We start from the raw sequence: 72,089 nt of genomic DNA on the forward strand, positions 1-72,089 counted from the left end.
TCTTCGATAAGAGTATTATCAAAACTATGGTTGTAAGAGATATTCATTTATCAATTTCACAAATTATCTATTTAGTAAATTGTAAAATTGCTTTTTTTTTTTTTTTTTTTGGTTCTGTAACTTGGGAAATTTGCATAGTGTCAGAATGGATAAATAAATATATGCTCCACATTTAATTAATCAAAAGGTGGATCACGTGTACTTAGTCATGTTGCATATATATCTTAAAGCTGATTAAATTTACTTGACTAGTGATATTTTTATTGTACTACTACTTCTGTAGACTTTTCTATAACTATTTCTGGATTTTATATTAATCATTGCACTTGAGAGAAAACTCAGTACAAATATGTGTCCTATATTTACTTGTTTTAAAATCATTTACCTTTATGGCATAAAAATAATGAATTTTAGAAAAATTTACAATTTTGTCATGTAATTATAATACTGATTAACAAAAAGTACATTAAGTACATGTAGATATATAATAGTCTATTGTGCTAATTAGCAACATTTTCCTTACGTAATTTTGTGGCACATTTAAGATATTTACCTAAATTACTCAGTTCTGTAACGTTAAGTAATTTTGTCACTGTATTGAGTTTGTATTCAAATTTAGTAACAGTATCGAGAGTAACATCATGGACAAAGTGTAAAAAATCTAAAGGGCATGTGTGTAGAACACAAGTGAAAAAAATATTCAGATTTTATACAAAGTTACTTAACATGCATATTGGTTATGATTCTAATTTACACATTTGCAAAAGTTCACTTCAATCTAGAATAATATTCATAGATATTTACTTGATATCCTTCACCTAACTTGTATACATATATATGTACATGTATGTATGCATGTTACATGAACATTCAAAGTATCCATTCAATTTACACCTGTCCAATATGTAATATTTTTGAAAACAAATTTGATAATAAAATTCATGTCATTTTGTGGCTCTAATACAAATCTTGCAATCATTCCATATGTGGTTTGTGTAGTCATTTCATAAGTGTTTGTCCCATTCATGATTTAATCATTTTGAATGGCAGGATCATATGACATTGAATGGAATTGGTTGTTTTTGTTGATTGTCTTGGAATTGGGGAGTCGGGGGAAGAATGATTCGGACATTGTCATCAACTTCTAACTCATATAAACTAATATAAACAAATGAATAAAAGTAATGGAATTGGGGAGGTGGGGGAGAATGATTCGGACATTGTCATTAATTTCTAACTTATACAAACTAATATAAACAAATGAATAAAAGTAAACTTCAGTTATGAATGACTTGTGTGACCGCATGAAGGGGGGGGGTGTAATAAACATAAGCTTCAGTATGAAATAAGAATAGTGTGACGGGTGGGGGTAGAGGATATTCGTATAGAGAACTAATAAATCGTGTCATACTATATTAATGTCAATAAAAAAGCCGATATGATTTACATTTACATCAAAACTTACATTCTTTTCTGCACAGCTCTGGAAGTTTTGTTTATAAAGGGGAAAGTCCAAATCTGTTTTCCGTTTTCGGCCCTCTCAGGTCTTTGTAGCTACGTGTAGCGGTTTGTAATCAAAGAGAGTTGGGATTGTCTTTTTCTTTCATCGCCTTCTTGAGTGTTCCAAGCAAAGACCGTGCCTTGGACGACATATCATGTAGGCCTAACAGTCCCCAACAAAGTGCTTCGACGGCCAATAATTAATCCATTGTTTTTAATTTCCTCACCCAAACTCCGCAATTTCTTGTGTATGGGGAAACTAAACATTGCTACTCTCTGTCTATATTAAACACTGCAGTCAGGAGACGCACATAACACCGTATTTACTCGTTGTTTCCGGGACGTCACCTGTTGATTAGCGTCTTAGTTTCAATATGGCGGGTTCGTGTGAAAAGGGCATAACTCTCGCAATATTTTCTGCTCTGACACAGGTGCACTATCTTTATCCGCGCGTATCGTGGGTATACGACCAAAATGAACCGAACAAACACGCACAATCATTTTATACGATCTAAAAGAAGCAAATACATACTTAATATAGAAAAGGTTATATTTCGTTTCAGTTGACCTTTAAACTTTGAGAATAAAAACTTTCAAAATGCTCCATTGAATGAAATGCATAACATTTTCATGTACTCATTCGATTTAGACGATCTACACGTTGAATTGGAAAGGGAACCTGGCAAACGCGCTAAACTGGTATGATCAATCTTACATTTGTTTGTTTAAACAAAGAAACCAATTAAGCATACCATATTGAAAAGCATTGTTGGCTCTTAAGTATGATATAGATGTCTTTCCTGAAGGGTGCAAAAATTTCGAAACTAAAGACACATCACAATGTTCATAATCTAAGTCAGTAAACGAACTGGTTCTAGGAATCGTATTGGATATGTATTTTCTTATTTATGGACAAATTCATTTATGTTGATAAGAAAGTAATATTTATAGACTTACATTGTGAGTTATTTTCCAGAATCAAGCAAATAAACAGGTGTCTATTACACATGCAATAGTATCAATGAAGAAGTTTAAGAATAGACGTTTAAAGAACACATATATATATATGGTACGTGACAGAATAATCTCATTAAAATGTAACTAGATACCAACATTAGTATGTAGAAAAATTCTGCTTTGCGGAAATAAATGACAGAACATGTAGTGATATTTAACTGATTATTTTTAGAAAAAGTATTCTCTGGTGACATACATATAGATACGTATATATATGCTGAAACATAACTATTCCGCCTTGATCTAAAATACCATGCCACTTATTCCATTCTGCATTCTTTTCTTTATCTTGGAATTAAAAGGCCCGTGATATCGGTGATGTGCGGATACCGAACAAAGAATATCGCTAAGTGAATGTATCATTCCTCAAATCGGATTCATATTGAGATGCTTTAAATGACGAAATACCTTTCTCGTCCTAGTTTCCCTGACCGTAGGCTGACAATTGGCTTGGTGCAATATAAACTGCACAAATGAAAGGCGAATATAACGAACCGTGATCAATCTCATAACTCCTATTAGCAATACAAAATTAAGCAAACACGGATCCCTAGATATACCAAAGGTATGAACATGTAACTAGAAGGAGTAAGCAGTCACATCTGTATAACCATACAAACATTAAGAACAAATCACTAGACCGAAGAGACAAGTTCTGGGAACCAGGTTTTTCTATAGAAAATATTCGTTTTCTCAATCCCTAATTAGCCCCCAAAGTGAAAATGAAAATTCTGAAACTTAATTCCACATCTATGTAAAACTTATACGGTACCAACTTTGATGCACCAGATGCGCATTTCGACAAATAATGTCTCTTCAGTGATGCTCAACCGAAATGTTTGAAATCCGAAATAACTATGAAGTTTTAGAGCTAAATATAGCCAAAAACAGCGTGCCAAAAAAGTGGAGCCAAATTCGTCCAAGGATAAGAGCTATGCATGAGGGAGATAATCCTTAATTTTGAAATGAATTCTATATGATACCACCAATTACTTTCGAAGAGATGATTATGCTATTGTGTTAAACGGAAGTGGAATTTTGGAAAGTGGGGGTTTATTTTTGCTCGTAAAAATGTCGTTTTTGATCCCCACCCCACCCCCCGGATAAAAATGAAACTTCCGAAACCTTATTGCACATCTACAGGATATCACCTATCATATTCCAAAATATTGATTAGCAACTGCTTGCAATAAAAGAGGAGTCTGAGGAAGAAAAAAGCGTGACAGACGAAATGACGGATCAGGATAACAATATACCCGAACTGTCTTTAGAAAGTACGGGCATAATAAAGAAGTCCTCTAAAGGTAACAAATTTGTCCTTCCAACACAAATTATTAGATGCTAACATACAAATTGGCTAACGATATGCATATACATGTATCCGGTTTTATTTGTGCAAGGTATGAATTCAGTTGCATGGTGATGGGAAGAATGCAAATAAATATTCTTTAGCGGTTGACGGTGATTTGTTTGATCAATTGTGTATTGTTTAACGTCCCTCCAGAAAATTTTTCATCCATATGGAAACGTCACCTTTGTCGATGAAGGGTTGCAAATTTAATTTAATGTATTTTGATTCAACTATTCTGAGTCCTGTGGGGATCCAGGTTAGAATAGGTCCTCAGTACCCCTTGCTTGTAAGAAGCGACTACATGGGGCGGTCCTTCGGACGAGGTGGTTTGTTTATGAATTCAAGGTTATAAAGTAGTCGAGTTTTTGTAGTAGTTACAAATGATGTGAATTGAGATGATTTGTATTGAAATGAATAAAGTTTTAAAAGATACTCGATATTTCTGTCACTTAATTTCTTTATTTGTAGTTGAAATTCAAATTCATCTTGATTTTAACGTATATGAAATAGGTTGCATTTTAAATGTTTCTTCAAAATAATTTTTGCTTTAGTTACTCTGAAAAAGTTGTAGAGAACGATTTAACATTGGTCTTTAATAAATGGTTCTAAAATATAATGTAAAATTGATATATTTTTATGAATATGTTCTGAAGCATTGTGAGTTGTAATTCGAAATTACGAACATTCAATTAGTGATGTGAGTAAATCTGACGTCACGTAATAAATTCTAGGTCGTGGTTAGTCTTCTTTTCTCCTAACAAAAATGTTTGATCGAACACATCTGTACTATCCCATTCACGACAAGTTATGTAACTCCGTTATGTTTGTAAACGACAGTGTTTAGTTACGTAAAATCCATATCACTTTTCTATCTACCCTCCGTTAATAATATTTAATTTGATATTTAGGATGGCTGTTGCTTTTAATGTCGTTTTGTTCTGTTCCATACGTCGGAGCCCGAGTCCGATTAAATCTTATAAATGTGACGTCTTTACCGAGAGTAATTTCGGACGTTGATGTAAAGTTGTGAATAGTCTATGACTAGAATTGCCTAAAAATGAAATAGTTGCTTAGGTATGTTAAGGCGAGTCATACTCCATTCATGCACCTAAATTGCGTAACCTTTAAAATTTGCTCTAGAAAAAAAAGAGAGTTACTAATTTTTCAAAATCATTTTGGGTGTTTACATGAAAACAATTTGTATCGTAACAACATAACATAATTTTAGAATGATGACATTACATGACAGTTATAAATAGATCCTGAATGTACCTTAATAGAAAATGAAAACTTATAACACTACCTCAGGGCTTGATTTAATTGGCAATAATATAGGCGCATAAAAGCGATAAATTAATTGGGGTGGGGGGTTACGCCATTGCATTTAGCAAATACGGTGCATTCCTGCGAAACGTGGCTCCAGAGCTTGACCTCTTCAACATATCACGCATTACCAAATTCGATAACTTAATCCAATGAATAGTTGTAACAAACCAAACTCGATGTTAAGAAGTAGTGGGAGCCAAAGTCCCCCGAAATCTACTGAATTCTGACTAAATAAAATGTGCATGCTTTTCAGGACAGTTCTATAAAAATGATCATGTTAGGGGGATTCGCCATTGCTAGCTACGTATTTTTAAAATCAACTAGCCCTGCATGGACCTGGTCGCGGTAGCTCAGTGATATATCGCTTAGTTTGTGGGCGGAAGGTCGTGAGTTCGAGTCCCGCCCTTGCCATTGCCGCATCAAATCTAAGACATAAACATAGATACCGGTAATGATTGCTCCTTTGCCAAACACTCGGCATTTAAAAGTGAAAACCACGGGTCTTTCCGAAATAACCTTAAAAACAGATATTCCGTGTCGCTGCAGGGGTTGGCACGATAAAGAACCGTCATTGTTACGGCCCTGTGCGCTAAGCACATCTACATCTGTGGTACATCAGTGAACAATTCTCAAAGCAACGTTAACTAATGAAATCATTCGTAACAAATCAAATTAAACAATCCTTGGGATACAATACTGATGAAAAATTATACAATATAAGAATACAAATGAAAAATTATACCATACAAATGGAAACTGTACAATACAAATGAAAATTTATGCAATACAAATGGAAAATATAGAATACAAATGGAAAATGTTACAACACAAATGGAAAATATAGAATACAAATGGAGAAATATGCAATGCAAATGAAAAAATATAGAATACAAAAGGAAAATTATACAATACAAATAGAAATTATACAATACAAATGAAAAAGATCAAATATTGCAACGTTTGACATGCCATACAACAACACCATACATTTTAATCAAAGTGTTGCTAGAATTCTAAGTCTTTCAGTAAGAAATGATCTAAACAAGAAACTGTTTCAGTGTTTTACATTCTACACTGATTTTCTAGTTTTCTTTACAAGTTTTCTTAACAGACGATTCTAGCAGCAATTGTAGTGTACATTAATTACTCATTAGTTTATTACATTTCACCCAGTGTATAAAAAGGATTTAAATGTATATGGCGTAGTATCAGTTGTATTTCAGTGTGTGACAGGAAAAACGGATCGACATGGTAAATGGAGACGTCATCCATCTCCATTTAACCTGTTCAACAAAATAACTGTCAATCGAAGAAAAGACCACAAGAGGGTAATGGAGATCTTGCTAAAAATAATCATAGTCACTGTGTAGTTCAACACATTGTGCCAGTAACACCTGATTTTCAGTGACCAAAACAAAGAAGGCACATTGATATAGAAAAATATAAAATATCTAATATGATGCAATCGCATTTATGAAGAACATGCTACATGTGAGAATGGCGTGAATCACTCTGGAATTAGTAGCAAAATATCTACTAGTCAAAACATGATACAAGCATTCCCACATTATGACGTCACATTTCTCCAAACAACAGAGTGAATGTCGCAGTTGCAGTCGAAGGAATTAGGTAACTCAGCAATGAAGAAATCATTAATTTACAAACGGAACAGAATTCTAAAAAAAAAATACCACGAAATCGGACAAATGATAGGTGGGGGACTCTCCGTCTGTATCTTATAGAGAAGCAGCGGGGGGGGAGGGGGGGGAGGTGTTAAAAAACGTTGATCAAGTAATCGAGGAATTGTGACTTTTTACATCATTCTATGTAAAATCATCGGCGAGATAAATTTGTTCTGTCGTCACTTTGAGTGGTAAAATGAACACTTTCTGGATTGTGACCAGATGGAAAGTGGTACATCATGAAATAAGTATGGCAAAATATGTTCTGTTTGAAGAATAAAGGTATAGTCGTATATATATTGAGCATTTCAAAAGTGATTTATATACTGAATATCAGAAGTAGAAAGACGATTGAAGCACATGTAACATGTATTTCAAATCCGAGAGGAATGTCTAAGCATTTTATCAATTTTGTTAGAATGCAAGGTGAAGATAACGAACAGTGATCAATCTCATAACTCTTACAAGCAATACAAAATAGATAGTTGAGTAAACACGGACCCCTGGACACACCAGAGGTGGGATCAGGTGCCTAGGAGGAGTAAGCACCCCCTGTTGACCGGTCACACCCGCCATGAGCCCTATATCCCGATCAGGTAAACGGAGTTATCCGCAGTCAAAATTAGTGTGCCAAGAACGGCTTAACAATCGGTATGAAACACGTCAGACAGCATTTGACCCAATGCGAGGTTGTATTGACGAACTAGATCGTTATAACGACCATAGAATTTGCGAAATGCTGACTTCAATCGAGACTGTTGAAATCCCTGTATCATCAACTTGTTTGTATGTAGCTTACCTCGATTTAAAAACTGACTATACCCAGAACAAGATCTTGCATATCGAATCAGTTGAGATATATAAATACCATATGCAGGTGATAATGGAATATTGCTACACAAATATGGGAAGTTGACGATGGAGAAGCTGAACTCATCCCCTTTGTCATACAGTTGAGTTGTTAGTTTGCCGTTAATGTCTACTTTCAACAAAATATCTAAGTATGAAGCAGAAGTGGACGACTCTGTAGTGTCTCTCATTTCGAGCTCACAGGGATATATCAAATCGATATATGAATGAAAGCTATCATTGTTAATAGACAAAACGTCATTTTTGTAATAATGAGCCTTACAAACAAAGACAATGTTGTTACTAGCTTTGTCAGCTGGAACCAAAACGTATTCCTCATGAAACCTATCTAATTCTTTTATCACTTCTGGTTTACTAAACACAGAAGGATAGATGGTACGTACTTTTGTTTTCATGTGTCTAATGCGGGATTTTAATATCCCTCTTATGCTTTTAACCCGTTCTGACAATGTATCAAGTTCTTCTATTTCATATTTAGCCCATCGTCTGGCATAATCTTCGACAGAACTTATAATAGAGATGAAGTTCTGTCGCCAATTAAAAGAAATATGTTAGAATAATGGAACTTGAATTATTCTGTCTAAAGTAAGAAAACATCGGACCTCGCTCACTGTGTTGCATAAAAACAACATCACATAAGGCACTGCTAAATGGATTCAACTTTTCATTTTCTTTTCTGTGATTATTCAATGCACTATTTGATGAAGGAATAGGTTTCAATCATTAAGTGCAAAGATTAACTTTTACGATAAATTCCGTTTGAGCTTTCTATATATTATTTATCTCATAAGTGTGGTGTATATTGCAAGTGAAATAGAGCATTAACTTTATCACACGCCCGTTTGATAAAACACTTCCGGCCCGAACTACTTTTGACACTGGCCCCGCTTGGATGACATATTTTCTGTGTTTATGCATATCGACGCATGAAATAAAGCATATAACTTGTTATTCTGCATTTATTTAGAATTTCTTTTATAGCAAATTAAAATGATATTGCCCCCAGTGACATATAATGCAAGTTACCGGCCATAAAATTGTTAACTCGATCAATAACTACTCAAATATTACGACCAGAAAACAAAACGATGTCCACACTATTATCATCGACAAGGAATCAACCGCCTACTGAACAAGCCTAATCGAGAGTACCTCGATATGCTGCGGTACCAAGCATTCACAAGCACAGTTTATTTTCTCTGGAGCCATATTGAATGTGATAAATCTCAACAGCTTTACTTACTAGGCTTAAAATGCCTCAGGATTTCCTCTCGCCCTCAGATCCAAAGAAACCACGTGAATAAAATTCAAATGCACAAACACTTCTATTTTAAATGTAAACTGTTGAACATTCTAATAACGCTGCATTAAAATATCACTTTCCTTGATTGTTGTTAGCCTAGACATGTTTATTTCAAAAAGACACCGACATCAAACTTTTATCAGAAGGTCAGGCCTACATGTACGTCAAAAAATAAATACTCTGTCAATAGTTGTTATTTTGTTGAAATGACAAAACCATTATTAATTATAAACTATAATCCCTTCTGAAACAATTTTCGTCCATGACTTCTTTCATAAAAGTGCCCTTTTGTACTGTATTGGATTGATTATGTGCGTTCTATTTTTTCCCGCGTAAGGGAGACTGATAAATCACGACGTCTGAGCCAGGGATTCAAAACAAATTCAATTAGCTGTTTTTACCATACTGGGATCATCTCAAACTTAAGCGAAAAGAAGACGTATGAGATAAATAGAACATCTATAATTGCGTGTTTTGATATTTTGGTTTATCCAACGAGTTGATATGGTGTATTTATTCGCGAGGCTTGCCGAGCGAATAAATACACCATATCAACTCGTTGGATAAACCAAATATCAAAACATACAATATAGATATCCTCTATATATTTTTATATGTAGTAGAACTGCATTCTATATATTTCTATATAATAAAACTGCTTTCTCTATCTTTCAATGATAAAGTATGTATGGTGATTCGAGATAAGCTACTGACAAACAAGTTTTTTTTTGTTGGCAGACAAGTTGATGTTACAAGTGTTTCAACAGTCTTATTTAAAGTCAGCATATCGCAAATTCTATGATCGTTCAATCAAGTTTTTATTACAACCTCTCAATGGGTAAAATGCTGTCTGGGGTGTTTCATACCTATTGTTAGGTCGTTCTTTACATGCTAATTTTAACTACGAATTACTCTGTTTACCTGATCGCGATATAAGGTTTACTCCACCTAGGCATATGTTCCCATCTCTGGTGTAGCCAGGGGTCCCTGTTAACCCAACTATATTTTGTATTCTTAATAAGAATTATGAGATTGATCGCCTTTCGTTACCTTCATCTTTTCAAGTAAACGCGGGAAATTAAACTTATATGAATTATTGGCATCACAGTATTATAGCCTTTTTTGTTGTGGAATGAAAGATGACAACTAGGCTAGTCGGGTTCTGCATTTATTGACTTTATTGACACAGTTTGAAATCAGGATTTCTGTTTATAGAACAAGGTAGTACTTAATCTCTCATCAGTCAATTAATGAGGCTCTATGTTTCAATTCGGTATATCAAATGTCCATAATGTCCAGATCCTCTATTCTATTTAAAGTTACGCTCAATATTGAATATAGTCCTTCCTCTCTGAGAGTTGTCTGAAGTCTGACTATGGTATGAACAAAGACTAAGGACTTTTTAGCGGGAAAATAAAATAAGTAAAACTTTTGGTTTAGATAACCACCTGACCTTAACAACATGTCTGTAAGTGACCAAACAGGTATAAATGCCCCAAGGCTCAAAGAGAACTTTGGTTACAAACAATAACGAACCAAGGAGTAAAAGGTTGTTTTGTGTATGTAGCACTGAACAGTGTATGCTGTTGATGATATAAATGATACTAATGAATCCTCTACTACAACAGTCATGAAACGTCCTACGTTATTCTACAAAATGAACATATGAAAATTGTGATCTACAAAATTGAGTCTTGAAAATGTTTTCTTGATCAAAATCGTGTACAACTGCTTTTCGTATTTTGCTTCTACTTCAATTTAATATGTTATGAATTTCCCTTCAAATATTAGAATTATACTACAAAGAAAAGAAGAAATATGCATTGATGAGATGGAAATTAAGATCCAAAATTTCATATTTGCATTAAAAGTCCAATATCTATGATTCGTACATGGACTAGTAATTAAAATCAGGATTCGATAGGCGTGCATAAAGAGCCTCAAAGTAGATACTCATAAACTATCAAAAACTGAAAGATACATGTATCTACCCTTAACATGAAGTAAGCAAAGTACATACTCAAAAACTATCAAAAACTGAAAGATACATGTATCTACCCTTAACATGAAGTAAGCAAAGTACATACTCAAAAACTATCAAAAACTGAAAGATATATGTATCTACCCTTAACATGAAGTAAACAAAGTGCATCTGATGGTTTGTAAAACAATAGAACGACCAGGATGGGTTGACTTATTCTCGTGTATTCAGCAATTTCTTCAAGCCTTCGGTAAGAAACATGCCGTTTGGATCAGCATCTGATTTATCCAGCTCTGTCTTAAAACTCTTTATCCCAGGACCCAATTTCTGCAATACAAAATGACTGAAGTAGTTACAAGAAACAATTATAATAGGTCTATTGTCAGGGGTATATTTTCATATTCGTGTACTGTATAGCGGAGTTTTTTCCCCTGGGTGTGAAAATTTTGACTTAATTTACCGGTTTGGTATCATGCCACCAAATTCCAATAGCTATTTTTTTCACCCCCATGTGAATTGTAATACATATTCTAGTAGGAAACATAACTCTGCATAGCAGTTGTTTATTTGCCGAGGTTACATGTATCACTCTTCAGCTTGAAATGTAAATAAACTACAGGATGTGTTGTCAGCTGTTTATGTCAACAGAATTGGCCAATAAAACTTTTTACACGTAACTTATGAATACTACACTACCTATCGAGTTCTATAATTTGGAACTCCATGTACGCCAAAATATATTCCGCTTAACTAATTTCAATTATTTGTACTCCTAGACCTATTAGCTAGAAAATCACTAAATTGTACACCCACGAAAACAAGCGCTATACGGCATCATATAAAATGTAAACGTTTCAAGCTATTCAATAAAGTGTTTCCAGGGTCCATGTTAACCCTGCTTTCGATTTACTATTCTTTATATGATTCATAAAGTTGATCACTATTCGTTACATTCGCCTTTTTCAATGGTAAATTGTCTCTAGAATGGATCATTCTAATGTATATCCTATGGCACATCTGCTCTGACACTGGACCTTGGTTTTTGCAGTCTCTAACGACAAGCAAGGGGTATTGAGGATCTATTCTAACCCGGATCCTCACGGGACAAATTCTATACGATGCTTCATTAGATAACCCCCTTTCTTATTTCAATCTCGACAATCATACCTCCTGAATGTGTTGATGAATACCAGGTAAATATTCCCATTGTTTTGCTAAGTGAGGAACACCTCCAAGCGCCATCCACTCCTGTCCAACTTCCGTACTGAATTTTTCCCATCCTTTTGTTCCAACAGTACTAATGATTTCAATGCAAATCACGTGTCCGGATCCCCCACTTGCAGGATTACCCAGTGTACCAGATCCCAGATAGGCATCGCTTGAACAGACATCAGCACCACATAACAATTACAAATAAAACTGAAAAAGTATGACGTATCTATTGTTCTAAGTGATATGTAACACATCAAACTGTTACACACTTACCTGTATGCCATAAACCGCATTTCAAGACAAAGGTTCAAGGGATATTCATCTTTTTCTTCATAATGATCAATCTTCCCTACTACCACATGAATGATTTTCAACACTTGGTCGTAATCACCACCGTAGTCAAAGATAAACTCCATATCATGTACAGGAGCTTCTTTGATGTATTTTCTAAAACCGAAATTATGTTAATTACTGGCAAATTGATATACACTTTCATCAAAAAAAGCTCTTTATGTGCAATAACATAAAAGACATTAAAAACATAAAAGCAAAACGCTTAATGTGCTATAAAACAACATTATATTAGATTCCATGTACCTTTGTGATATATAAATACATACCTGTAATGTATTGCATGTGGGAGCTCCTGGTACATGGTTCCACTTGGATATAGTACATACTTCAATGATTTAAAAGATGCCCAGGATAAATATGGCGTCAGTTCTGGATTTTCAGCCAGCAAAGGACTCACCGCAGCTAATGATTCTTGCGAAACTTTGTCTTTGGACTTTCTCCACAAGTAGAAATCCCAATCCTCACAATCGACACCAGCTGGTGCTTTGTTGATGAGACGTATCCATAAGTCGTCATGTTTAGGTTCATAATCTATCAGACTAACGGAATTGTAAGGGAACCAGAAAATTTGCGTTGACCAGTTTTCCTCTGCTAATGATTTCATTTTCTCGGCATTGTAAAATACATCGTTTAGATTACAATACAAGTTTTGCGTCTCAACAAGTATTTCTGGCTCCATCTGCAAAAAATGTAATTCCATTGTTATAACGGAAAATTAAATTATTGAAATAAGTCAAGTTATAAAAGTCTCAATATATAAAGGTATAATCAAAATCAATAGCCATTTCAGTTTGAATTTTAACATCAATGATTCATATTTATTTACATTCAACTTTAGTCACGTGTGTAGTGTGTTCCATCATGTAATTTATAACGTTAATGCTTGTGACTTTGAAAATGTGATACTATGACGATATATTTAATTTCATGTATGTACATGTATCATTGCATTTACGTAACAAGCAAATACAATATATTGTAATGAAATTCATTTGATTATGTAAATGGGGCAATCAAGGTCAATCAAAGTCTTGTCAATGATTAGCTATTCCTTGTGTGTTGTACATTGTCTCCGACGTTTTGGAGTATATGATTCTGCAGAATTGAGCGGAGGTATAAATAGAGGCCGCTTCTGTGTATCCGAGTTAGTTTGCTGGTAGACGGAGAAGAGAGCAATCCGATTAAAATCAGATCCTCGATCCGCTCCTTTTTTTTTTTCTTGTCGCTACACGAGTAGCGACAAGAAAAAAAAGGAGCAGATCGAGGATCTGATTTTAATCAGATTGGAGAAGAAAGGAGATCGAATTTCACATCCAAAATTTAGGTAAGGTTTATTGTCTCATATGCGGGACCTCAAATTACTGCGGGTGGACCATTTGAGACATTATTCCTTCAGACGATAGCCCGAGAGCAAAAGCTCAAATAAATAAAGGGTTCGGACTTGTAGTTTGAAGGAGTGCCTGAAACAGGTTTCAGACTAGAGGTTGAAACACGAGTGATTAGACTAGACAAGGAATAGTTAGAGGAAAATCATATAATAAATCAATAAGGAAATAATCATAGTGTTTGATTCAAATTGATTAATCATTGCTTAGAACTATAGTTTAATGCAATCATTTAGAAACGTAGGGAACGTTTAAGAAAAATTATTATCCGTGGTTTGAACCCACATTACACGTTACAATATTCATGCATTGCACTATGCATTCGTTACCTAAAAGTGTAGGCGTTCGTTCGATTGATTGATAGATTGATTTCACCTCGTTGAATCTTCATCTCGAGAATTTTTCACTCATATGGAGACGTCACCAAGACCAGTGAAGGGCTTCAAATGTAGTCCTATGCTCGGCGCTTTCGGTCATTGAGCAGTGAGGGTTCTTTAGCGTGCCACACCTACTGTGACACGGGGCATCAGTTTTAAGGCCTTCTCCGAGGACCCGTGGCATTCACACCTGAGTTCGTTAAAGAAGCCTCGCCCGTATGGTCTGAAACTTTATGATGCATAGTGTGCACTGTGTGATACCTCAACTAAAGCTGGTGACGTTTCAATATAACTAAAGCAAATTATGAGGGACATAAAACAAACCAGAGCTCCGCAAAGTGGGCATCCCATGCCATGTAAGCAATCACTGAATGACCTTTGACCTTTTGATCTCAAAATATAGTTCTTTCTTTCATGATAGCAAAGCTACAATTGAAGTATCAAGTCAATCGAACAAACACGTAATTTGTAGAGTGTCTACAAACTCCCTCTATGAAGTCCCGTAATGACATTGAGTTTTAACCTCTTGACCCCTCTTAACCTCTTGTGACCCTTTGAATATACACTAAAATATGTTTGCCTATCTTTCTTAAAAAATGCTATTTTGATGCACGTTTTTCGTATTTCATGTGTTCATCAAAATAAATATGAAACATTGTATTAGAGAGAGAGAGACAAAGTGAGGGAGAATGTGTTCATTACTTTACTTCCTGTTAACCTATTCTTTGGAAATCTCATTCGTAATTTTACATTGTATTCTACGTCTTCAAATCCAACAAATCTTATAACGTAAATTTAAAGGATGTTTGCTTGGAAAACCAACAAGTCATTGTATACAAATGCCATTTATTATTATGATATCCCTCATGGGCTTACCTTGAGTGTGACATCGTAGATAATACCAAAGCAACCAAAACAGGCACATGCAGCTCGTAACATGGCCCTATTTTCAGTCGTGTAAGTCCTCAATTCGCCTTTACTGTCAAAAATACGCATCTTAACAACATGATCGCTAATGCTTTTACTGTCCCATCCGGCACCCTGAAAATGAAAAACCTGTCAGTCTGGTAGCGTAAGGAGCTTCAAGATGATGTTGCTCTTTTTATATTACAAAATGCACAGGGAACAGCAGCGTCTGACGTACTAATTCATGATATGTTCAGGAATAATTAAAGAAGTTAGCTCTTTTGAGCACAACTGTGCAGGATGTTACAACTAAATATTTACTGGTTCAATACTGATCCCATTGGTGCAAACATATTATATACACATCCATTATTGAACCCTATTCAGTTTTTAAAAAATGTGTAAATTCAAATTTTGAAAGAGTTTTACAGGGACTACATTTTGTGGTGGAAGGATTGTTTAATCAAAAAGTTCTAAATCTGTGTGATATTGAAGTTTGTTTCATCTAATATATCTTCTATTTTTATACCCCTATACTCGTATTTCAGTTTTATAATTTATGATACATGTAGTTGAGACTTGGAAGTAGTTCAAATGTTGTAATTCATCAATTTGGTTGATATATTTTCCAAATAGAACACCAATTCGTAAAAACGTTTAAATTAATTTACTCGAAATTTTGTATAAAAATTCAAAACTTTTGCCAATAATTCAAAAATTTGGTCTCCAGCCCCCACGTTTTTATTTCCATTTTAGATTTTAAGACAGGACCTTGAAAATTATGTGAAATTTTAGAAATTGACATTACTCCTAATGAGATGAACATGCAGAGGATTCTGGATTTGGTATATAACTCTACACGGAAGAACAGGCAATACATACTGCAGGTAGTAAAACTGTCACAAATTAATCATCTTCAGAATATGGGCAACCCATTCTATAACTTTCGTTAATACGTTCCAAAATTGAGGTTATAGGCACCAAGTTGATGTTTTAGAGGGTTTTGGACAGTCTCTTTTAAAGTCATCATTTCGCACATCCTATGATTGTAATAATGGTTTTATACCAATTGTTAGGCCGTTCTTTACACACTGAATTTGACTACGGAGCTGCACTGTTTACTTGATAAAGATATAGGGCTCACAGCGGATGTGACCGGTCGACATGGGATGCTTACTCCTGCTAGACACCAGATCGCACCTCTTGTATATCCAGGGGTTAGTGTTTTCCCAACTCTGAAATGTGTATTCCATATATGAATTATGAGATTGATCACTGTTCGTTATCTTCATTTATCTATAGCTTTCAAATATTATCAGTTAATATTTTTTCCCGAATTCGTAAAACCGTTACCACGTTTATACCACTATGTTCCCAAATAATTAATAATGTAAATGTGATAATGGCATGTTTATCTTATATTCTGGTCGATATGACCCAAACTTTCTGTCAGATTCTCCAAGAAAATAACATCATTATCGTTTATGAACGCCAATCTATCAGATACCAGACGAGCATTCATAGACTTGCTCAAGTCTCTATGATGTTTTTATTACTTTATCATTTCGTTCAAATTTTTCTGTTTCAGAAGTCTAAATATCTGCTCTCTATCATACTTAAATGTCACCAAACATCTATGTTTGGCATTATTATAAGTATGTGAGAGAATCTAGAGCATTCAGTGAAGTGATTATACTTTTCATACATGATTTATCATTACCTGAACACAAAAATATACCAACAGGTACTGACCTTATGATAAATATTGTACTATGAATGGTTTCACCGAATATTGTAGACGGCTGTATCAATTCCTAAGCTATACTGGTGTTATGTCTTATATGATATTCACAGAGAGAGAGAGAGAGAGAGAGAGAGAGAGAGAGACAGAGAGAGACAGAGAGAGAGAGAGAGAGACAGAGACAGACAGACAGACAGACACTAACATGTGCTCCAACAGATACAACTCCCACCACTTCAAAAATATCTGCCATTACATTCACCGGAAGGTGAAGTTTATGCCTAAGTTGAAAATCTTTAAGATCAGATATTTTTACGCCTGCCATAATATCAACCTCCGCTCGGGCTCTCTGCAATAAACATATAGAAGACATGTGTTGAAGTGTTGAAAATATGTGATGTTCACTTCAAACTTGAGTTTAACAGACTTTAAAGTATTTCAATCAAAATACGTGAAAAACTCAAAACTGAAACATTGATCTATGATATCAGTCTGACGAGATTTAGTTTACATTTGAAATTCTGATTTTCTTTCCTTGTCCGTAATCACTTTGAAGATTGGAGAAATTCATCAGTATTTGGTGGTCATCACAGATCACGGGTGCCCAACTGTGACTGGAGCCGACACAACGAACAGTGATTTTCTCGTCTGCGGCAGCCTTGATGATTTTCTGGATTTCTTTCTTTGAAGTGGGTTCACAGTAGATAACGTCTGCTGTCACTGTCTGACCCCAGTTTTGAAATTCCTTTGTGTTCAATTTAGGTAGCTTTCCTATTCTCTTTTGTAACCGTATGCATAGATTTTCGATATATCCCTGCAATGCATGGATAAAACAGATAAAGGTACCAAGTACATGTACAAGTATGAATATTGCTTCATCAATCTTACTTATGTATGTTTAAATTCCCTTACTTAAGTGATCTTGCTCTAGAGCCAAAACTTTGTATGAGACCCCTCACTTTATCGCTGCATTGAATATATGCCAGATAGATTTGTATAGGTTAAATCTATGTGATGCAGCATACTGATACAGATACCACACTCATCCCATTCATTCATTCGTCCTTAGTATTGTGTTAGGTTTATAAGCTTCTGAATTGATTGTCATCATGCAGTGTTGGTCCATTTGATGCAGTGTTGTTTTGGTGACTGATGAGTTTGATGTCTCTGAAACCGGAAATCGAGTTAAGATACCTCTCTTTGCTCTGTCGTCGTCTTCATTTGCATTTTCCCTTTTCCTAGATTGTTCTGTAACAGCATACGAAAACAAAATCAAAATCTGCACATGAATGTATTTCAAATTTAAATGACATCGATTTTTTTTCTGAAAGATTTCATATATCGTTTCTTTACCGTTTCATCCCTCAGGGTTTTGCAATCCATGAGACAGACATTGGAATCCAGCAATTCTGGAAATGTCCTCCAGCTGTCTTCCATGTCGTCCGCCACCATCACTGGTGTCATACCGTCCTTCATACAAAATTTGATGTTCTCCTTCAAGTCATTACATGTATTCGGGGTCTCTTGCTTTGCGGCTTCCACTTTCTTACCGGTATAGGGTTGACTAACCTCCTCATCGTGTGCAGGTTGTTTCTATGGTATGATGTAATATATAGGTAAGTCAGATGATGGAAAAAATATTATAATACGTTTGACAATGTTCTTAACTTCATATCAATTGAAATTTAGTTAACTGCAAAACACCCTAGTAATCAACTATAGATTCGTAAGAATAGGGTCGGGTATGGGGTCCCAATATCAATTGCTATTTCATTTAAAAATAAAATCAAAATGATTACGGTGGCAGTAAGTAATACTGATTTCAATACCATATCTATTAACTTATCATATGTACGAAACTACTAGAGTCATTGACCTATGTGGAATTTCGAAAAATTCTGGTTTAAATAGATTCTGCAGAGTTCCGTTCAATTCCACATACATTTTCCTTTGAAGGGCATTAAAACACACAAATGGGTATACCAACGATAGTTGATCTTCATGCATATGCATGAATTGTGGAAAATCCAAACAAAAATAAGCAAGAGTTTGTTTTAAATAACATGTATAAATGTACCTCAAATTAAGTTGAAGATAACAAACAGTGATCAATCTCAAAACTCCTATAAAGAATACAAAATTAAGAGTAGGAAAAACGCTGAACCCGGACACACCAGAGGTGGAAACAGGGGGCTATGAGGAGGAGTTAAGCATCCCCTTATCTTGTTCATTATTTGAAATTGTCACTTTAGATAAATACCAAAAGTAATTTAGCATTTGTATCCTCAATTGATATAATCATATTTAAAGCAGTGTACCTTTGTGTGTCTGTTTCCCATCCTGTGATGTGAATACAACGAACGATATTACAGAACTGAATGGTACAATATCTATTACAGCCAGGTTAGATAAGACAATGAATGGTCAGAGATATGTCTACCCTGTTAAGTTACATCTACATTAATTCGGGTGTTACTAAAACACAGAATGGGAAACGGAACTGAAATCGGAAAAGACTGCAAGTATTGAATTAAGAATTACATGTATGACGAGGTCAGCATGTTGTAAAATCAAAAGGCTAGCTTATTATGAATAAAGGAATCAGAAAATACAGAGATAACGCGAAATCATCCTCGGGTTCCACCGTTTCATATATTTCATAAGTAATGCTAATGCATATGTACTTTAAAATCATTATTACGTATGAAAAATATTAAGCAAGCGCGTGTGGGTACCACCCCCTTTCCTCGCTTTGTTATTTACTGACCCCCCCCCCCCCCCCCCACACACACACACATACAGTAGTGATACTATGTTGTTTCACCAATAGATAAAAAAAAAAAAAATAGAATGACCGAAAAAACATTGATAAAGACTTGAATCCATTTATCTTTTCAAATTTTCTCATTTTTCCTTTGGTCGCGACTTTATAGAGCGAATTTTATGAGCCTACCCAATTTCAAAATTAGAAAGTTTCATTCCATCGCAAAAAACATTGAAAAAGATTAAATGAATTTCTCAAAATATTTCCTCAATTTCGCTTTTAATCGAACTTCATATTTTTAAGATAATGAACATGAATTTGATTTTAGTTCTACACCATGAACATTATGAATATATTTCACAGCAAATATCAAAGCGAACGAACCCGGGATGTCTAAAAGGTCTGCCTCATTTGCGATCGATTGGTGTAAAGTGAAAGTTCGTACATGTACCGGTTTCCTGTGGATTTATATTGAACCCGGATATGTTGAAGATTAAATCAGAATCAATGTAAACAAAGCTGAAGTTTATGGCATTTGTAAGAGGAATTAACAGATTTATTTCATAATATAGGGAAAATTGAATTACAAGGTCATATCAGTATCAATGTACATACCTGTATTAAGACCCCAGTATCCAGATTAGAAACGAACTGTCAAAGCATTGCTACTATTTAGGATTGTCCAAAGTGCCGCGGTCGCTCAGTCTCTCTTGCTTAAAAATGCTAAATCAAACACAAGATGTTCAACCTATTGGCTTGAGATGCTAATGTCTTACATACAACACGATCCCTGTCTGGTGGCATGCATGTATCATACCGGTACGTGTAACGTTAATGCAACTACTCATATAATGTATGTAAATACATAACATGCGTTAAAGACGGTTTGCAGAGAGAGAGAGAGAGAGAGAGAGAGAGAGAGAGAGAGAGAGAGAGAGAGAGAGAGAGATTATCCACCCATAGGTGTCGCTGTTCGCTGATACTTCGTCATATACCCAAAATTACAATTTTTTTTAAAACGTCTTTTAAACTATGCAGAATTTACTTTTACCGCGTGTACAGAATTTTTGATTTTAATAAAAGTAAAACATATTTGTAAGATTTTTGGTGTTATTTTAGCTACATTAATTTACATTCTAATTTCCTATTAAATTTGTGTTAAAAGGCATTGGTTTGAATTAAGAAATGAAACTTATAATTCTTTGTTTGATGCATGTATCAAACGAAACATTGGACGGAAAACTTCATGAATGCGCGTAGCGCATTGATGAAAAAGTTTTCCGTCCAATGTTTCGTTTGATACATGCATCAAACAAAGAATTATAAGTTTTATTTCTTGTCATTTAATTATATTTTTAAGATACAAAAACAAATAGTTTCTCCCATCAAAAAGCTTGAATTAACATTTTTGAAATGACGCGTAGGAATACATATATGTAAGAGTTGAAAACAACAACAAAACGGCATGGCTGTACGTTTAGGTCAGGAACCGTTACTGTGCAGATTTAAATGGATTATACGCCAAATTAAAGGTGCAATGGTTAAAAGCTGAATTAAATATAAAGGAAGATAACAAGTGGTGACTGGATTTATGCTGCATGTGTTGGAGGAGACGTTGAACACTGGTTGTGTCGTTGGAACGGTGGAATGCAACTCGGCTCCATTTCAATATCGAGTAAAAAGTTCAACACCTCTTCATCTAAAACGCACTCGTTGACCGAGCCCCATATAACGCAGTTCAATTTCATCAATATTTACCAGATCAGAAGTCGCCACTTGCTCCTTCATGTTATCGATCTCGTAAAGCAGACGATTCATACCGGGAACTCGTGTAATCTGTCTGCTCTACCAGTAAGTGGTCTACGTCATCAAGTTGACTATTCTGTCACGTCATCGCTTAGGTATGTTGTTTCTTTAAATTAATTTGTATTTTATTCATATCTTTAGTTGAGCTTATTTTTGATAGCAATGAAAAACAAAAATCAAACGAATGCATGTCGTTATATAAATGCTTGTGTGGAAAATCCCGTTCAATAGATAGCGCTAAAATTAGAAAGGGGAAGACGCATTCCAGAGAAAAGTGGTCCCGCGTGCTTAGTGCAGATGAACTCCGAACGAAAGTTTGACAGAGAAATCAAACGAATTTTTCAACCAATCAGCATCGTTGATAAGTCATCACTTTAAAATTTATTAAATGATTAGCATTTTACAATAATAATGCGATTTCGGCGTTGACAGCGGTGTTAGTGAGTAGCGACATATATATATATATAGATAGGTAGATAGATAGATAGATAATGGGTTGGTTTTTTTTTCACCCCCCCCCCCCCCCCCCACTAATGAAGAGGAAAAGAAAAGTGATGGAGCTGATCATATTCATTAATACTGCTGACATTTCTTAACAATAGCCTACTGCGGGCAAGATGGACATTTTGTTCAAACGAATTCCGACTGGAAACTGTGTGATATACATGCATGTATATTGCGAGATTTTATGTTATTTATAAATTTTACTAATTGGGGAGAACTATGTCTTTCAGAAATACAATCATATAAGTGCATACACAACGGTTCAAGTCTGGCTAAGTTTACAACTGTCGAAATGGGTGGGTGGGGGGGGGAGAGAGAGAGTAAACCCCTCTTTTTCTCATGACAGTTTTTGATATTTGTATTCATCCATTTTGATTTAGTAAATATCGGCTTTGTTTGATCGCAAAATTCAATGAAGACAGAAAAGATCAGCATCCTTTGCCTCTGATGACAACGTCCATTTTAAACGTGTCAACTGTCCCGTCAAACGAGGTCAACTCAAAGTTCTCCCACCCAGGCCTTCATTCTTAACTGAAGACAGACTAAAACGTGGCGTGACCGTGAGGGGACTGATTTTCCTAAGTATTCGGAAAACAGGCAATTTTTGGTTGATTAAATTCGAAAATGTAAATTATCTATTTGCCCTAACCGTTATCAACATCATATGTGTTTGAAATGTGACTGTATAATCATCTTATAAGATATACAGTATATAAATCCCTCATGTGAGAGAAATCTCTCTCTCTCTCTCTCTCTCTCTCTCTCTCTCTCTCTCTCTCTCTCTCTCTCCATACATAAAGGACAATATGTAGACTATGTTTCAATACGTTTGATAAAATACTATGGCATGTTAAACGTTGCAATATTTGATATTTTCCATTTGCATTGTATAATTTTCCATTTGTATTCTATATTTTCCATTTGCATTGTATAATTTTAAATACAATTGGCAGATTTCTGATTTTCCGTTCCGTTTTCCGTTCTGTGCTTTAGGAACACCCATTTAATCCGGACGAATGACATAAACACAAGATTAACGCAATTTTTCCTGTTGATATAACATCAGTCAATAGAAGAACTAGCACTGACCGCTAAAGTGTAATAACCTGTAGGTCAGAGGGGTGGTACACCATTCACTGCATTTCCCGTTAAATACGCACAATTTCTTAATGTTCGGAGCTAAGCTGTATATTCAAAACCGGAGCAGCTTAAAATTCTTTTCTTCTCTCTCTCTCTCTCTCTCTCTCTCTCTGGCTAAAGAAATCGACCATCAAAACTGTTACGCATCTGTTGTCATACGATATGATAATTCTAAACGCTAATTAATCTTCAACATCATACATGTATACAGTGCGTGCACTTTAATCCATTATTGAATAAAATGAAATTTTCAGGCTATTTGAAAATTTGTAAAATGTTAAGCTATCCTAAAGAGGTGAATGTCATTGTCAATTTGTATTGTCATGAGAATAGTTTTTGTATTCTTAAATTGTATTTTGCCATTCGGCTCGTTTCGTTTTTAAGGATTGGGTTTTATATTCCAATGTGTAGTTCATTGATGACGTGTGCTTGTTGCAGTGGTTTTATCTAGAAATGAACTACAGTACAACAGAATAGGTCTATTACTTACAAAACACTGGTGTCATGCACGATACATTGAAATATTGTATATCTCATTTGTTTTAAATAATTCTACTTCACACAGGATAACATATCAAAGTCACTTGTCTGTATCAATGAATACAAGTACATTTACACTACTGGATAGTGTACTAACGCTAAATGTTGTGACACCAACGTCACCGTATCAGACCGCTCCACTTCATCTTCTTTTCATAACTTCCGATCATACATACTGTAAACGTATTATATTTGGCGTGTACGATATTTGGCGGAAATCGTTTTTTCAACAAGTTAGCGTAGATTTGATTTAGCGCATTCCTGAATTACTTTAAACATCTAGATTTACGGATGGCATTTAGCGATGTACTTGATTTAGCGGAAGCTGCGTTCCGCCAAAGGCGCTAAATAGAATACACAGCTATATGTAAAACATTTACAGTAAACGTTGCTTCTACTACGATCAAAAAGTTGCCTAAATCGACGATAATTTGAAAAAAAAAACAAGGTTTAGTTTCTATTACTTTGTGGAGAATACTTTTAAAAAGTACATTTTGCAGAATTGTAGGGTTGTGGAGGAGGATTACAACTGTATTTGGTGTTTGTTTCTGCACAAGTTATGATACAATTAATTAATACAGAGAATTTCAGAAGTAATCTGTTAATTAAAAAACAACTGACACCTGGATATAAAAGTACAATGAAAGCATGCGATATAATTAGGCACGAAACATCATTTCTCCAAAAACGGGGAGCGGATTCACAGACGAATTAGTTTACTTCACAATATTGTCTGCAAATTCTGAACAATCAAAGCAAAACAAATCCAAACCTCTTTTAATCTTCAATCGTGGGGGAGGGGGGGGGGGGGGGGGGGGGGGGGGGCAAGACTTGATTCTTCAGTTCAATTAATCGATTAAGTTCTACATTTCCACTGCAATTCACTACTACTATTTTGAAAAGGGGCAGCCTATCTACCTACATGTATGCATGCACATGTAATAATAAAAGGGGCATAACCCCTGTTGCTACATGACTAATAATTATTTTTGTACATTTCAGTAGTACAGTGCAATTCAAGCCGTGTTATGTATATATAAGTTGATTTACACAAAATATTACTTTCATAAGATTGAATCACAAGCAAAAACATATTTCAACAGAAGTAGTACGCTAGATATTACGACAGGAGTAGTACGCTAGATATTACGACAGAAGTAGTACGCTAGATATTACGACAGACGTAGTACGCTAGATATTACGACAGAAGTAGTACGCTAGATATTACGACAGACGTAGTACGCTAGATGTTACGACAGAAGTAGTACGCTAGATATTACGACAGAAGTAGTACGCTAGATGTTACAATTCAACATAATTAACATGTTCTGTTCGTTGATGTACAATAACATTTAGAAACAAGTATTTTGTCCATAGTGTGCAATGATACCTTAATAATATACAGTCGTTGGTTCAATTGTACATGCATTTCCAGATATATCTAGTTGTGTTTTGGTCACCGAAAATATTGATAAAATTGCTGATATGTAAGACATCCTAATCTAAAGAAGTGGAGGACAAATATTTACATGCATGCACTTCGTTACATCAAGGCCGTGCATTGTTTGCGACAAAAGCACACAAGAAACACATAAATGTAATCAGTGACTACAAATCTTGTGTTATCATGCTAATTTTTGAGTCGTTACACCTACTTTTCTGTAAAAATTCCTTGATTGCCTATAAAGTACAATCAGAAATAGTAAATCTTTATATTCTAGGACAACACCCCGGCATTTAGGGGGAAATAACTCACACTGTATTGTGAAAAATGTATCCCATTTCTTTAAATTCTGTTTAGCGTCAGAAATACTCTCACCGTTTAATTGCAACGGTACAAAGTAAAGGTATTTATGTAAACCTTTAAATTTTGCAATTTAGTCATTTTCTTGCTTGTCATTTTACCAGAACGTTGTGAATAAACGTCGATGACATGACGGTATGCGAGTTTTTTTGTTTGTTTGTTTTTAGTTTGTTTTGTTTTTTTGTAGTTTTTTTTTTTTTTTTTTTTTTTTTTTTAGTTTTGTTGTTGTTGTTGTTGTTTTTGTTTTTGTAAGAGCCAACGCTACCTTTAACTTACTCTTAAATGAAAACAATATGAAAAGCATGTATGATGAAGTTTAATGTTTTCTGACAATGGTATTTGTAACCATCTTGCGTATTTATTTTGATGAACTTCAAAGACAGAGCATATTTTGATGCTTACCGTACCCAGCTCTCTCAACTTCATTTAAAATGCAAATTCCATGGTCATTATAACGACTCTATTTATGAATACAGCCTGTCGTTTGGTCGAAATTTTGTCCGCCATACCAATTGTTAAGCCCTTTTTGATATACTGATTTTTACTACGGATTACTCCGTTTACTTGAACAAGATATAGGGCTCATGGCGGGTGTAACAGGTAACCAGGGATGCTTACCCCTTCTTAGTAAGCACCCGATCCCACCTTTTGTAAGTCCAGGGTCCGTATTTGCCCTTCTCTTAATTTTGTATTTGAGCCCGTGTTTGCCCTACACTCAATTTAGCATTTTATATATGATTTATGACATTAATCGCTGTTTTTACGTACTAGTATCATAGGTTTTTTTTCCGCAAACTTATCCATTTTGGACATGGTGTTAGAGACACATGCTTCCATTTTCCCCTGCAATTACGAAATATATCCTGCATTTCAACCTCTAAGAATATGTTTCATAATCAATCATGGTTGTATTTAATCAGAAGCTTTATTTTGCTAAGGTAGTGTTACTATAATAGAATTTTCTATTCTTTGGAACACACAACGCACGCCAATTCTCGTCCATGTACATATGGTGGGCATTTTAATGAACCACATCGTGCTTCCACAGGATAGATAAGACTGCCACTTCGACGGTCACTGCCACCATGTAGACTATCTGGGTGTTTGTCTAAACATCTGAACATCGTACCAGCAGGATGAGCATAATTTCCAGCAATAAGGTAACCATCATACTCTAATGACCAACCTTTGTAGCAAGTCGTTCTAGCTGTATGCGAAAATACAAATTTCAAATAAAAAAACAAGGACCTTGTTGTAGGTGTAGAAAACATTTAAAACAGTTTGCAATGCAACCCCATTAAGATCAGATCCTTTACCTGCTCACGTAGATTGCTATACAATTTCATACATCACAAAATATGCCGGTGACATTTCTTACCAGGTTAATATCGAAGTCAAGAAGAACACTTTGAATGATTTTAGCTCATTCCTCATTAATTTTTAGCTTATTGTTTGTTTTATAAGTGTCGTTTTTAATTCCTCATTGATCTTCAGCGGATTATTGTTTGTTGTATAAGTGTCGTTTTTCATTCCTCATTAATCTTTAGCTTATTGTTTGTTTTATAAGTGTCGTTTTTAATTCCTCATTAATCGTTAGCTTATTGTGTGTTTTATAAGTGTCGTTTTTAATTCCTCATTAATCTTTAGCTGATTATTGTTTGTTGTATAAGTGTCGTTTTTAATTCCTCATTAATCTTTAACTTATTGTTTGTTTTAAAAGTGTCGTTTTTAATTCCTCATTAATCTTTAGCTTATTGTTTGTTGTATAAGTGTCATTTTTTAATTCCTCATTAATCTTTAGCTTAGTGTGTGTTTTATAAGTGTCGTTTTTAATTCCTCATTAATCTTTAGCTTATTGTTTGTTTTAGAAGTGTCGTTTTTAATTCCTCATTAATCGTTAGCTTATTGTGTGTTTTATAAGTGTCGTTTTTAATTCTTCATTAATCTTTAGCTGATTATTGTTTGTTGTATAAGTGTCGTTTTTAATTCCTCATTAATCTTTAACTTATTGTTTGTTTTAGAAGTGTCGTTTTTAATTCCTCATTAATCTTTAGCTTATTGTTTGTTTTATAAGTGTCGTTTTTTAATTCCTCATTAATCTTTAGCTTAGTGTGTGTTTTATAAGTGTCGTTTTTAATTCCTCATTAATCTTTAGCTTATTGTTTGTTTTAGAAGTGTCGTTTTTCATTCCTCATTAATCTTTAGCTTATTGTTTGTTTTATAAGTGTCATTTTTTAATTCCTCATTAATCTTTAGCTGCTTATTGTTTGTTTTATAAGTGTCGTTTTTAATTCCTCATTAATCTTTAGCTTATTGTTTGTTTTAGAAGTGTCTTTTTTAATTCCTCATTAATCTTTAGTTTATTGTTTGTTTTATAAGTGTCGTTTTTCATTCCTCATTAATCTTTAGCTTATTGTTTGTTTTATAAGTGTCTTTTTTCATTCAGTTAATTTTCATGGCTAAATTAATCACATGTCAAAGGTAACCAGGAGATGACCTTCCCTGGAATTTCGTCAGATCCTTGTGTAGTGATATATGTGAGTGAATCAAAGTATCGTATTTTTATCAGAAAAAGAAAACAAAATTCATGAAAATGTTCCACATGTTCTTACCTGGAAATGTTGTCAAAATGGATCTATTTTCAACTAGGCACACAACACATGGTACGTCATGCTTGACAAGTTTATCGATGTGTTTACTGAAATGATATATTTCGTATTCTGTTCCATATACGTAATTTTTAGCCGTGCCCGTTCTATCATTGTGGATCCCCCACTGTGGATCTCTAGGTAAACAAAGGGAGTCGACAGCTGCGCCAGTATGCGTGTGACTTGATCCTCCCATAAATCCTTTTAGAACAAAATTGATACGTGAATTCATTAACAAAGTTGAAGTTTTGTTTTTGAAAAATTCGGTGTTTATCAAATTTACTCAATGAAATATTTATTATTTTTTAATGGCGCAGTTCTATGAATATCTTTTATCTGTTTTATATAATACGTTCTTTTCCTATACCTGAGTATACTAGCTCAGCATTGGACGGACAAGATTTCTTCCCCCATCTTGTGTAAACAATGCTCTTGTTTTTTCCAAGGATCACTGAGCGAAAAACAAAATCAGTATTATAAAATCAGTTTTTATGCTAAAATTTATTCATCAACAAAAGTTGAAAAACAAGTAACAAACTATGTTGTCCTTCCATTTTACCAGGTTTTGATTTTATTTCTTCCTTCCAGGTTTTCATTTTCTTATCAACGATGTTAATAAACTTTCTGAATTCGTGTCTGAAAGCTTCTGTGTGGTATGAAGAGGACAGCTGCCCTGATAGGTAACCTCGTAACATGTCCTTACAGCTGTCAGACTGAGTATCCGCTCCACAAGTATCCACCATTAAAAGAAAGACAAAGAATGACTGCACCTGTGGGATAGACACAGACACATTTTACAAATGTATAGTTATAAAGAAAGAAATCGCTAAAGCAAAATAAAATGTCAAATTAATGTCTGATATACCTTTTATCAATTTTAGATTTTGAAATTAGGACTCTATTCATTTCTATTTTACGATGTCGCATTATAAGTAGAACTCACTTGAGTTGACAAAATACAACTGGTACATATACATATAGATGCAATAACCCTAAAAATAAGTTAAGTGTAGATAAAATGAAAACAAAAAATTTCATATCAAATAATTAAACTGTTTCGTACTTTCGAGTACAAATTCTATGCTCAGAAAGATTCCTTAGTTGATTTTTCGTCTCTTCGAGAATTTTCCCCTCATACAACACATTGTAAGAAATACTTTTTAGCCTATGTCCGATAAAATTGTCAAATGTTTAGGATGATTAAATTGTTAAGAGGAATGCTACACCAGTGAAATTTGATATGGATGAAAGGTGTAGGATATGTACAACAATATTGTAAAATTGAAATCAGTTGTGAACACAAAAAAATTCCCTTATCAATTTTTTTTTTAAAATGCCATATTATTGGAATGAACTCTTCATTGAACAGAGTTCCCTTTTTAGTAACTTAGTTCAAATAATAAACATGTTCAAAATCATTACACAACTTTTTGGCTATGCCAATATGTTTTTATGTTTTATATGCAAGAAAATCCATCAAATTCAATCCAAACTACCTTAATCAAGCTATTTCAAATATTTATATAAAGCTATATAGTTTATAAAGCTATCTTTATAGCTAAAAGAACTGTTTTTATCCTGTTTTTAATCTTATTCGCATGCGCATCCAAGTACTTCATTTTATTGTGCTGGACATGCCTAGTATAATTGGCAACGCTAGAAGCATGTTTACAATTCTTATAAAATAAAGATGCAGTTTGTTTAAATAAATCACAAAATTTCCCTACCAATATATTCGATAAATTGTTTTATTAGATAATTTAATTTACGTTTGTTAATAGACCAGTACGACATAGGAGCCTATATCATTATCAACTGTCAAAGCCAAACACTCACCGGTACCAACTGGGATAGATTGTCCAATTTTCTGCAAAATTCTGTTGACCTGGCATTCCGAGATATGTCTTTCACACTTCCTTCTTTCGTTTGGATGAGTGGAAAGGAATTCTGGAATGCCGCATGTCTTCAAGCGAAGACGATCTGTCAGCAGAAGACATCGTCTCGCCATATTGTTTGTGTTCCTATGCGATTTTTCTGTCTTATCACGTTAAAGAGTTTCAAAGGGGAATAACTCTAAGTTACAGAATGCATTTGTTCCCCCATAAATCATACACTTCAAATTGTATGAAAAAGACAGATTCCCAAAAGTTTTATTTTATATTGATGAAAAACATAATATAGTTGCTTTAAAAATTTGTGTAACTTTTTTTGAGATGGATGCGAATAAAAGTTATTAAGACATAAAAACAAATGAATTTTAACACAATTTCACAGATTTATTCAATTATAAAAATTATTTACGATTGTCCATTATTCATATTTTTCTCTTGATTAAGGAATTAGAATCTGTTTTATCATTTGATATGAAAAATAGAATTTTAATACTCTTCATAATGTGTTATATTGAACTTTTGTGCCAAAACTACCAAATTCAAGGAAATAGCCAAATTTGATAAAATTGCATCTGTTTCCATGGCAACCATGATCAACATCTAATTTTTAAATATATTTTCTTGAATATCTTGCATAGATGTCTCATTCAGGCGAGTTTCGTGAAAACCGGTGACTATGCGTGCCGAAATTTTTTAAGTGGTTACAGAGAATGGCTCTCAAATGTCACAGGTGTAGGTGGAGTACCACATTTAGACCTGGCTGTACTTGTAGCAGTGAGGGTTCTTTTTAGGGATGGATATCGCCAAACATTTTGTATTGCATTATTTCACGATTTTTTCTACAATACCATAATAATATTGTAATATTTTAGGTCATTTTGGGGTTTTTCCCCCTTAATTCTCTGTTATTTTCATTACTGCTTAAGTGTTAAAGCTCAAAAATGACAAGTACATTTTAGACATCAATTTTGTGTAAATAGCTGTAATAAAACAAATAAGGAAAACATCAAATCGAATAATTGATGATTAAATTCCTTCGCGTTTTTATCATGTTCGGACGTCATCTTGTTATTTCTAGTTAGTTCCTGTAACAGTTAAATTAAAACCTAACGCATAAACGTAATTTTCCAGAATTTACGTCTGCCCCAAAATATCGGGGTTTTTTTCTCTCCACCGTATCGCGATACTTATAGTGGGACGAATTATCACGATATACCGGTAAAATCGCACACCCCTAGTTCCTAAATATCCCTAGGCCTGCTGCAACACGGGACCTCCGTTTTTAATGTCATATCCGAAAGACTTTTCTCACTTCTACATACATAGCGTTTGGCGAATAAGGAATCACCACCTATTTTCACGTCTTAGGATTGACATGGCCATGACGTGAGCGGGCCTCGAACTCATTACCTCCCGGTTACGAATAGAACGTTCTACCATTTTCTAGTACAATAAATCCGTCAGCTGCGCGAAGAGATGAACTTGGAGAGAGGATTCAATCTTGGTCATTGGTTCATTGAATTATTTATGAACCCCATCAGATTGTACAAGACTCCAAGCATTGCACACCAATAAACATCTCTTACCAATGATTGTATTTAGTTTCATATCAATATTAATACTTTTCAGATATAAATTATTCTTACCAATATGTATTCCATTTTACTATTTTTGGGAAATCTGCACGACAATTGCCAACACTTTTTATATAAAGTTAAGGTAAAATGATACACAACTGGTAAAATGAGTCGTTTGTATGCATGCTATGTACTGATCACGAACAAGCTATATTATAATGTAATTCTATAAGGCAGGGTCGTACCTGTGCCATTGTTGTACTAATTACTAAGGTAAGTAAAATGAACGATTTTTGCAATACCCACAGCTCCCTCTATAAAACTTACATTCATGATTTCTAATCTTTCTCATAAGAAACCCATATTATCAATATTTTATTCTAAGCATTGTTGACAGAAATTCCAATGACTGGTCTGTTGAAATTTCATATCTCAAAAATTCACAACAAGGGACGCATATTGTCAAAGTACAGATATTGTAGTCATCAAATTATTAAGCACACTTTCATAAACATTGCAATGGTAAAAGTTTGTATGACTCTTCTTTTATCATTTGCGTTACATATTTAAGCGTATATTTTATGTTATGAATTAATGGTGGAAAAAGGATAACGCATAATTACTAGACAGCTCACGTTTATAGGTGTGTTATTCTTCTAATTTGGTTTCAAAATAGAATAAAAAGATTGATTTGAACTAAAGAATACCCTACAGAAATAAATGAGAAATACATAAAGAAATACCACACTTCGTATTGTAAAAACCACAAAAACTGGCTTAGATCCACAAAAGCGTATCCACCACTGTACTCTCATTTTTGCTATTTCAGTGTAGCTTATCAAAAACTAAAACAGGTTTTTAATTAATTTAAAGACATTTTAATCAAGTAAGATTCTATTATACCATACGGACTGAAACAATATTAAAGGTGCAAGCAGTAATTCTGAAGCAAGCGTCTCGGAGTTTATTGACACAATTTGTTAATTATAAGTATAGATATGGAAAAGATTGGAATAGTCCAAGGAATTGAACTGTTTATAAAGAAATTGATTACCTTTATTATTGATTTTGAATAAGGTACAGCAAAAATATGTATATAGACTGGGTTCATAGGTTATCTCTATTGAGTCTGGGCTCCTGTACCAGATTTACGGTTTTCCTCGAACTTTTGGATGACAATTAGAACTTTATTTTGATGAATTCAACAACTGCTAATCCTTGTAACATTGGGACTAGTATTCCAAAATGCATGTATATCAGGCGATTTATTTACAAACACATTGATAAGTTGACAAAAGTGAGTGTTTATGTATACGTTTGCACGATTCTCTATGATTTGCCCAATCCTTGTACCTAAAGCATTACAATTTCGTAATGTAGATTTCCGATATGAGTTGCATATTATCACATCCCCTCTGTATAACTACAGATATATATTGTTTGATGTTTACAGAGAATGAAACAATGCTTCAAAACCCTGGTAATGTCATTAGTCATTACTGCAATATAAAGGTATCATTCCAAATCAGTAAACAGGTGATACAGTTAAGGTTTAATATTCAACTAATACTGATTATCATTTGGAAATATGTCTTTTGTACAATTTTGCAGCCTACATGTAAATCTTGTGTTGCTTTATTTAAACGGTATGAGTTACCAAGGAACAACAAACTAAACGTAACACAAGCATTTTACATATGTCAGTTGTTCAATATTTTGTTTGATTTCAGCTAACACATTGTTTCAGACGAATTGTGAGTGTTACTATCAAACAATAAGATAAGCCACTTCAACAAAATAGGAAATGTCATGATTCATTAACCAATCAATTTTGAAAAAGAAAGCACTCAATATTAATTCTCAAACCACTCTTTATTGTTAGGAAACAGTTCCATTGTACAATCCGATAACTCTATGCCTTGGAGCAGACAGCACATACAAGTTCCCGCCCGTTTACGTATGGTGGACATTTCAATGATCCACATCTGGCCTCCACGGAATAGAAAAGATAACCATTGAGGTCAGATTGACCTCCAGTAACAGTATCAGGGTTCCTATCCACACACGTGTAAGTTGTGGCAGCAGCATAACCATGATACCCCGCCATTAGATATCCATCATATTCCAATTTCCAACCTTTGTAACATGTTTTCCTTGCTACAATAATGAGAAACAATAGTTGGGTCTTTAAGTAATTTAGAAATTATCTCGTTATTTCTCATGATATTTGAAATATCAATAGAGGCATGAAAATGTTCAAACCTACCTGGGAATACTCTCAGAACAGATCTGTTATGGATCAGGCAGACAGCGCACGGCACATCATGTTGAATGACACTGCTCAAGCTACTCGGTGAATTGTCGGTTTCGTATTCTGCTCCATATACATAAGCTTTATGGCCGTCAGTTCCATCTCTGTACCTGCCCCATTCGGGATCTCTTGGTAAACAAAGGGGATCAACGGCCGCTCCCGAGTGGGTATAATGTGACCCACCTGTAAATCCTGTCAAAATAAGGTGAGTATTGCTGCATTATAAAATATCATTTCATGACAGGAAATCAGTTCCTCTTATCTACATCTATACTCACCAGAAAGAACTAGCTCAGCATTCGAGGGACACGACTTCTTTCCCCATCTTGTATAGACGACGCTCTTGTTGATTCTACCTGTACAATTTAAGACAATGGACTCAATATTACACATTTTCATGATTGAAAACGGTGGATATTTTGGGACTATCTATTACATGAAGTTATTTCAGCCATGTTGTGAAAATTCTCAAATTGTATTCTACCGAAGAAAATTCATCCTGCTCTTACTTAAACATCATGGTAATTATTTCCATTTATGATTTTAAAGATAATCACTTCGTTTTTCTCTTAGATATATTTGCAATAGTTAATAGATTACATATTCGTCAATCGCATGTTCTCAGGCTTTCGGACAAGCAAAGAAACCCTCAAATATATTACGACCACTTCCGTTTTAATCAAATTGAAAAGCGGTGTTTACCATTAAAATTTTGTTTCAAAATAAGCAGGAACTAATTTCTATTAAATGATTTAGAAAAGAAGTCATGTTGTACTTTCAACAGGTACAGTATTCAATCTGCAACTTCCGAGATATCAGCTCCTCTGTATTAGAGGTACGTTTGGTATTCTGTTAAACGTTTGGGTGGGTACAAGATGTATACATATATTATAGACAAGCTATGTAAATGAGTACAACTTAAATTGTAAGACAAACAAATCACTCGGTAAACTTACAAATAGGTTATTATTTACTAATCAGCGACCTTTTCAAGGGTTTGATTGTTTCTCGTTAAGCTACCCGAAATGCTCAAGATGATTAAAGGGCATTGTTATTTCATTCATGGAAATAAAAAGTGCAAAATTTCAAATTTATATTAAATAATTTAGAAAAGAAGTTATGTTGTATTTTTAACAGGTACAGTATTTAATCCGCAACTTCCGAGATATCAGCTCCTCTGTGATGGAGGTACGTTTAGTATTCTGTTAAACGCTTGGATGGGTACAAGATGTATACATATATTACAGACAAACTATGTAAATGAGTATAATAGTTGTAAAAGCGTAAATTTCGCTTATATCTGGCGTTGGTATACACGAAACTGGTCATTTCATGAGTAATATTTGTTTGAATTTGGCCATTAAATTAAATATGAAATTATTTATGGATAACTGATAGGGCGGTGCTCTGTTTGACACAATTAAACACATAACACGGTTTGAGGAATTAGAATGGTCAGTCATTAACTAATAAATGACAAAGTATTATGCCAAAAGATCATATAAAACAGTAAAAATATAATAAACTAAAAACACAATACTGCAATTCATGCTAAGGAATTGTGACTAATAAAACATTACAAAAATGCCACAATCCTAAAAACTACAATATAAAACATGATGAATACAATATTATGACTAGGAAAAAACCTTAAATTATAAGAGCAGATAATTTGGCAAATTGTATATACAAAAAGTGTCAAAGACAGGGGTATCTTCCGCCACCTATCAAGGCTTTAGTTACTTTAAGCTTTGATATGTTCCATCCATGAGGGTAATATAAAGTTGGTCGTATGGTATCAGGTATCAAGCATCCGTGAAAACATGAAAATAATACTACCAAGTTGCGCATTCGCAAGTACCAAAAATAATAGGTGGTATTTATAGACAGTGGCGGTAATTATGAATACAATATCCGTAAATGTTTTGTTCATAAATATGTATTTTTTATATCGTCTTCTTCGCGAGTGATATTTTAATCAAAATAATATGGTAATTATCGATTTTTGTTTGAACTATTTTATCAAATATTCATAAACTTACTATTATTGTGTTTCCCTGCAGTTTGAGTGGTTGCATGATGTCTGATAATCGGCCTTTAGACAATAAATGCAGACAGCGATAAACATTTGTACCCACTGCGTGTGGACGAAAATATAATTTGCGCACACTGTACGTAAGAGTTCCACAAAGGGAAAGAGCAATCGGGCAGCTCGGAAATTGCGTGTTAGGAAATGTATGAAAAAGAATTAGAGCTTATGAATAATATCTTTAACAAGATACATTACAAATTTGTCTTTTTGTTCAGAAAATAGCAGTCATTATTATAAGATACTAGAAAAAACTATGTACACCTGAAAAATAATGATGACTAAGTGAAAAATGATTCTTCATATTTTCATCGATTGAAGTTTTATCATACATAATTGATGTTTATTTTTGGATCAATGAAATGAATTAGCATCTTAATCACGTTTTACCTAAGAAGAAAAAACGAGCAGATTGCCTTCTTTAATCAAATATGCTCTTTCTGACGACTTGGACATCTTTATTGTAAAAGGATATGTGGAACACTCTTTATAGATGGTGTAAAATACTTTAAAGTGATTGGTGAAAGTATAGTAATATACCTTTTTTCTCAAAATCAGCTTTTATCTGTTTCTTGAATACATTCATAGATCGCTGCATGGTATTCACGAAAGTTTTGAACTCCTGTTTCAAAGCTTTAATCTGATAATCTCCGAGAGCGGACGACAATTGTCCAGACAGGAAGCCATGTAAGATATCTTTGCAGCTTCCGGTTTGTGTTTCAGTTTGTGTAACATGGACCATCAGTAGGAAGGTGAATAAAGGCATCATTTTATGTAATCTATCAATGAGGGGAATGAAAATAATTATGATCAGTATCATCACAAAATCACTAAAATTATGAATAATGTGCTTATATTCTAAAACACAGAAATGCATCATATCGTTCAATACATTTTTATTTACTTTAAAATATCCTACATTGTTTAGAACACAGATACATTGTTGGATTCAGCTTTTCAATAGAGAAGACAATGTTGAGGAGAGATTTCCTTTTTCGAAAAGAAAACCATTAAAAGATTTGTAAACGTTCTCTGTGATTATCTAAGACAATGTACCGGTGCATCAAAAAGAGGAACACAAATTTAGATTAGCACCCTGATGGGTATTTAAGGTTTTCGAAAAGGAGATAACGAACCTTCATGTAAATTGAAATACTTTTTAAAAGTTCAGTATTTATTTAAGTTAGAAAATCCAAGAGATACATTTGTAAGGGAGCCTGGCTCAGACAACTTACACATACTTAACTGTTAAGAGCGATTTCACGTTTTGTTTGTTTGTTTTACGTCCTTTTCAGATAATTTCCGTTTATCAGCTGTGGGTGATGTGTTACAACTTTAGACCTATACAGGCCGCTCAGGACCACAACAGGAGATGTTTCTTTAATGTGTCAACAACTGTAGCAACACGGGACCTCTGTTTTAAGGAATCACCTAAACGGTCCCCTGTACCCTCAACGGCTGGTTTTGTTCTTTAAGTTAGAGTTAACAGTAATAAATAGTAGATACATTTTACTGTCTTAAAGTATATCATGTTATGCTGTATCAATTCAAAAATGTCAATGTCTATGCTGGTGCAATATTCGCTGTGACCGATTCTTAAAAAAATACATTGAACATATAAACTATTCTGGTTACGAAAATCTCTGTCAACATGTTTTCAAAAGAAAACAAAAATTTCCACCATTGTATTGTAATAAATCAAAAGAAAGCATACTTTGTTTTAGAAATCAAAGTAACAAAAATGTCCTACTATAGCACATCAAAATATCACACAATATACGGATTTGAAAGGTTTCATGAAATACACTATGTTCTGATTAGCTAATTTTTGTAATACAATGCAAGGTGAAGATAACGAACAGTGATCAATCTCATAACTCCTACAAGCAATACAAAATAGATAGTTGGGCAAACACGGACCCCTGGACACACCGGAGGTGGGATCAGGTGCCTAGGAGGAGTAAGCATCCCCTGTTGACCGGTCACACCCGCCGTGAGCCCCATATCCTGATCAGGTAAACGGAGTTATCTGCAGTCAAAATCAGTGTGCCAAGAACGACTTAACAATTGGTATGAAACACGTCAGACAGCATTTGACCCAATGCGAGGTTGTATTGACGAACTAGATCGTTATAACGACCATAGAATTTGCGAAATGCTGACTTCAATCGAGACTGTTGAAATCCCTGTACCATCAACTTGTTTGTCAGTAGCTTACCTCGATTTAAAAACTGACTATACTCAGAACAAGCTCTTGCATATCGAATCAGTTGAGATATATAAACACCACATGCAGGTGATAATGGAATATTGCTACATAAATGTGGGAAGTGGACGATGGAGAAGCTGAAATCATCCCGTTTGTCATACAGTTGAGTTGTCAGTTTGCCGTTAATGTCTACTTTCAATAAAATATCTAAGTATGAAGCAGACGTGGACGACTCTGTGGTGTCCTTTATTTCGAGCTCACAGGGATATATCAAATCGACATCTGAATGAAAGCTATCATTGTTAATAGACAAAACGTCATCGATATATCTAAAAGTTGAATTGAAGGTCACAGCGAGAGATTTTTTCTTCTCACGTAGAAGTTTTTGAATAAATTCTGCTTCATATGAATATAAAAACAGGTCAGCTAACAAAGGAGCACAATTCGTGCCCATGGTAATTCCAACAGACTGTTTGAAGACCTGATCACCAAAGACCACGAAGATATTGTCAACGAGGAACTCTTGCATATTTTTTATTTCAACTTCAGAGTACTTGTGCAGAAGAAAAAATTACGCGTGGAAATAGATTAAGCCATTTATAATGTTTCGTGCGAAAATATGTATTAAAATTTTCTTTCAAACGTAGTAGCATACTACAGTAGGTTTAAAGGTTTATACTAATATTGTTAATCAGGATGAAAGGTGAAGATAATGAACAGTGATCAATCTTATAACTCCTATAAGCAATACAAAATAGATAGTTGGGGACACACCAGAGGTGGGATCAGGTGCCTAGGAGGAGTAAGCATCCCCTGTCGACCGGTCACACCCGCCGTGAGCCCCATATCCTGATCAGGTAAACAATGTTATCCGCAGTGAAAATCAGTGGGCCAAGAACGGCTTAACGATTGGTATGAAACACGTCAGACAGTATGGGTTCCAGACCCGTTCATGCCTTAATCGTTTCACACAGAAAACCCTGAAATAGGTAGTAAATGCCTCCTTCGTCAAACACTCGGCATTTACATTTCGGAGTCGTGAATCTTTCAGAAGAGGCCTTAAAAATGAATACCCTTGTAGTGGTATGCGTTTGCATATTAGGGAACCCTCTCAGATTGCAATAGATAAGTCTGAATGTGTTTCACTTCACTTATAGCTTGTCATGTCTCAATGCGAATAAAAAAATTCTAAAGGACCTAACATACACAAACCAAGCAAATCAAATCAAAACGCATGGATGTCTGTCCAGCATGATACATATGTATTTCCAATATGATGCACCAATTCCGTTTGTATTGATAGAAAAGTAATATTTATAAACACTTACATTTTGATTTTCCAGAATCAAGAAATCAAACAAGCATTACACATGCACCAGTAGCAATGAAAAAGTTTTAAGATAGACGTTTAAAGAACAACGTGGCGCATTTCATATATATGGTACGTGACAGAATAAACTCATTAAAATGTAACTAGATACCAACATTAGTATATACGATCACTGTTCGTTTTCATCATTTGTCCATGTACAAATTAACGTATTGATACGTTTTCTAATATTAGCTTGTCTCGATAATTTACTCGATTGAATTATTCTTTTGTAATGAACTTCTACTCTGTAGAAATAAATGACATCACAAGAATGTTATCAAACTGAATCGCTTAAAAAGTCTGCTTTGTTGACATACATATACAAACGTACATGCAAGGTGAAGATAACGAACAGTGATCAATCTCATAATCCCTACAAACAATACAAAATAGATAGTTGGGCAAACACGGACCCCTGGACACACCAGAGGTGGGATCAGATGCCTAGGAGGAGAAAGCATCCCCTGTTGACCGGTCACACCCGCCGTGAGCCCCATATCTTGATCAGGTAAACGGAGTTATCTGCAGTCAAAATCAGTGTGCCAAGAACGGCTTAACAATCGGTATGAAACACGTCAGACAGCATTTGACCCAATGCGAGGTTGTATTGACGAACTAGATCGTTACAACGACCATAGAATTTGCGAAATGCTGACTTCAATCGAGACTGTTGAAATCCCTGTACCATCAACTTGTTTGTCAGTAGCTTACCTCGATTTAAAAACTGACTATACTCAGAACAAGCTCTTGCATATCGAATCAGTTGAGATATATAAACACCATATGCAGGTGATAATGGAATATTGCTACATAAATGTGGGAAGTGGACGATGGAGAAGCTGAAACCATCCCGTTTGTCATACAGTTGAGTTGTCAGTTTGCCGTTAATGTCTACTTTCATGTCAGCTGAGACAAAAACATCTTTGTTAAATATTTGTTTTGAAAAGTATTAGATGTAATGACACTCAGGTCAATGAATCTACATCCTTTTGTTCCATCTTGGCAATGAGAATTTCGTGATATTGCTGACATGCGGACGATGATATATATACTCATGGACAAAAGAAACGTTACACCAAAATGTATAACTGTAATTTTATTTCATGAAAATATAATATAATTTGGGAATAAAAAAATAAAATTTGAATGTTCAAACACAACAAATATCTAAGGTTTCCCGAATCTGAACATACACAAATTACGGAGTCAAAGCCGGAAAGTGTTAACTTCGGATATTCAATTCACAATGTCAATAACGAGTGAAAGAACCAATGTTATCGATAACAGCTTGACAACGACGACGCATAGAAGCAATGAGACGATTGATGGAGACCTGAGGGATTCTTTGCCATTCTTCCTGCAAAGCAGTTCTAAGCTGTTCAAGCGTTTCCGGTTGATTGCGGCGTTGTCTTACTCGACGGTCTAATTGGTCCCAGAGGTGCTCGATTGGCGATAAATCGGGCGAAAGTGCTGGCCATGGCAAGATGTCGATGTGATTGTTGGCAAGAAAGTCTCTGTTGGCTCTTGCAACGTGGGGGCGCGCATTATCCTGTTGGAAAATTCCGCCATTTGCAGCGATAAAGGGACGGACATGTTGTGCAAGGATTTCATTACGGTATCGTTGTGCATTTAATGTCCCAATGATCGGTACAAGATCTGTTCGTCGATTACCACTTATTCCGCCCCACATCATTACACTTCCGCCTCCAAAGCGGTCATGGCGTAGCACACATCCATCAGAGAAGCGTTCACCGCGTCTACGGTACACGCGTGTTCTGCCATCCACTCGGCGCAGCATGAAACGTGATTCATCACTAAACAGAACGTGATTCCAGTCTGCAAGCCTCCATCTCAAGTGACGTCGAGCCCATTGAAGTCGTTCTCGGCAGTGTCTTTGGGTCAGCATAGGTCCTTTGTATGGGCGTCGTGCACGTAGACCTGCAGCCGACAAACGTCGTTGAACTGTTCGGCGACTGATTCGCCGCAATCCAGGAATTCCAACAGCAGTGTTTGCTGGATTTTCCGTTCTGTTCCGTAGATGACGTAATCGTATCATGCGGTCCTGCCTGGGCGTTGTTACCCTAGGTCTTCCAGATCGGGGGCGGTCTGCTGTTGAATTTGTTGTGTTGAAACGGTGCAATAATCGAGAAATCGTGATCCTTGCAACCCCAAATCGCCGTGCAACGTCGGCTTGCGACGCTCCAAGTTCCAACATGCCAATTGCTCTTTCGCGACTGGAACTGTCGAGCCGGGGCATTGCAATACGCGAAGATGTTGGAAAATTTTGATGTTTTTCTTACTGCCTGAATCACCTTGAGTAGTATTTGATAAAAATGAAAATGATTTTCTTTGCACGTGCAATGCGATATCCACGAAACCATGTTTACGGGTATCAACGATAAATTCACGCATGACTAGGTTTTAACATTTGTTGTGTTTGCCAGTGTAATCAGTAAAGCATGAAGTGTTGTTAAACAAGTTTTTATTTATTTATACGAAAAAATATTGTTTTACTATAATTTTTTCATGTGTAACGTTTCTTTTGTCCATGAGTATATTAGAAAAATATTACAGAGTGCCATATCATTCCTCAAATCGGATACTTTAAATTGTTGAAAACCTATATCTTCCTATTTTCCCATTCACCTTCGAGCAATTTAATGCAGTGATCATTCTTATTGATCAGTTTAAAAATATTTATAATCTTCTATTTCACAAGCAACAACGACACCATGTTTTGTAAAGTAGCGTGGTATTCTGCAAATTACTTCCCAAGACTGTGCAATATTTTAAGGTTTGCATTACTATAAAACTTATACGGTCCCAAATTTGATGCACCAGATGCGCATTTCGACAAATAATGTCTCTTCAGTAATGCTCAAGCCGAAATTTGGGAAATTCGAAATAATAATAAACTTGTAAGAGCTAAAAGGAAAACTGGAGTGCCAAAAACTGGAGACAAATTCGTCCAAGGATAGAGCTATGAATCTAATTTGCAAATGCATCCTCTCATTAGGTCAGATGCTATCTCACATGTTTAATACAAATTTCTAGGACACTCGTAAACACTGATTTTGACTATGGATTTCTCTGGTTACTTGATCAAAAGTGTTACCAGTAAACAGGAGATGATTAGACATCCTAGGCACCCGACCACACATCTAGTGTTTCCAGAGGTGTGTGTTTTCCTCTTAGGTTTGTATTTTTATTATCCAACTTTAAAGGATTTGTCCCGTAATTTTATAACTTGTATAATTTTATGAAAAATATCTTTTGTACTATAGTTTAAAAGGATACTAATTACAATAAAAATTGTTGTGAGAATATTTACAGAGATATTGCAAGTTGAAATTCTAAAACAGAAAAATGCATATTTCGATCGGAGATTTACGCACCATATTACTGTGACGTCATATGCGACAAATGGAATGAGAAGGCATGTAGTAAGCCGATGGCGATTTAGGTGATAATCCTATCTTTTTATCTATAAAACCGCTTTAACAAGATTATCTGTGTATTTACTCATGAATTAATGGACTATGGTGTATTGTGCGGCATACGGTTGTACCAATATTCAAAAGAAAGGGTGTGGATTTAATCATTACAGTTCCCCCAAAGGATACAGCTCGGAGGATTGCGTGGTTCATACACAAGTTTGATGCTACATAAATCAGTCGCTTTTGTTCAGAGCACTTTTTAAAACTTCAGCTACACCGAGATCCTGAGAATTTGAAGGCGGCTGGCTTTGTGGGGGTGAAGATTCGACTTAAAAATGATGCGTGCTAGGCCTAGATGATCCTATTTGTTTGTTCAAAGTCCCCAATCCCAAGATACCTTCTTGAAACTGCAATGGGCTGATGTGAGTGTTTCTTAATAATACAAAGTGTATCTGTTTATAGCGAGAATACTTAATTCCTGAAATAAAAAAACAAAACAAAAGAAATACATCATCAACAACATGATTGGAATGTTTGTGTTTCAAATAGTATATGGGCATCCCTCATCATCTCTGATTGCATTTTATAAACTATAAACATACAGCTGTATATATCGTTGAAGACGTAGATAGCAGGTGGGAATACCCCCTCGCAAGTCAGGCACGTAGAACCAGGAGGTAGGGCTGTCCCCGCGTTTTCAATATTCAATGGAATGACCCCCCCCCCCCCTTTTTTTTAATAGTGGTAGTGAAAATGTAAGTTTGAAAACAATAAGTGAAGACGTGTTGCAAAGGACGACTGCTAAACCTCCCCCATCCAAGCATCGAAAAAAAAACTGAGGAAATAAGGATGCACCCACCCACCCCCACCCCACCCCCCAATAGATTAGAACTTCGAAGATTAGACAAAACAACATTATTTTGATTATTATTCACATTTCCCTGTCAATTCTTTTGAGTTGTAAATTGAATAAGTCATCATCTCCTTTGGCTGCCCCCCCCCCCCCCCCCCCCCTGTTTCGAAAATGAAGTTTTAAATATATATTACAATGAATAAAGATAATAATTTGTAACATGTCTGTAAAGGTTTGAATTAGAAGTGATGATCATAAAGGGAAAACTGAAAAGGGTTATATCTGTTTCATTTGTGACAAATTTAAACAAGTATCACCTATCTTATCTATACAAACTATGGCATAATTATACCGACATGTATTTTCATTTGCAAGTCAAACTATATCATGCATATTGTACTTCTATTGATTTTAATTATTGAATCTGGATAATATACAATGATATGAAAATGAAGTCTTTTAATACATTAAAAGACTTCATATTAAATACTTATGTTTTTTAATAAAGAATTGTCAATATATATTTGCACACTATGTGGAGATTCTGTACATTAACTTAGTGGAACGCCATCTTCTGTTTCCATCCTGTCTAGCAGCCACTGCGGAAGCCGGCAGTGACATAGGTTACAGACCATTCACCACCTCTTACCTCTTCCTTCGCTTATTTCAATATAGACTGACTCATTCAGTATAATTGCCGCAAGCGAGACAAGGTTTGTGCATGGCAATCTGGTTACTGTTGAGGACCCAAGAACTTGAAGATGAATACCGCTGAAACACTTGTTGATGATGTTGTAATTGTGGTTTTCTATTGATACTATTTAAATGTGCTGGAATTTTTATTGTCATAGATAGAAATCTTTTTCTATGTTAAGTTTTGCTTTTTTGTTTGTTTTCAAATCGTTTGTGCCAAGTTCAAACTGCGTGCTGAAGATTTTAAATAAGTGGTGATCTTGTGGAAATGCCCAGTTTTCAATGCATGTCTGAACGACTAGAAAACACAGGAATCGCTAATTTTATCTGTAATGATAATTTTATCTGTAATGATAGTAGTGACGGTCTATACCATATCACACATAATAAAAACATAAGAACCTCTAATTTTGTTTGTAATGATAATAGTACTAATCTATACCATACCATCCCAAGTAAAAAAAAAAAACCTGGTGGTATGATATATGTCACTACTATATTGTTACACTACAGACAAAATTACCAGTTCCTGTGTTGTTGTTGTTTTTTTGTTTTTTTTGGGGGGGGGGGGTTATTGTTGGGTTTTTTTACTAGGGATGCTATGGTATTGACCACTAAGTCATTATTACAGACAAAATTACCGGTTTCTGTTTAGTGTTTCCTATATATAAAGTACAATCTCATTGAACCGTCTGTGTTGAAATATATAAAATGTAATATCTAAACAGGTATTCATTATTCAACGCATCCTCAGATAGGAAGAGTAATGTACCTTGATTGAGCGACATCGTTTTGCAAATAATTCAAATAGGGGAGCCGTTGTGTCTATTGTCCCTTTTATTTGACTACGTTTATGATATATATATATATATATATATATATATATATATATATATATACATACAAAGCACTAAAATGACCAACGACACGAACAATGAGATTGTCAAATTTTCGGGACGACCCGTCCCTTCTTCAGGACAAACGAAAACAATTACATAATGTGGTCAATATTAACAGAGCATAATAACAAAAACTACATATAAATACATCTAGCACTACAGCAACACTAATCTACAAACGTATTTACAACGCAGACTACATGATTTGGTCTTTAGGCTTGCCAATCAATGTTAAAAGTGGAGCGAATTAGGACATGCCTTATTCGTCCAAAATGTCCGAATAGAAAAACAATAAACTTAATTAATCTCAAGTGGAACGAGTTAACCCAATTACTTTGACAAATAGTAAAGCTAACTCGTACCCAGAGAGATTCTATATAATATATATATATATATATTTAATAATACATGTAAAAAGCTCTACGTAATTCACGTATTATTTTTAGAAACTGTTTTTCATTTTGATTTAATCGCCATGTTTACTTCGTTCGATAGACGCATGGATTATAAGTAAAATATTCATATCAAGGCATAATGTTTTTAATTTTTTTTTATTCATTTTTAATATTTTGATATATAAACGAAGAACATGAGTAATTAATTGAATGACTGTAAATTATGAATAATGCAAATAAACAAAATGTTAACGTATAATGTAGAGGCGTGTACATGCTTGTCAGTATGCACGATATGCAGTAGGCTTTATCAATAAATTCCATTCGTCGTTTTCTTGTTGAACAGTTTTAATGTAAAGGAATGATATCTAATATAACTAATTCATCATTGATGTAAATAAAAGATATATCCCCGTACCACATTGGTATCAAGCGAAGTTAAATAGTAAAGGGGTCTTCACAATAAGCTGATCCGGGAGAGATGCGATTGTCTCATATGACGTCACGGCATCAGGTGACCCGCTCTCCTCATTAGCAGATATTTCGAAATCAGGAAGTCGATTTGAGTGGATTGAAATGTTAAATTAAACTTGAAATTTTCCTTTTAAAACTGAGAGATCATATTTTATATGTATTGTGATAAAAGTTACTTCAGTTTCTAAATAATTCACGAACGTGGGACATGTCATTTAAGTACCCCTTTTCACAGATTTCGAGAAGATCACTGGATAAGACCACTGAGCATTGCATGTCCATATGATAACCAGGACAATGTAACTAACGTAGGGAATCTGACCAGTCTACAGGGAAAATATTGACGTGATAATACTTCCTTTTAAAATACACCAAGACAATATTGCATTCATAGACATCGTTCATTCAAGAGACAAAACATTCATTTTTTCATTCGATTTGCTTTAATCTTACCTCAACAGGTATTTGTGTTCATATCATATTTGCATAACCTGTTTTTTTTTAACAATTGAAAGTATCGAATATTTTATTTGAAGTAACGAAAGCTAGTCTACACTTGGATTTTTCAACACCGGAATGTAGACTGAATTACTATGGATGTTGCCCATCACAGGCTCATTAAACCACTGCAGGTTTTGGATGATAATTCTTCAGAATCATGTAGTCAGATCCTAAAAATGAAGGAATAAATGTCGTCAATATAAGGAGCTTTCTTTGTCAAAAAAAAAAAAATAAATTCTTGTATTTCACGTTCAAGTGTATACCCTGTATTTTCTACAAAAGTACTTCAACTATTATATCGAATTTTTCAAATTACAAACTTTACAAGCCTAAATATGAACCATCTTATACACAATCCACCTTCATGTTCTTCCTCTTCTTTCAACTATAGTCCAGCTGGATATGTCACTACTGATGAAGTGGATATAGTTAACAATGAGACGACCGGAAATCAGGGTTTTTTAAAACGATCTTAATTTCAAAGAATACGGGTCTTTTATTTGACGACAGAACTTCATCTCTATTATAAAAAGTTGAAGATAACGAAAAGTTTTCAATCTCTTAATTCCAACAAAGAATATGAAATGAAGAGTATGGTAATCATGGACTCCTCGACACACCGCAGATGGGGTAGGTACCTAGGAGGAGTAGCACCCCTGTCGACTATCCATACCTTTCGTGATCCCTATATCTTGATCAGGTAAACGGATCAATCCGTGGTCAAAATCATATGTAAAGAACGGCTTAACAAGTGGTATGAAATAAATCAGACCGCATTTCACCCAATGACAGTTTGTATTTCTAAATTAGATCGTTTATAAAAACAATAGAGTTTGAGAAATGCTTAAAGAAGACTTAACATCAGCTTACCCGGTACTTGTCAGTGGTTCCCTCGATTTAAAAACTCATCATACGCAGAACATGCTCTTGTATATCGAATCAGTTGAAAGACATTAACACTATTTGCAGGTGACAATGGGATATTACAACAGAAATATGAGTAGTTAACGATAGAGAAGCATTTGTCAAAAGTTGAGCTGTTACTTTGTCGTTATCTCATTGTCGAGTTGAAAGTTACAGCAGGATTTTTTTTCTTCTCGTGTAGAATCATTTGAATAAGTTCTGTCTTGTCTTCCTTCTCACGAGACTACGAAGGTATTGTCAATGAGGAACTCCAGCATCTAAGTAACATCCATTTTAGAGCACTTTTGTGTAAATCGACAACATCAAAACGTATGACTTCAGCACTTCATACGATCATTCATCACAATAGATTCGACTAGACATTTTAACAGCATAGCCAACAGCAAAAAGGAAATATTCGTATCTTGTACTCAATCAACCAAACTATTGCTTTCTTAATCACCAATCTGCGTTTACGCACAAGTTCTCCGAAGTGGACATTTAAAATATGCTGGAGTCCCCCATTTGACAATACCATAGCAGTCTTTAGTGATAAGATCTTCCAACAATCTCATGGAATACCCATGGACAATGTATTCCTTTATAAGCTGACCTGCCTTTTCTTATTCTTACCAGAAAGAATTTATTCAAAGAATTCTACATGATTAAAAATATATTCACCATTAGATTTAAATATATCAACGATGTTTTATCTATTAACAGTACTCGGTTTTTTTTTTAAATTCGATGTGATGAAATGTGAAGATAACGAACAGTGATTAATATCATAACTCCTATAAGCTTATGTTATAGTAAACTCGAAATTGAATACATCACTGTCTTCCACATCAACTTCTTCTTTGGATATTTTATTGAACATTGATGTTAACGGCAAACAAAGAACTCAATTTTATGACAAACTAAATGACTTGAGCTTCTCCATCGTCAAATTCCCATATTAATGTATCAATATGTCATTGCACTGTAAACATGTTATTTATGTCTCGCAACTGATTCGATACGTAACTGTTTATGATCAGTTTTAAATACGGCTAATCTACTGGCATAAAGTTGATGTTACAAAGGTTTCAACAATATTGTTTAAAGTCAGCATTTTGCAATTCATATGGTCGTTTTGATGCTCTAATTCACAAACACTAGCTCTTGTTTGGTCAAATCCTATTTGATAAGGTTCATATGTATTGTTTGATCATTCTATTCATATTGAATTTCATTACGGATAGCTCCGTTTACCTGATCAAGATATGGGGTTCACAGAAGGTGTGATCAGTCAACAGGTGATTCTTACCCCTCTTAGGCACCTGATCCCTCCTATGGTATGTCCACGGGTATGTGTGAGCCCTATTCATTATGGTACTATTGAGATTAATCACTCTCGTGTCGTATTATTGAATAAGAAAACGAACGATTTTGCCTATAAATGGTCCTACTATTACTAAAATTCATAATGACTTGATGTCAGGTTTTTTAAAAATGCAATGGATTGATTGATTTTATATTTCTCACTCATATGGAGACGTCGTCATTGCCGTTGAAGGGCTGCAAAATTTAGGCATATGCTCGGCGCTTACGGCCTTTGAGCAGGAAGGGATCTTTATCGAACCACACAAGCTGTGACACGGGCCTCGGTTTTTGCGGTCTCATCCGAATGACCGCCTCATTTAGTCGTCTCTTACGACAAGAAAGGGGTACTGAGGACCTATTCTAACCAGGAAGTTAATGGTTTGAAAATACGCATGTAACTAATATTTCACTTTAAGGCATACACCTTGTATTTGTTTAATTTTTTGTCCCCTCGACAATTTTCACTCGTATTGAGACATCATTAGTTGTAGGTTAAGTACCACAAATTTAGACGCTCGTAGAGAGTAACAGAGACTGTTATTTAAAGTGACAAACCCTACCATAAAAAGGGACCTCCATTTTCAAAGTCATATCCAAAAGGTCCGTGATTCTCACTTCTAAATGCCGAGCGTTTGGCGAAAAAGCATGCACTACCTATACTTATCTCCTAGTTTTGACTCAGTCATTTCACGAGTGATCTGTCGGTTCACAAAGCAAAAGCTCTACCAGTGTGCTATCGCGACCTGTTCACGTATTGTGTGTAACATTGTAAACAAAGAGATTTACTTTGGATTTCATGCGATTTCAGTGCATATTTTTCTTCTTTTTTTCTGTCGCAAACAGGGATCAAAACCGTTGTGCATGTTATACGGTACATGTATGTCGTGGATGAAATCATAACATTGAAAACATTTCCCCCGAAATCAATCTGTTTGAAAAGCTACAGGTATCATGCAAACGCAAAGACTGTTTTCCATCACTGTACACCACATCCCATTGTAATTGACGTAGCTATGACATGAATTGTTCCCCGAATGCTTTCTAAGAAAAGGTAATGATTTTTACTGTTCGTATCTTTACATTCTGACTTAATCTCTCAATCAATATTTTCTTATTCAACCTTTCCATAAATACCTCTTCTCAATTGTTCCATCACGTGTTTTCTTCCACGATGTTCATATCAATGAACAATATTAATAATGTCAACTTTTAACTGTTCAATAAGCATATTTCCACAATACTTAGTAACAATTATACAATTTTTTCAAGATACAATACGGATGACGTCACAATAGGTGATACCCACGACCGGTTCGAAAACCCATATCAAATATAAGCGCGCAAAAATACATATGAAACCGGAAATTATGTACTTTTTCGTAGCACCTCTCGCTTCTTACCAGACGACTAAGAATAGTATGGAAGCAGAAGGTGCGGATCCCGAGTTAGGTTTGGTGATTCCTTTACTAGACTTGACGTAATCATACAAATGCATCATGAAAAGTGACACTTGTGACCTGGTATTCATATTCAGAAAAATTAAGCATATGATCAATGGAATACTACACACTAAAATTCATGACATATCATACTAGCTCTCTAAAAAGGGTAATCTTGTTAAAAAGAATTCAAGCAGGTAAGCTTGTTAATCCAAACACACAATCATGTTAATTCCTCGGTTTCAGCTATTTGTATTTGTAACTCATATAGGTGAAAGTTATGTTTCTCGAGAATATATACCTCAGTGTTTCCTTCTTCCTTTGTGTAATCGTCTGATTTTTTATCTTTCGTTTCTCTTTATATAAATATAGCATTGTTTCCAAAGATATACGCGGTCATCCCTACAGTATCTCCGTTTGTAGACTTAGTATATACATTTTGTACCTTACAGTATCGCATTTGACGCGTTACAAGTCAACAAACGTTAAGTCTACATGTTTGTTGAATTTTGATGTGACCATGTATAAAAAGATTACTGATTATTACCGAGAACCGAAATATCTTCCAACTTTAGGACTGGTTTGATAAGCATGCGTCAAACATTGACAACAAATGTGCTGCTCGAATTCGTTAAGTTTTTGTATACAAACGACTAATCGACGTGTGTCACAACATCAGTACGCATTATACACAGAAAAGTTGTTTTACACATACATCATAATGTATAAAGAATACACTTACACCAACGCCTAATAATAAGCATATAATTTTTTGATGTGCATGTGCACAGATATGTAACGTTTATGCATTTGAGACTGTCTATGGATAAATCCATCTAAAATGCAAGAACAACTTTTTTACATCGTTTAAGCAGATCTTAAAACGGTGATGATGTATATCAGAACAAATGTGGAGACAGGGTACTGTAGCGAAATTGGGTGTCTAAATTACGATAAGGGCGAATTACCATGGGGTCCGCTCCCCTTTTACCGGAAGCGAGAACCCCGAATTTTTCTCTTAACGCCAGGACTTGAATATGCAAAGTCGTGTGTTGGCTACCCATACTATTTTTATAATTACTCATCCGTTTGTTGTGTGTTTTCTAATATATCTATTTATACTTTATGTGATTGGGTTTTAGTGTTGGTTTTCGGCTAGAGGATCACTTTATTTGCGTCGCCGGTAGGATATATTTCAAACCTGCGCCGCGATTCATGGTGGAAGCCGCGTGGACGAATGCGGAAGCCATTTTGAAGTCTAAGAATTTCTTGGTTAATTTTTTTAGCTCAGATGGTCAAATGTAATTTATTGATATATTGTTTTGTTGATTCTACTTTGTGACTCGGCAGTCATTCTAATGGCATTCTGGTCAATTTAATCCGGGTTTGTTGGGTGATAGGGCATCCCGGAGGTATGGCAGTCGGACAGGTTATCTTGGTGGGTACCCAGTTAGGGGTTGCGAGGTCTCTGGCAGGGGTATTCTGGGATGATGTTACGCAAGGCGTTACAGGCACCCAAGCATAGAATGCGGAGCCAATGGGGGACTTTGACCGAAACTACCAGGTAGATTGAGTTAGTTATGTTGTAGCTTTAGACCAGGGACAGGAGTCCAGGGCAATAAACCTGTCACAAACATTGAAGGACTAGGTTAATCAGTTATTATAAATCTACCTAGAGGCTCATGAGATTTATCTTGGACCGCTCATCTCCATGGCCGAACAGTTGTTGCAAGTAGATGGGTATATGGGGCGCGACAGTTCCATATTAGTAGCTCAGTAGTTAGCGGGATGTCCTGGGAATCTAAGTAGCTCTTCCCCACGACCTATGCCCAGGAGTGATTTGGGAGTTTCAACTTTAAATCCAGGTTGAGATAGCTTGTCTGTAATATTGGACGAACAGGTTGGTTGTCCCAGCTTGATGGTTGGGCGATGCCTTGGAGCCCTCAGCAATGATGAGGTGGTACCAAAGGGGACCAGTTCTTACATTAGCCCTACGAATAGTAGCAAAGCGTAGCATACTAGTAGAGGTATCCAACCTCAGTCCCCCCGTATATGCCTATCTGCACAAGCGGAAGTTGCTTCGGGCCCCATGTCACCAGTACATCTCTCAGGATCGGTTAGGTGTTGATACATCACTGTTGTTAGGGTTCCAGACGAGTGATTTGTCCGTGGGGCATATGAGAAACACAGAAAGGAGATAAATCATGGTCGCTCGCCAGTGAGAGACGTGATTAGTCATCATACTTGTTGCAAATCAATGTCGAGATTTCCACTGGTTAGGCATGGCAATACAAACGACGGTAGGACTGATGGTAGGGATGGTCCTAAGTTGTCTAGTCGGTGTGTGTTGGCTAGTTTGTCTCTAGGGACCGATGATCGAAACAGGTCGGGGCAAGAACTCCTTTAACCCACAGGAATCTCTGGTACAGAGGTGTCAGAAGTTAACAGTGTATGCCATGGGTGCTACCAGACGCAAATTAAAAGCTCTGTAGCTGGCTGGAGGATACCAGGGGTATTGTCGATTGTCATAGTGATATGATGTCCCGTGACAATTCTGGGATTTGGGGTTGACATAACTGCTGAGACACACTGTCCTTCCACAGTGCCTGAGGGTTAGGATGGCCCGTTCTCTGATGCAGATGGTGAGTCTTGAGGTGAAGATGCTTTCTAGTGTAGTGTTGGAGAGTTTTGGTTGTTTCAGGCAGGGATCTTTAGAAGCATGCACTGATGTTTGTAATGAGGTATATGTGGGTATCCTATGCAAGAATGAAACATGCGAGAATGAAACCATGCAGGTTTCGATAGTGATGTTAGAGAAATTTGCCAAGGGGCGCATTCTAATCATTAAAGGTATCTCAGCCATGATGAAGCAGTGGTCTATATCTTCTTCGGGGAGTCTGTCCACAAGACACTTAATAAGTGTACCAGTGTGCGCTTATTCGATAGTTATTGTGCTTCATCTGGGTGTTCTGGGGATGACCTTGTAAATACGGGTATTGTGTCACCATCCGATTTGGTGTGGTTGAATAGGAATGTGCTATCTCAGACTTAAAGACTTCCCCTGACAAAATTCTAAGTAATTAACGGGATGGGTTTGTTGCTAGTGGCTTCGTGAGTTGGTCGTAGATTGATGGTTTTGCAGCCCAGGTTCCAGTGAAAGTAAACCAGGGACAACCCAGGTTCACTCATTACAAGGGAGTGTGAAAGAAAGTAAATGAGTTATGTGAAGGGTGTAAACTTCTCCATGTTCACGGAATCCCGAAATGTCTACAGCAACCATGCTTTTGGTAGGCGTGGGGATTTCCTTGTGGTGTTCCAAGATGTGTTGACCTGGAAGTTGTGATGTCCACGATGATACCTGTCCTGTGACGTGTTCGTGTGGCGAAGTTTATGTCCATGTTTTACATTCTGTGTGATTCGTTGATGTGACTTTCATGTTCATGCATTTCCTGTGATGTGCTGTGTGACTCTGTGTGATCATATTTTGAATTGTTAGAATTTAGTTTATTTTAGGGTAAAATTTATACGCGTCCATTATAAAATTGATGTGACCTGTGTATTGTTTAATGTGTAGTTTTCAACACTGTGCCTTTCAATTTTGCAGTTGGGACATTCCTCATCTAAATGGAGATGTAGTGAAATAGTCAAAGTCGTGTGTTAACTGTTCAGAACATTGTTGTAACTACTCATTCATTTGTTGCGTGTTTTTTAATATATTTGTCTATACTTTATGTAATCGGATTTTAGTGTTGTTTTTCGGCAGGAGGATCACTTTAGTGCCAAAGAAACACTCACATCCCTCCTCGAATACAATATTCTGGACTGTGCTATCAATATTCGCCGAACCTAATTCAGTAGTTATTGTCATGATAGTAAATTTATTATCATATGCGATGAAGATTGTTAGAAATAATAAAATTCCATCCTTATCATGAAATGTTTTAGCTCAAAAGAATCTTTCCTATACGGAATTGTGGTTTAATAACAAAAGAGCAAAGGTCATGTGATACAGTACTTCACAAGGTCAGTCAAAATGCTAAAGAAATACCGTGGTAGAAACAGTTAAAACAGTTGTTTCTATAGTTAATGAGGGGCATCTCATCTCTGTTCAAATTTTCGTCTCTACATATTTTGTGGGAGATGAAAACTCTTTCCATGCTCGAAGACACCATATTAAAAGCAACATAGTAACTAGCCCCTCGACATCAGTGGTTGAAGTTTAGTCTTTGATGTTATCCCCACAGTTAAACAGTAGCATGAGGACATATCTTTCTCACCACATCCTAGTCCAGGTAAAATATCCGTAGCACAGTCCTGTGTTCCCCTCCATGCAGATCGACACCATGGTTCTTTAGAGGCATCACTGCCATTATCTTCCGTTCAGTCTTTCACATGCATGGTGTCAGGAGTACTGTAGTAGTGCACAAGCACCTAAAGTGTGGATGGTGTGTATAGATATTATGTACATTAACCCCCACATCTACCCAATGCAAACAATGGAACCAATAATATCTTCAAAATATGTGATTAACCCGGTAATCACCTTCATAAGTCGTTCTGAGGCCAGCTTTTACTTTCTATAAGTAACAAAAATTAAAACGCAATTGAAAAGCTCTAAGAAAAGCGACAAATCTTCTATGTCCCCTATATTCTAAAAAAAGTTCCTTCCAAATAGTTTTATGAAGTTCGCGATAAATTGAAAGTTTTTAAATCTGAAACCACCAGGAAGGAGTATAGGTTTCCTATGCGATGAACGTCTGATAAGCGCAGTCGAATCTATAAAACATGTACAAGTCGCTCAAACAGATGTGATGTTAAGTATTTGGGGGGGGGGGGGTGATGTGTTTTAGGAATAAGTAGATTGCTACTATAATGTTTTGTAGGATTTGTTTGAATTTATATCCAATCCTTTCCACAACGATGATAAATTCACATTTTGTTTAACTGAAACTTCACCAGATAGGGGTGAAGCTAACTCTTGAATGAAACGGGATAAAAGTCACGTGTACTAGTAGCATGTGACTAACACCCAGGTTCTGCTCATAGGACAACTTCTGAATACAATAGCGGACTCACGAGTACTTAGTTTAGTGCAATCTCCCAAGCAAGAAATTTGGTTACTCATTAAGACGGTTTTGTGCATAAAATCTAAAACCACTCCATATGATATGACTACTCGCTGTCCGTATAGATTAACTTATCGTGCGATTTGTGGGTGTTTTTATTTTCTGTGAATAAATCTGTATTAATTAACCCCAAAAAAATATTGGAAAACATTTGCATCCAAAATGCGAAATAATTGTAGAAAACTGGAGTTTAGGAACTCATGAATTTGAAATTTGGAAAAAGTTTTTGATTTATTTCTGTTAGAGTCAGTTGTGTGATATATTATTATGAACCTGTTTAACAAGTAAATTCTTCTGACTTTTCACTTTTCTGGAGGGGTCGGGTTCATACAATTTCAACAGATAAAATTATTTAATTTTTCTTTCTTTTCAAAATGGTACTTTAGAATGTAAAACTTATACGGTACCAATTTTGATTCCCTAGATGCGCATTTCGACAAATAATGTCTCTTCAGTGATGCTCAACCGAAATGTTTGAAATCCGAAATGACTATGAAGTTTTAGATCTAAATATAGCCAAAAACAGCGTGCCAAACAAGTGGAGCCAAATTCGTCCAAGGATAGGAGCTATGCATGAGGGAGATAATCCTTAATTTTGAAATGAATTTCTAAAATTTATAACAGCAATTAAATATACATCCGTATTTTCAAGCTAGTAACGAAGTACTTAGCTACTGGGCTGTAGAGACCCTCGGGGACTAACAGTCCACCAGCAGAGGTCTCGACCCAGGGGTCATAATGTAAAACTTATACGGTACCAATTTTGATGCACCAGATGCGCATTTCGACAAATAATGTCTCTTCAGTGATGCTCAACCGAAATGTTTGAAATCCGAAATGACTATGAAGTTTTAGATCTAAATATAGCCAAAAACAGCGTGCCAAACAAGTGGAGCCAAATTCGTCCAAGGATAGGAGCTATGCATGAGGGAGATAATCCTTAATTTTGAAATGAATTTCTAAATTTTATAACAGCAATTAAATATACATCCGTATTTTCAACCTAGTAACGAAGTACTTAGCTACTGGGCTGTAGAGACCCTCGAGGACTAACAGTCCACCAGCAGAAGCCTCGACGCAGGGGTCATAATGTAAAACTTATACGGTACCAATTTTGATGATTAAAGCTGTTTAAAAATAAATTTAAAAAAAAGATAAATGAATAAATTCAAAAGAAAAGGAATGAGACAAAATAAGAATTTAATCAATGTTAGAAGTTTATGTTTTGTCAGCAACGAAAATTTAAACGTCATTTTAAAAAGTTTTTTAGATGAACATTGGCGAGATACTGAATACATATTATGCATACACATAACATGGACTTAAAAGAAACCAGTTGTTAGTCTCTATGGAGTTTCTTTTACTGGATAATCACATTTGATATCATTGATTTCGTCCATCTAAAACTCAGGCACATTAAACATGAGAGGGGACACTTTGAATTTTGATGACGTTGATTTTCCGCTATTTTTACGTGCAGAGTTATTTTCCCTTGCAATGTAACATATACTGTCTACACCCAAAAGCATGCGCATCGTAGTGAAGAATGAATTGAAGGAGAAAATTGGCCAACCTCTTAGTCTGTGCTGTTATTTTGGATTTTATTGGTACCCATTTATTTATTTTTGTTTGATTGTCAATAAGTTTAGAAAATGTTTCCTCTGCTCCCACTCTCAGAAAAACCACGCTAGTGCTATGTGCCTGATATCCTGTATCGGTCTTATGTGGAAGAAAAAAAGTTCAGTCAAATTTCTGACAACTTCCTTGCATATTGTACTGAAAAATATCTATTATTAGATAAAATAATTGTTAGACTATGAAGTGTGATTTGAATAATTTTTTAATAAGATTCCCCTCCATAGCCCTCAGGCCCAAAATCTGCCTTCGAACCTTTGGCGAAGAAACGGCCTATCTATATCAACCTCTTCAAAACTTCTATCAAAAGAGTACTTGATAAAGGTAAGTGGAAAATCCTTTCTTCTAACAGATCATGAAGAGCTATGTTCAAAGTGACCTCTATAATGCTAAGCAATGATATTAATAGTGCCTAAAATCTTCTGAAGGCACGGAATACAAATAATAAATTTCTTGTCACAGGTTCCTTTCCTGAACTCAAGACTCTACACAGTGACATCCCTCTTTGATCCCTCTTGTTAGTGGTCTGCATACAACAATACAATACAACAATACAATTATAAATTCTATAATGACGTTAAACGACCTTAGAGAGGCTTATGTACCCATCTGTCGACGTTTTCAGAATATCAATTTAAAATAAGGAATATTATACTCCAAAAATAAGAGAGATATATGGTGAAGATATGGCCACCTTTATTCATTTTAGACATACATATCTTACTATTAAAGTTACATCTATAGTAAGTCAAAATAACAATATTTTTGCTACAGCAAATTAACATAAGTACGTTTCACCATACACAATGAGAGCATTAATATTTGTGGTATAGGCTCGAAATCTTTACCATAGTAAATCAAAATATACAGCTGATTTGTATTGTAATTCAAAGTTTCATAGGTTTAGCAGCAATAGAATATGTTTTACTGAACCTTTTTTCGTGATATTATCGTATAAACTGTTTATAGCTAAACCTTCAAAATAAGAACTTTCAGTAGAATCAATAGAGTTACTTTGCCTAAGCTATCACTGACAGTACCCAAAAACTTGCACCCACCACTCTAAATTCGAATTTTCTGGATCCGCCCATGTAAGATATGTTTATTTGACTCCTAGAGTATTTGATCGAAAATCTGAATGTTTTGATTTTACATTATCAGTTCTCTCATCCTGTTCTCAAACACTTAATGTGAGATATGATCTACACGTAACACGCACTTGCGCAAACTGAATTAAGCATTTAAAAATGCATACTTCATCAGATCAAGGCATAGTACAGATGATGATATATCTAACATACAGGTCGATTCTTTGATTTTTTTTATATAAACATCAGTATCCTGAACAGTGGATTATAGATATCATAGGTCACTACAAACATAACTTAAGAATTCATTGACATCAATCGATGTATTGCGTTTAAGTGGAATATCATACATACTAGATATATAGTAAATGGTGATTTCACCAATGTGTATTGAAAGATAACCTCATTTTCTATACATGTATACGTGTAAAATCGATTTATATTATGAATAAGATATTTTGACTACAGATTGTCCATACACGCATGTTGCAACATCCAAATACGACCTCGTGTCCACCCACTGCCATATGTTCAGTATTCCATCTGTTGCAAACTATCGATCTTAGTATAGTTTGTTGATGAATTCAAGGTTATCGAGTAGTATTTGTAAAGGTTACGAAATATATACGTTGAAATGTTTAATATTGAAATTGACAAAGTTTTAAAAGTTTTTACACTTTTCTGCCGCATAATTGTTTTCTTTGTGGGTAAAACGTAGACATTTGTCTTCATTTTTAAAGGATATAGATGGGCTGCATTTTAAGATTTTCTTTTAGATAAATTTGTATCAGTAACGTTTGGGAAGTCGGAGAGGACAATTTAAGATCGGTGGTTAACAAATACTTCTAAAATACAATGTTTTAAAGGACACATCTCATGTTTTCAAAGTATACAAAATTATATGCATTTTGTCTCCTTTATGCTTATAGTAAGTAATTCTATTAGTTCGTTCGCCGAAATTTTGCGATAATTAGCCCCAATACAGACTTAAATCTAAGCCCCGATTTCAAAAAGTCCAGTTAATTAGTTAGATAGTCACGTGGTACAATGACGCCACATGCTCCCTTCTTCGATCAACTGATTGTAAACGTAGTGCTAGATATCATTAAAAACTCAGCTTTTAGGGGCCTAATTTATTTCCCATAGGCAACATTTAAATCAATATTGACAAATTTTCCAAGTTTTATATGTTTTCGCCATCAGTGCATGCATATAGCGATGTTTATACCCAAATATATAACGAGGAAAATGTGTATGAAATCGGCAATATTGCGAATAAATAATGTTTATATGAGTCGCTGTCTACAAACTGTTTGGTAATGTTAGTCCTTTATACACTGTACATCTGTAATTGGCGCTGATTTTCTAAAATAAACAGTGCAATTATTATTATTTATTTTTGGATTAGACAAATCATAATACGTTACATTGCTGACAACTAGGCCCTAGGCCAAGCTACTGTCAAGGGTGCATTTCGAAAAGAAAGAAAAAAGAAAAACACAAACAAATCAATAAAAATAATCAAATTTAAAGTGGAATTCACATTATTTTATTTTGATATACATGTAGCTGCAATCTTATTATCATTTTTGAATTGTGATCTGCACGTCGGTAAAGAAGTGGGGGCACGGCGTTATACTGACGCACTCGAGATGTTACGAGTTCAATGAGGAAATAATTTTATAATTCGATTTAAAGTTAGGATATACAATATTTTATTATTTGTATGATTAAAAGTCCAATTATTCTGTATCTTCAAAATTTTTGTAAATCTAGCATTTCGTAGAAACTGGAAGCACAATTTATGCCGGGTATGTTGTTACAAGGTGAAGGTCAGTTGATCCGAGTGTGTATTGAATTTGAAGACCAGAATAGAATTATGTAGTGCTTAGCTTCGATATATCCATTTTCTCGCAGTTTATCAGAGTCTCTGTCCAAGCAGTTTTTGAAAAGGTGTCGTCCTGGGAGTTTTTTAAAGGTAAAGTTTTTCTCAAACAAAACATTATCCTCGTCTTTTTTCTCGTACTTTCCTTCGAAAAATTGAAAAATACTCAGTCTAAATCCTTTTACCGGCACCTAGTACACCCAAAACAAAACAAAACATCTTCATGCAATATTATTTACAAGCCGTTAACGTAATAATTGTTTGGTTTTTTTGTCGATTAAATCTAATCTGTTTATGAAATGGCGAATAGATGTTTTCAAACCCGAGGGCGTATATAACGTCACACATAATGGCGCGTAAAATAGCAAAAGTAGATATGCAAATCGCAAGATTTGAATTTCATCGCTTTCAAACTCGAAAACTACGCAAAATATTTCATTTAAAACACATTTAAAGTAGTTTTAGGCAGGTAAAGAATTAATTTTGCTGAAAAAATGAAAAAGTTTAGAAACATGCATCGTATCCTTTAAGTTTTATATTTTCATAAATTTGTAATATGGCATTCCGGGTTAAGATTTGAAATCACGAATATCCACTTAGTGATTTGGGTATATCTTACGTCACGTTATGAAACCCGGGTAATGGCGATTCTTCCTGTTTTCTCCTCTAAACAACTATTAGATCGAATATATATGTACTATGTACTATCCCATTTACGACAAGTTCTGTAACTCCATTTTGTTTGTAAATTAACGACTGTAAGGGAAGTAAAATGCATAGCACTCTTCTATATACCCTCTGTTGATAATATTTCATTCGATATCTAGTCTGGATGTTGTTTTCAATGGTGTTTCGTTCTTTTCCATACGTTGGATGGCGTGTCTTAAAACAAATGTTTGTCCGAGTCCGATTACATCCTCGAATTTTAGATGACATCTTCACTGAGAGGAATTTCGGACGTGGAGGTAATTGCCAACTGTCCGTGCGTACCACTGCGATTTTCTCATTTACTCTCGATGTATTTAATTGACTTGTTATGAGAAAGAAAAAGCATGTGCAACTCCACTCCCTTATTATATTCCATGATACAGGAGCAATTGAAGGTATTATTTGCAACTCATTATTTTTATCAATGTTGTAAAATTCAAATTCTGTCCAAGTAATACTTGATTGTCAGATAATTTTTAGATATCTAATAATAATATGATACAATCACAATCAATTGCGTGCAGAAATTAAACCAAAATATTAAACTGATATCACGTGTGATCGTGGTATGAATCAAACCGAAACTAGTAGCGAAATGTTTACCACCCAAAACAGAAGATAAAAGCAGTCCCAAAATTCTCCAAACTACAGTGGGCGACTTCGGTTCATACCCGAGTTAGTAAAGTAAATATTCCAATGCTCTTTCTTACTCCCATGTATAATACTCCAGCCAATCACATCCATCGTTTGAAAACTGACACACGCACAGTATTATTCCAAGACCGACATATTGCTACCACATGAACCCTCATAGAAGGCAGGGTTAGTTGAGCAGAGTTCAAATGTCACAATACGTCATATAAGAGTTGAAACCCTCTCCGTTTGGTTGCAACTAGGGTAGCCCGAGTTCGTACACTGGTACGAACCAAAGTCGCCCAGTGTGAATACTATGGTTATGGCTGAAAGATTTGTAAGGCTCAGCGATTAAACAATTATTACTTTACAAACGGAATTGAATAAAGTACCACGAAATCGAAGAAATGGGTGGCGTGGAAACACTGTTAGTGTCCAATGGAGAAACAACGCTGAAAATACTTTAACGTGTTTAGTAACTAGATCTAATCAAGAAATTTGCCCTTTTATACCTTTCACTATCTATGAATTCAAGTATAAACATTGACAAGATAGAGACGTTACGTAGTCACTTCGATTGTTATATGTAACAGGGACATCTTGACAAAAAATACTAATGTAATCAAGTCACACAATTTGCTGGATTATGACCATGTTATACATATCCAGGCTTAGTAATGAGATATTTTTAAAATGTTAGAATTGCTCGTTTCGCGGTACACAATTTAGAGAGCAAATTCTTCTTTTAACAATTATTTTAAGAACTGTGTATACGTAAAAGATACCTGATTCATGAAAATAATTTACGTCTTTGTTTTTATTTAACGGCATCCTGGTTGTCTATCACATGAGACAGATCGAAATCTATTATCAGGGAAGACGTTTTGAGTTGAAAGAGAACATCAGCTATCAAATCAAGTGCGTGCAATTTGGATGACAGGAAAGATATAAAGGGAACCGTCTCATCGTTGGTAGAAAATGAGACAATTACCATGCCTGTCTCTGTAAAATACAGACAAAAAACCCTCATAAAATAATTTGCAGTGAGCATGCGCTCTAGTTGTTCTAGTTGTTCTAGTTTAACCCTTAAAATGTAGTACTGGATTGTGTTCTGTCATAACGAAAAGTGGACTCATCTAATCAGTCGCTTACTGAGCACTTTCAAAGTGAAGTGAAAAAACTTCCAGGTCTGGGGTACAAAAATACATTAACTTAATGTATTCAAAAGCTTTGGCTACAAAAGGGAAATCTTGGCTAGATACTGTAATGCACATATTGTATTAATTCAATTGATTTTTATGTGAACAAGAGCCTTCAAATCATGTGCCCTCAGACCGGATGACATGAAAATGATCCCACTAATATCTGAAAAGGTAATGAAAAACACGACTATTTATTGTATTTTAAAAAGTGTGTATCTTGAACAATGTTAAATGGAAAATGTTTTAGTTTTTACCCAAATGACATTAAGATGATAGCTAGGAAATACTTAGTAAGATTTTGATATATTTTTAAAACACTCCTAGCGCATATTTTAAGAAAAGCATGCCTACTGACAATCCACAGAATTTCAACACGAAATAAGCGAGATATTTAACGTCCCGCTCGAAGATTTTCACTGTTAGCGACCTGACCATTGCTGATGAAGGGCTACACAATTTAGGCCTATGCTCGGCGCGTATGACCTTTAACGTGGCACACCTGCTGTGATACAGGGGCCTCAGTTTTTGTAGTCTCATCCGAAGGATCCCCACTCCATTTAGTCGCCTTTTACGCGGTCCTACTAAACAGAGTACGCTAGAGTACTTTAGAGTACGCTAGTAAAATTTCGTAATTTAATGCAATTTAACTGCTGTTTGTAGGTGTTCTTACTTTAGTTTAACCTTATAAATATATATCTGGAATATATTGTGTTTGTTTTCATTATATTTAGAAAATATTTTGAATTACAGTTTACCGTTTGATCCCAATCAAATTTAACTACATATGTATATAAAGTACCAGCGCATTACACTAAATTTCCCAAGATTATGCCTTAATCTTATTTTTAAAGTATTAAGTCTTTTTTAGTCAACTGAACAGTGAATTCCATGAAAATAAATCATTCAGTGGTATTTAGATTAACATAAAAATGAAATGATTACATCTATGAAGATGATTTCTTTGGTGATTGTCGCTGTGGTTTTAAATCAACAGTGGGTGTGTTTTTAAAGGCCAGCAATTATTCAATTCTAAATAACTATCAATCATACGTAAAATTAATTACTGATGCAATATGTCACATCGCTTAATTCTTTCTCCAAACAAAATAGTAATAATCGGGATCGTGATGCCAGAAATCGTCAATAACTTTAATGTAACAGTTGTTTTCTGGTCAAAATATCGCTAAAAAGCAAATACTTTTGATAAATTTTGCAATATTATTTTATAATCAAGTTTATTTAAGTGGTATACATACAAATAAACAATTACATTGCATTAAATTATGAAATTGTACTAGCGTACTCTATAGTACTCTAACGTACTCTAGAGTACTCTGTTTAGTAGGACCCCCTTTTCCAACAGGCGAGAGGTACTGAGGACTTATTCTAACCTAGATCCCACGGGATGTCTAGGTGATGCATACGTAGCATAAACATGTATCACGTAATGATGAAGAACTGTTAAGAATTACTATGAAGATTCCATTACATTGCTTGGTGTTATTACGTCTCCTTATCTGTTGATGAGAACTCATTACACATTCGCTTTTCAAATGGCTTAAGAAAACCACCCTCCAATAGCTTTGGGTAGCTGTTTTGAACAATTCTCTTTAAGTACATATTTTCCCCACTGACACAACCACTTTCGGGCGAGCTTTTAGAAAACAAATATCCCAAAATATCTAGAAAATACAAATATAGGTGTTAGATATTTTTAATCAAATTTAAAAACCTTATTGTTTGACTGTAGAAATTTTTGGAAGATCTGCTTATTTGGATAGCTATTACAACTTATACAATCACAAGCATAATTTTAAGGTAGTATGCAGCATAGGAATCATCATGTTTTTTAATAAGACAGCGTGTTTGGTAGACATTAACACACTTTCCATCCATTCTAAAAGAACAAGACGTATTATATTCATGCTACAGTTTCCCCACCTCATCACCTCGCCACAAAGCAATCACAGGCTTAATGGATTAATAACCTTAGATATTAAAATTTCACATTTGTCCCGTTGGTTTTCCTACGTGCTTTCATCGTTGCTGTCTAGCATATACCTCTGCATCGGGTATTTCTGTGTTCTCAAATAGTACAAAAATATTGGATCTAATGAAGTATTTAAGAATCGTTAGGCCGTTCTGCACACACTGATTCTGAATACATATTTCTCCGTTTTTCTGATCAAGATGAATGTAGGGTGCATGGCGGATGCGACCGGTCAACAGGGGATACTTCCTGCCTCAGGCACCTGATCCAACAAGTCGCCTTTTACGACAGGCGAGAGGTACTGAGGTGCTGGTTATGTTTTTGGCTGATGAGGAAAATTCAACAAAAATTTAAAAGCGTCAAAATTTCTATTAATACAGATGCTATTCTACTTAAATGAAATTGCTCCAAAACATAAAGTGCTAAGATTTTGAGCAACTCTTTTGAACAGAAATGCACTTAACATCCCTGACGGTATGATTACACGATGCACGGTACTCAGATTTTTTTTTCACCGATCCTACAAATGTAGGAAGCCGAATGGTTTGGATTTAATTTCACAACAAATCACTTTCCAAAATGCTTTATCAAAGTAATCTAAAATTGTCTCTGATTCTCTGATTCTGTGCTTCTATCCAATTCTCTTTTCTTTTTTTATTCTTCAAAATTCCAATTAGTAATGCATAATTAATAATACATGTATGGAATGACTATATTCCAAATTAGTAACAAATATATCAAATCTTAAATCTATCTCTTTAAAGACCCCAAAAAACACCGTACGGTTTCTCCACGGATCAGTGAACGTGGGCGGAGTTTATCCATGGTCAATGTTATTTACCTGGCCAAGAGATCAGTTGTGTATATTTTTATGATATACACAGGAAACTTCTCAGGTTATCACAAATTATGCTTAGTGTCTTGATTTGTGCCAAAAAAAACCAATAATTAAGATTTCTACCTACATGCATACCGCATTTCTATTTCCCGTAAACCTTCAAATTTGGTCATATTTATGTATTGCAGATAACAGGTTTAGCCCATTTCTAAACCTTTGCTTTTTAAAACTTCTAATTAAACTGTTATATATCGTATATAAGTAATTTTCTAGATATAATATTACCCGACGTTTCCGGGCACTTCATGGTGTCCTGGGAGTTCGCGGTGTCGTGGGTGTAGTAGGTAAAATATCCATGTTTCGAGAGAATGAATAAATCCAAGTAGATCTGTGTACATGTGCAACCAAATGAAGAATAATCAAGATACCCCTCAATATGGGCTGTCTGTAGGGTTTCTGTGGCTGTAGTGTTTGTATAATGGTGGTATGATCTATCACAAACAGAAGCTGACACGAAGTCTACCCCCCCCCCCTCCTCCCTCTCTTTAGGGTTCCTGTGGACGTAGTGTTTGTGTAACGATGGCATCCCAAACTGAAGTTGACACGAAGTGTACACCCCCTCCTCTCTCTCTTTAGGGTTTCTGTGGACGTAATGTTTGTGTAACGATGATATCCCAAACAGATGCTGACACATATCCCCCTTCTCTCTCCCTTACTCTCAATCATTGACTAAATATGTAATTATTGTCATACGTATGCAACACTATTGTCATGCCATATTATTTCATCTATCTTTATAATTGCTACAGTTTTACACCTCTCTCTCTCTCTCTCTCTCTCTCTCTCTCTCTCTCTCTCTCTCTCTCTCTCTCTCTCTTTATAATATAAAGCCGTGATAAATTATGAATAGAAATATTTCAATAACTTATTTATGCTTTTTTACTATTGTTTGATTTCTGATTGTGTAATTTATAATCCATGTGGTACCCCAAACAGAAGCATTATTTTTTTTACTACTGTAACAGTTTTACGCATGAGCAATATAGGCATTACATGTTGATGTGCTGCGCCAATAAAGAATTGTTCCCTTTTTATCAATATAAAGTCATAATAAATCATTAATAGAAAATATTCCAATAACTTATGTTTGTTTGTTTTTGTTTTGTTTTTTTATTATTATTGTTTGATTTCTGATTGTTTATTCTATAATACATGTATATAGATGGAGAGAGAAAATACGATGATAAATTGCATTGTATAGGGGACGTTAGCCGTTAAAATATTCTAGGTGCGAGTCAATGCTATCAAAACTCAGGTATACCAGGGCTTTCCTTGAGATCTAAAGACTGCCGGTCATCATTAGCCATGATTGTTATCAAAACATCTTTCTCAGGTAGCAGAAGACCACAGTCTCTGCAAACGTCAATCAACCTAAGCTCTATTGTTAAAAGTTTGATTGACCAGAGCCTTATCATTGATCACCACACAGGTAAAATTTGGGGGCGTTAACTTAAAGTTGGGTCTTTAAGAATATTACAAGACCAGCAATGTCTCAATTTCTCATTTTCAATGCTGTCCATTATTTCTGATTAGATAAACAAGTAAAATATAAAGGAGTCTTCATTATTCTATCACAAAAAGATCAACTTCAACTTATTCAATAGGAAATGAAATAGCACTATCTTCTGAATATGAAATAATACAGGGTTTGAAAGCTTGCAAGTCCAAATATAGGCTTCTTTTTCTATATTGGTAAATAAGACTCCCACGCAAATTACTAAACAACAAAAATAACAAAAAATAACAACACACACACACATAATCAATTAATTAATATGTGAAGCACTAAATAATCACAACTAGGTACCGAAAATGTTCGCCCCGGCCCGGGGTCGAATCAGCGGTATCAGGAGAACTTATACCCAGGAGAACCCGTACCCAGGAGAACTCGTACCAAGAAATTAGGGTACGAGTTCTCCAAGAGAAGTCGTACCCATCAATATCTGGGTACGAGTTCTCCTGGAGAAAAACTTAGTCATTTTATCAAATAGAAATGTGGGTACGAGTTCTCCTAAAGAAAAACTTGTCAATTGTATTATAAAAATCTGGGTACGAGTTCTCCCGGAGAAAAAACATAGTTATTTTATCGGATAAATCTGGGTACGAGTTCTCCTGCAGAAAAAACTTTGTCATTTCTGTCATAAAAATCTGGGTACGAGTTCTCCTACAAAAAAACCCCTGTCATTTCTGTCATAAAAATCTGGGTACGAGTTCTCCTGGTAAAAAACTTCGTCATTTTGTCATATAAATCAGGGTACGAGTTTTCCTCCATGTGCCGAAGAATAGAGAGAGGTGCGCTATAAAAATACAATGTCGAAGGTTTAAAATTGGTATTTAATTGCAATAATTATACTAATTATCGTCTCAAGCCAAACGGCAATTCAAATGAAAATCAAAACAACAAACAAGTATGATCATTGGATTTACTTTTTTTTTTATTCAATTGAAAGGCATGTTCATATCAAATTATGTATAATGTATGAAATCCTCGATTTTTTCAAGGAGATGTTGTACCCAGATTCCAATACCTAAAATGGTAATGAGATAAACTCGTATAAAAATTTTGATTATTATATAATGACAAAGTTTTTCTCTAGGAGAACTCTTACCAGAATTAATATAACAATAAAGACATAGTTTTTCTCCAATGAGAATCCATTTAATAAAATGATTTAAGTTTTATTTCTCCGGGAGAACTCGTACCTAGATTTTCATAACGATTTCTTTTTTTCTCCAGGAGAACTCGTACCCAGATTTATCAAATAAAATGGCAAAGTTTTTTCTCCGGGAGAACTCGTACCTAGATTTTCATAACAATTTTTTTCTCTCCAGGAGAACTCGTACCCAGATTTATCAGATAAAATAATAGTTTTTTCTCCAGGAGAACTCGTACCCAGATAAATATCCGATAAAGTGACTATGTTTTTTTCCGGGAGAACTCGTACCCAGGTTTTTATGACAGAAATGACAAAGTTTTTCTCCAGGAGAACTCGTACCCACAATTCTATTTGATAGAATGACAAAGTTTTTCTCCAGGAGACTCGTACCCAGATATTAATGGGTACGACTTCTCTTGGAGAACTCGTACCAGGGTACGAGTTCTCCTGGAGAAGTCGTTCCCGGGTACGACTTCTCCAGGAGAACTCGTACCCAAACTTCTGGGTACGACTTCTCCTGGGTACGGGTTCTCCTGGGTATGAGTTCTCCAGAAGTCGAACCAGCGACGTACGGCACCCACCGCCTAGCAAGATTGTCAAACCAGTGCGAAAGTCCACTCGGGGGTGCCGTACGTCGCTGGTTCGACCCCGAGCTGGGGCGAAAATTTTCAGTACCTAGTTGTGATTATTTAGTGCTTTATATATATATATATATATATATATATATATATATATATATATATATAAGCACAGAAAATTTCACTTTATGTGGATACCCACTTCCGCCCCTACCCGGGGTTGATCTCACGACCTGCGGAACCAAATCTCTTAGCAGCATGTAACTAGCGCGCTAAACCGCTCGACCATTTAGGCAAGTTCCGCAGGTCGTGAGTTCAATCCCGGGTAGAGGCGGAAGTGGGTATCCACATAAAGTGAAATATTCTGTACTTTATATTAATTATTTCTTCACTTAGGGCAGTTATGTTCATTTAAGAGTTTATTGCTACTTCTGTGCTTTATATATATATATATATATATATATATATATATATATATATATTGTACTGTTCTTGTATTTATTTACATTTTTATGCTAAGTTTTCCTTGGAGTTATTTTACTTTACATCTACAAGAGTTATTTTCCCTGATAATGTGAATTAGTTATCTTTCGTTTTTAAAAGAGTTAATGTTCCTTACTTCCTGTTTACTTGTTTTGGGTGTGACCCACACCACTCACCGTTCACTCTGAGCTCCTCAGATTTTCATCCGTATGCAGGCACACAGTGGAAGTACATTGTGATATTTGTGCATATTTATTGTTGTATATATCATTACAATGTTTATTATTTGCTATAATTAGGAATTTAGACTGTATCAGTAATTTTCTCATTCACTCTTAAAAGTATGGAAAATCATTATTGTCATAAACTTTATATGTATAAAAGTACGGTTCTAACAATTTTCTATGGAAAGCCATTTGTGTTATAAATACATAGTTTGGACTTATATTGTTACTTTTGATAGTCCTTCAGCCTTTATTATTATATTACCAATTTGTCATATGTTTCATTGTATTCAATAGCTATTATTTATGTTCTGTGAATCAATTAGTAATTAGAACATGTTTCTTTGTTTCAGTCTTTTACCACACACACTCACACGCATATATGTACATGGTTTAGGACTAGTACCACTTAGAAAGGAATAAAGTCTACAGAATTCCACCGAGATCTTTGTGAAGTTTTATACATGTACAGTATCATGGTTATACTATCTGCGAACGAATGGGTAGAATAATATATATAAAAAACACAAAAGAAAAGAGAGAATTCGGTGTATTAAGATGCGATTGAACACGTGTGAAAATGCGTCTTTAAAACCGAAACAAATTGCAATTAAAAATTTCGGGCATGTTCAACAACAAGCTTCAGCAAAAACAGGAAAAAATAACGTGGCATTAATTTACACAAAAAACCCACCCCTACTTCCGAAAATAAAAAAACACAAAAGAAAAGAGAGAATTCGGTGTCTTAAGATGCGATTAAAAAGAATGAGAACACTTGAATAATAACAGACTACTTGCATTTGTAGAATAACACTTGAATTTCGATGTTTCGTTCCGTTCCGTTAAATACTAATATCCACACGGATATTGGTATTTTGCGGAACGGAATGGAACCAGCGCAGAAAATATCCATTTTATATCAGTAATAAATGCAAATCGAAAATTAAACATAGTTTATACATTAACTACAGATATCAACGCAGAAGTAAAGCTCAGATAATTGAACACAATTGTATATTTAAAAAAATAAAACTTTAAAGCCCGGTATTCTCCTTTACAACTCTCTACTTTTCATAGGCCAGCATCAGTGGACACAATTATGTATATAACTAGAAGTTTAAAGTCCGGTATTTTATTTTTACAACCAACTTCTTTTTACAGTGAATTCCCCCTTAGGGTACCCCACAATCCGTTCCGTTCCGTTTCGTTCCGTTCCGCAAAGTACCAATAGCCGTTCATCTAACTGATTGAAATAAGAGAGTGCAAAGCGATTGAAGATGACTAGAAACTTTTAAAATTGATGGTGTTTCATCTCAAGCAGATGATGTTTGCACATTGATAAAAAAAAAATCATTGAATGGGTAGTAAATTAGCATGAGAATAAATATACACTTGGTGAAGAAGAAATAAAAATTAACAAGAGGTACTGTGAGCAATGCTCACTAAGAATACCCCCGGCTTACCCCAATCTCCCAAAGGGTGTTGTTAATAGGCATAAATTACCTCTTTCCTGAGTGTAAAAATATAGTATGCCTTTGTAGAAGAAAATGTAAGATATAGTCCGAACACAAATCCATGGTATAAACCTATAATGTTGACCTTGGGATCAAAGGTCAAGGTCATAAAGAGGTCATGACTGTACATGACACATAGTCTCATGGTGATACACCCATGTCTTATGGTATGACTATTATGTCAAAACCCTATAATCAATTTTGACCTTGAGGTCAAAGTTCAAGGTCATATAGAGGTAATGAAGGTACCTGACACATTGTCTCATGGTGATACACTCATGTGTCAAATATGGTATGCCTATGTCAAAGAACAAAGAAGTCATGGCCCTGACACAAATCCATTGTAAAAATCTTTAATTTTCACCTTGAGGTCAAGGTCATATGGAGGTCATGAAGGTACATGACACATGGTCTCATGGTGATACACTCATGTGTCAAATATGGTATGCCTATGTCAAAGAACAAAGAAGTTATGGTCCTGACACGAATCCATTGTAAAAACGTCTAATTTTGACCTTTGTCAGTTTTCTACTGTTGTCTATGTATTCTTAATTTTTATACACACACAACTGTACAATGACAACAGTACACAAATAATAATAAACAATTAACAATACACAAACAGTGATCAACAATAAACAATACACAGACAACAATGCAATGACAGCAGTACACAAACAGTATTAAACAATTAACAATACACAAACAACAGTATAATTATAGCAGTACCCAAACAGTAATAAACAATTAACAATACACAATCAGTAATAAACAATTAACAATACACAAAAAACAGTACAATAATAGCAGTACACAAACAGTAATAAACAATTAACAATACACAGACA

General features: G+C 35.0%; 3 protein-coding genes across 3 annotated transcripts; all 3 read right to left on the reverse strand.

The window, feature by feature from the left end:
- Positions 1-11,048: 11,048 nt before the first annotated feature.
- LOC125660311 (uncharacterized) lies at positions 11,049-18,949 on the reverse strand. Its single transcript, XM_048892126.2, has 9 exons — positions 18,869-18,949; positions 18,317-18,598; positions 17,517-17,819; positions 17,211-17,354; positions 15,235-15,399; positions 12,863-13,275; positions 12,516-12,689; positions 12,198-12,408; positions 11,049-11,357 (listed from the first exon to the last, which is right to left on the reverse strand). The coding sequence occupies exons 1-9, from the start codon at positions 18,947-18,949 to the stop codon at positions 11,244-11,246; spliced, it is 1,887 nt and encodes a 628-aa protein (XP_048748083.2). The 3' UTR covers positions 11,049-11,243.
- Positions 18,950-26,463: 7,514 nt separating this feature from the next.
- On the reverse strand, positions 26,464-29,001 carry LOC125677646 (short-chain collagen C4-like). The gene is made up of 4 exons (XM_056150045.1): positions 28,771-29,001; positions 28,579-28,662; positions 28,176-28,412; positions 26,464-26,770 (listed from the first exon to the last, which is right to left on the reverse strand). The coding sequence occupies exons 1-4, from the start codon at positions 28,952-28,954 to the stop codon at positions 26,526-26,528; spliced, it is 750 nt and encodes a 249-aa protein (XP_056006020.1). The 5' UTR covers positions 28,955-29,001; the 3' UTR covers positions 26,464-26,525.
- A 4,532-nt stretch (positions 29,002-33,533) lies between these two features.
- LOC125677602 (uncharacterized) lies at positions 33,534-39,699 on the reverse strand. The gene is made up of 5 exons (XM_056150056.1): positions 39,618-39,699; positions 36,621-36,859; positions 34,270-34,347; positions 33,947-34,183; positions 33,534-33,837 (listed from the first exon to the last, which is right to left on the reverse strand). Exons 2-5 carry the CDS (start codon positions 36,847-36,849, stop codon positions 33,593-33,595), a joined length of 789 nt encoding a protein of 262 aa, XP_056006031.1. The 5' UTR covers positions 36,850-36,859; positions 39,618-39,699; the 3' UTR covers positions 33,534-33,592.
- Positions 39,700-72,089: the final 32,390 nt, after the last annotated feature.

This window comes from Ostrea edulis, chromosome 9 (genome assembly GCF_947568905.1).
Source record: "Ostrea edulis chromosome 9, xbOstEdul1.1, whole genome shotgun sequence".
Classification (NCBI taxonomy): Eukaryota; Metazoa; Mollusca; class Bivalvia; order Ostreida; family Ostreidae; genus Ostrea; species Ostrea edulis.

Bases quoted from the DNA above. Each gene is read 5' to 3' on its own strand.
- LOC125677602 (XM_056150056.1), bottom strand. From the start codon at position 36,849: ATGATGCCTTTATTCACCTTCCTACTGATGGTCCATGTTACACAAACT. The intron at 34,184-34,269 runs GTGAGTATAGAT...TTATTTTGACAG, and splicing joins TGCTGAGCTAGTTCTTTCTG to GATTTACAGGTGGGTCACAT. The intron at 33,838-33,946 runs GTAGGTTTGAAC...TCATTATTGTAG, and splicing joins TGTTCTGAGAGTATTCCCAG to CAAGGAAAACATGTTACAAA.
- LOC125677646 (XM_056150045.1), bottom strand. From the start codon at position 28,954: ATGGTGGATACTTGTGGAGCGGATACTCAGTCTGACAGCTGTAAGGAC. The intron at 28,413-28,578 runs GTATAGGAAAAG...TTGTTCTAAAAG, and splicing joins TGCTGAGCTAGTATACTCAG to GATTTATGGGAGGATCAAGT. The intron at 26,771-28,175 runs GTAAGAACATGT...TTTCGCATACAG, and splicing joins CATTTTGACAACATTTCCAG to CTAGAACGACTTGCTACAAA.
- LOC125660311 (XM_048892126.2), bottom strand. From the start codon at position 18,949: ATGTATGTGGAATTGAACGGAACTCTGCAGAATCTATTTAAACCAGAA. The intron at 18,599-18,868 runs GTAGTTTCGTAC...ATCATACCATAG, and splicing joins CACATAGGTCAATGACTCTA to AAACAACCTGCACACGATGA. The intron at 17,355-17,516 runs GTAAACTAAATC...TGTTTATTGCAG, and splicing joins AGAAAATCAGAATTTCAAAT to AGAGCCCGAGCGGAGGTTGA.